Here is a 70,268-nt window from a genome sequence, read left to right as displayed (position 1 = left end):
CAGCAGAGTAGCATAGCGCAAGGGCAGACGTCTTCACTGTATCTGGTTGTGATCCCCAGGTTGTGCCAGTCAGCTTTCGTATGATACTGTTTCTAGCGCTCACTTTTTGCTTGATGTTCAGGCAGTGCTTCTTGTAGGTCAGAGCACGGTCCAGAGTGACTCCCAGGGATTTGGGTGCGCTGCAATGCTCCAGTGGGATTCCTTCCCAGGTGATCCTCAGAGCTCGGGATACTAAAGTGGCTAAAGTGCTGAGAGATAAAGTGGCATGAAACTGCATTAATTCAACAAGTGTAGATGCACCCACACTTAAGTACGGTACTGGGAGGACTGCAACTCCCAAAATCTGAAAGTTCCTTATATGTTGTATTGTAGTCTGGAAGAAAGAAAGCAAATGCAAACAGAGTCGTGGGGAAAGTGATGTAGGAAAAGTAGGACTACAACTCCCAGCATTGCTGACCAGCCTGAGCAATGCCGGTTGGGAGATCTGGGAGTTGTAGTCCATACATTCACACTTTCTCCTAGTCTGGATGTATCCAATACTTATTGTTGTTCTGGTTCAAGAGGAGGTTGTTTACATTCATTTAAATTTATGTAATTGCAGGTCGCTCTGGCCGCCGGCTGCAAGGAAATCAAATTCGTGACGGTGGAATGGAACCAAGGAGCGAAGGACTTCTATGACCGGATGGGCGCCCACGATACTACAGAGTCCATGCAATGGCACTGCATGGAGCTGGGCTGGGACAGCTTGCAAAGGCTGGCTGGGAATTAATGGCCTATGAGGGATGATGGGACCTGCAGTCCAAAAGGGAACTACAACTCCTAGAATCCCACGCTGGGTGACAGCAAGCCACCACTTGAACTGCCATGGCTCCATGCTGTGGGATCCTGGGTGTTGTAGTTTGCAAAGGCTGGCTGGGAATTAATGGCCTATGAGGGATGATGGGATCTGCAGTCCAAAAGGGAACTACAACTCCTAGAATCCCACGCTGGGTGACAGCAAGCCACCACTTGAACTGCCATGGCTCCATGCTGTGGGATCCTGGGTGTTGTAGTTTGCAAAGGCTGGTTGGGAATTAATGGCCTATGAGGGATGGTGGGATCTGCAGTCCAAAAGGGAACTACAACTCCTAGAATCCCACGCTGGGTGACAGCAAGCCACCACTTGAACTGCCATGGCTCCATGCTGTGGGATCCTGGGTGTTGTAGTTTGCAAAGGCTGGTTGGGAATTAATGGCCTATGAGGGATGATGGGATCTGCAGTCCAAAAGGGAACTACAACTCCTAGAATCCCACGCTGGGTGACAACAATCCACTACTTGAACTGCCGTGGCTCCATGCTATGGGATCCTGGGTGTTGTAGTTTGCCAGAGGTCTTGAGGGTTGGTGCCTGTACAAACTATAACTCCCAAGATCCGATGGCATTGAATCATGGTGGTTAAAGTGGTGTCAAACTGCGTTAACTCTATACTGTGTAGAACAGATGTGCCTTAGAGCCCCATCTAGTGGCTGCTTTTATACATTGTATATTTTTCTATTATATTCTTTTGCTAAAATGTGAATTGTTTTGATACTGCAACTGATTTAATCCCATTTTTTACCACTTACCTTAGGTATGTTTTTAATTGTGGGATTTGTGGGATTAACAGAACTCAAAAACCAGTGGGCCAATTGATACCAAGTTTGGACAGCATACACCTAACAACCCAATGTATGTCCTTCACTCCAAAAAAAATTGATTTTGTCATTTGGGAGTTGTAGTTGCTGGGATTTATAGTTTACCTACAATCAAAGAACATTCTGAACTCCACCAACGATAGAATTGAACGAAATGTGGCACACAGGACTTCCATGCCCAATAGAAAACACTAGAAGGGTTTGGTGGGCATTGACCTTGAGTTTGGGAGTTGTAGTTCACCTACATCCAGAGAGCACTGTGGACTCAAACAATGATGGATCTGGACCAAACTTGGCACAAATATTCCATATGCCCAAATATGAACACCGATGGAGTTTAAGGGAAATAGACCTTGACTTTTGGGATTTGTGGTTACTGGGATTTATAGTTCACCTACAATCAAAGAGCATTCTGAACCCCACAAACGATAGAATTGGAGCAAACTTCCCACACAGAACCCCTATGACCAATAGAAAATACCTAAGGCCATCCAGTCCAACACCCTTCACCGCGGCAAGGAAACGTAAAACAAAATATCCTGGTGTCCCCTGGGCAACGTCCTTGCAGACAGCCAATTCTCTCACACCAGAAGTGACTTGCAGTTTCTCAAGTTGCTCCTGACACGACAAAAAAATAAATCAAACTTGGCATGCATACCTGATATGCCCACATTTGAATACTGGTGGAACATTAGAGGTCCTGTAGTCTGACCCCCTGCTATATATTGGCATTTGGGACTTGTGTGGTCTGTCAAAAGGATCCAAATAGATTTTTATTTATCGTGTCATCAGCAAACATACCATTGTATTACAATTCTAACAGAGCAAAACAAACACACAGATTAAAAAGAAAAGAAAAAAACACAGATTTTGCAAATTTGGTAGTTGGTTAAATGTCCTTTGAGCAGTATCTGGCCACTTGGAGTGCCTCTGGTGTTGCCGCAAGAAGGTCCTCCATTGTGCATGTGGCAGGGCTCAGGTTGCATTGCAGCAGGTGGTCAGTGGTTTGCTCTTCTCTACACTCGCATGTCGTGGATTCCACTTTGTAGTCCCATTTCTTAAGATTGGCATCTTGTGGTGCCAGAGCGCAGTCTGTTCAGCGCCTTCCAAGTCACCCAGTCTTCTGAGTGCCCAGGGGGGAGTCTCTCATCTGGTATCACCCATGGATTTGAGGTGCTGGATTTGGGCCTGCCACTTTTGGACTCTCGCTTGCTGAGGTGTTCCAGCAAGTGTCTCTGTAGATCTTCGAAAACTATTTCTTGATTTAAGTTGTTGACGTACTGACTGATACCCAAACAAGGGATGAGCTGGAGATGTCTCTGCCTTGGTCCTTTCACTATTGGCTGCTTCTTCCCGGCGGATGTCAGGTGGTGCAATACCGGCTAAGCAGTGTAATTTCTCCAGTGGTGTAGGGCGCAGGCACCCCGTGATAATGCGGCATGTCTCATTAAGAGCCACATCTACTGTTTTAGTGTGGTGAGATGTGTTCCACACTGGGCATGCGTACTCAGCAGCAGAGTAGCATAGCGCAAGGGCAGATGTCTTCACTGTATCTGATCCAAATAGATGATGCACCCTTGTAAAAATGGTCAAGGACTTGATTACTTCAAACACAGCAGGGCTTTTGTCTTATCATCAGAGCTGATGTTTCTCATTAACTGAGCTCCACATTGCCTTCCCACCCTCAGTGTAGCCTTCAGGGCCAAAAAGTGGTACGTTTCGTACCTCCCACGGCATTCTGTCGATAAGAATGACGGTCAGGAGGCGAGATGTCGGAGCTGCCGCTGAGCAAGTGGGTGCGAGCGGCCTTCCAGTTTCATATCCCGGGGGGCCAAGTCCATTGCCTATTATTATTATTATTATTATTATTATTAACTTTATTTGTACCCCGCTAGCATCTCCCGAAGGACTCGATGCGGCTTACAAAGGCCAAGGCCCTCAATACACAACATAACAATACAAAAGCTAAAGCAAATTAAAAACAATTAAAGCAATATTAAACAACAACACAACAAACAATAAACAATACACCAAAACACAATAAAACTGGGCCAGGCCAGAGTGATGGGTACAGAATTAAAAGTGCTGATGTGACAGGTGATATGTAAGGATTATAGGGCAAGTGCAGTGTGCAGTGTGGGGTGATTTGAATGCAATATTCCTGCTTCTTGGCAGAATGGGGTTGGACTGGATGGCCCATGAGGTCTCTTCCAACTCGTTGATTCTATGATTCTATGTGTGCAGCAATCTCAATTCTAGTAAAGTGCTTCTGGGACTTGGCATTGGAGATTTCCTATTCTGGGAAGGCACATCGGAACAGCCAGGTCTTCAAGTTCTTTCTGAAGACTGCCAATGTAGGGGCCTGTCTAAGGTCTTTGGGGAAGGTGTTCCAGAGTCGGGGGGCCACCACAGAAAAGGCTCTGTCTCGGGTCCCCACCAAACGCGCTTGCGACGTAGGCGGGATCACGAGCAGAGCCTCTCCAGATGAACGAAGTGAACGCGTGGGTTCGTAAACGGAGATGCGGTCACGCAGGTAGGGTGGTCCCAAACCGTTTAGGGCTTTGTAGGTAAGCACCTGCACCTTGAATTGGGCTCGGAAAATAAATGGCAGCCAGTGAAGCTCCTTGAACAGAAGGGTTGACCTCTCTCTGTAAGGAGCACCGGTTAACATCCTGGCCGCTGCCCGTTGGACCAGTTGAAATTTCCGAGCCATTTTCAAGGGCAGCCCCACGTAGAGCGCATTACAGTAGTCCAATCTAGAGGTGACCAAGGCATGGACCACCCCGGCCAGATCAGCCTTTGCGAGGTACAGTCGCAGTTGGCGCACGAGTCTCAATTGTGTGAAAGCCCTCCCAGACACTGCTGACACCTGAGCCTCAAGCGTGAGCGATGAGTCCAAAAGGACTCCCAAACTGTGGACCGCTTTGCTAGATAACCTCTATGGAGCCCTCCACTTCCAGAATAGTCATAATCATAATTGTGCATTTTTCTGGCACTGTCTATTTCTGCGACTTCTGTGACTGTTCATTTGTATTTTGATTCTGTGGCCCACTTGTCGATGGATGTCCAGAATCAACAGCATCCACTGCAGCCCATTTTTATCTTGGGCAACGATCGAGCCAATATAAACTTCATTTTGGTTTGTTTCTCCATACATACTTATTTACTTACTTACTTACTTACTTAGGCAATCTCTTGTAGTCTGAGGATGATGGTCCTCCAAGTGTAGTATCCTGGCGGTGGGTCCATAGGTGACTGTGGAGCCCAATTCTTCATCTGCATGTTCTCCCACAGTGAGGGCATTGGTTTCCAGGTGGAAGGCGGTCTTGGCCGGGGTTGGCTTGATGCACCTTCCTCTTGGCACCTTTCTCTCTTTCGCCCTCCATTCGTGCCTCTTCAAATTCTGCAGCACTGCTGGTCACAGCTGACCTCCACCTGGAGCGCTCAAGGGCCAGGGCTTCCCAGTTCTCAGTGTCTATCCCACAGTTTTTAAGCCCATCTTTAAATCTCTTTTCCTGTCCTCCAACATTCCATTTTCCATTCTTGAGTTCGGAATAGAGCAACTGCTTTGGGAGACGGTGGTCGGGCATCTGGACAATTTGGCCACTCCAGTGGAGATGGTGGCTGAGGACCATGGCTTCAATGCTGGTGGTCTTTGCTTCTCCCAGGCTCTGTCTTGTCTTCCCAAGAGATTTGCAGGATTTTTCAGAGGCAACGCTGATGGAATCATTCCAGGAGTTGCATGGTCCAACAGAGTTGATGGCGGACGACCATCGCTTCAATGTTGGCGGTCTTTCCTTCCAGCACGTTGACATTTCCTCGTCTGTCTTCCCAAGAGATTTGCAGGATTTTTCAGGGGCAGCACTGATGGAATGGTTCCAGGAGTTGCATGTGACATCTGTAGACAGTCTACGTCTCGCAAGCGTATAGCAGGGTTGGGAGGACAATAGCTTTATAAACAAACACCTTGGTCTCCCTATGGATGTCCCGGTCCTCAAACACTCTCTGCTTCATTCGGAAAAATACTGCACTCACAGAGCTCAGGCGGTGTTGAATTTTACTGTCAATGTTGACTTTTTTTAGAGGTGGCTGCCAAGGTAGCGGAAATGGTCAACATTTTCTAATGCGCACAGACGACGTTGTCATCAGCATATTGGAGTTCTATAGCAGAGGTTGTTGTAACCTTGTTTCTCCATAGTGCTAATGGGTTAGGTGCTCTTAGTTCCACTCCTCAGTATTGACACTGAAATACAACACCGCCTGAGCTCTTCCGAATGCAGCAGAGAGTGTTTGAGAACCAGGACATCCATACAGATAATAAAGCCATTATCTTCCCAACCCTGCTATACGCCTGCAAAACATGGACTGTCTACAGACATCATAAGCAACTCCTGGAATGAATCCATCAATGCTGCCTCCGAAAAATCCTGCAAATCTCTTAGGAAGACAGGCAGACAAATGTCAGTGTGCTGGAAGAAGCAAAGACCACCAGCGTTGAAGCAATGCTCCTCCGCCATCAACTTTGCTGGACTGAATTCCACGTTGTCTGAATGCCTGATCACCGTCTCCCAAAGCAGTTGCTCTACTCCGAACTCAAGAATGGGAAACATAATGTTGGAGGACAGGAAAAGAGACTGAAAGATGGATTTAAGGCCAACCTTAAAAACTGAGGGATAGACACCGAGAATTGGGAAGCCCTGGCCCTTGAGCGCTCTAACTGGAGGTCAGCTGTGACCAGCAGTGCTGTAGAATTTGAAGAGACATGAATGGAGGGCAATTGATTTTGTTGTCCTTCAGAAGTTATGTTCCATCTGATGAGCATGGAGCAGTGCTTCTCAACCTTCCTAATGCCGCAACCCCTGAATACAGTTCCTCACATTGTGGTGACCCCCAACCATAACATTATTTTCATTACTACTTCATAACTGCAATTTTGCTACTGTTGTGAACCATCATGTAAATATCTGACATGCAGGAAGTATTTTCATTCGCTGGACAAAATTTGGCACAAATACCCGATACACCCAAATCTGAACACTAGTGGGGCTGGGGAGGATTGATTTTGCCATTTGGGAGTTGCAGTTGCTGGGATCAAAGAGCATTCTGAACTCCACCAATGATGGAATTGAACCAAACTTGACACAGAACTCTCATGACAAGCAGAAAATACTGGAAGGGTTTGGTGGGCATTGACCTTGTATTTGGGAGTTGTAGTTCACCTACATCCAGAGAGCACTGTGGACTCAAACAATGATGGATCTGGACCAAACTTGGCACGAATACTCAATATGCTGAAATGTGAACACTGGAGGTGTTTGAGAAAAATAGACCTTAACATTTGGGAGTTGTAGTTGCTGGGATTTATAGTTCACCTACAATGAAATAACATTCTGAACCCCACCAATGACAGAATTGGACCAAACTTCCCACACAGAACCCATGACCAACAGAAAATACTATGTTTTCTGATGGTCTTTGGTGACCCCTCTGACACCCCCTTGCGACCCCCACAGGGGGTCTATCATATCTATCATATCTATGGCTAGATGGCAATCAGTCAGGAGGGATCAGATGGTGCCTTCCTGCCTGGCAGAAGGGGGTTGGACTGGATGGCCTTTGGGGGTCCCTTCCAACTCTATGACAAGTCACCAATGAAATGCAGCCCTAGGCAAACATCATAAATCCCATCTAAGGTGATCCGAAAGCCCATCCATCAATCAACCCAAAACCCACCCATCAATTGCAGACCAGCTCCCCATTGTCCCCAATTAGGAAGAAACAGGAAATCCCATCCCTTGAGGGTCCTTCTGCCCATCAGCAACCATGGGCACCATTGTCATGTAGATAGTTAGAAGAGGAAGGTCTACCAGCCAGCGACAAAGCCAGGGTCCCCCCAATTGTATTCAAATCCCCAAGTGCCCAACCCATGCACAAAGGTGCATCAGACCTATGAGAAACTGGGTTGGAACCTGGAGCCAATTGGAGGCAAGCCCATTGTTTGGAAATACCCTGAAATAACTGGGATGCTGCCTCTGCCTTCGCATCCTTCCTTGGTCAACGAAGACCTACAACTGACCTCTCTCTGATCCTGCTCCTTTTTGGGAAACATTGGAGCCGAAAACACTTTCAGGGAAAATACGGGAACTTGATGGTAAGATGAGGATGATAATGGGGATGATGAAGACAATAATAATAATCATAATACACTCCAATGCAAAGAAATGTTTTTGTTTTTGGTGTCTTGCTTTTCAGGGCTGTCTCTGGGGTTATTTGAGGCCCTGATTCAGAAAGCTGCATTGGATAGACACCTTGGGGATTATGGTTGCTGTTGTTATTTATACCCTGATTTTTCCTCTCCACAAAGGAGACTCAAAGCAGCTTACATGAAAAGCAAGTCAATACAACTTAAGATCCAGAATATATATATGTACAAACTTTTTTTAAAAAAGTAACTGCATGCCTTCTACAGTGTAGATGTTCCTGTTGTTTTCCCCACATTTCTTCCAAGGAGGTAATTAAAACTTGGAGAGAAAAAATTCATCAGTTTTAATTTGCATCAGAGGGAGGGAAAGGTTAGGAGATGCGTGCAAAGGAAGGAGAGCCAAGGCATCACTGTCAGATTGGCCCAGCTGGGGTTCTCTCCCCATCTCCCCAGGAAGGATCAGCGGCTCATGAGCAGGGAAAAGTCTCGGGGGGGGGGGGGACTAAACTTTCCTTCCTTCCTTCTTTCCTCCCTCCCTCCCTTCTTCCCTCCCTCCCTTCCTAAATTCCTTCCTTCCATCTTTCCTCCCTTCCTTTATTTTTTCTTTCTATCCTCCCTCCCTTTCCTTTATTCCTTCCTTCCTACCTACCTTCTTTCCTCCCTCCCTTGCTTTATTCCTTCCTTCCCTCCCTTTCTTCCTTCTTCCCCCTCTTCCTTCCTTCTGTCCTCCCTCCCTCCCTTGCTTTATTCCTTCTTCCCTCCCTCACTTCCTTCTTCCCCCTCTCCCTTCCTTCCTTTATTCCTTCCTTCTTCCCCCTCTTCCTTCCTTCTGACCTCCCTCCCTCCCTTTCTTTATTTCTTCTTCCCTCCCTCCTTTCCTTCTTCCCCCTCTCCCTTCCTTCCTTTATTCCTTCTTTCCTCCCTCTCTTCCTTCATCCCTCCCTTCCTTCCTTTATTCCTTCCTTCTTTCCTCCCTATCTTCATTCATTCATTCATCCCTCCCTTTCTTCCTTTCTTCCTTCCTTTCAGCCTTCTTTCCTCCCTTCCTCTCTCCCTCCCTCCTTTCCTCACTTCCTTCCTTTATTCCTTCTTTCCTCACTTCCTTTATTCCTTCCTTCCTTCTTCCATCCCTCACTTCCTTTATTCCTTCCTTCCTTCTTCCATCCCTCTCTTCCTTTATTCCTTCCTTACTTCTTTCCCCCTCCCTCCGTTCCTTCTTTCCTCAATCTCTCCCTTTATTTCTTTCCTTCTTCCCCCCTCCCTTCCTTTATTCCTCCCTTCATTTATTCCTTCCTTCTTCCCTTCTCCCTCTATTCCTTCCTTCTTCCCTCCCTCCCTCCCTTTATTCCTTCCTTTCTTCTTTCCTTCCTTCTTCCCTCCCTTCCTTTGTTTCCTTCCTTCTTCTCTTCCTTCCTTCCTTCCTTCCTTCCTTCCTTCCTTCCTTCCTTCCTTCCTTCCTTCCTTCCTTCCTTCCTTCCTTCCTTCTTCCCTTTCTTCTTTCATCCCTCCCTTCCTTCCCTAGCTAAATCCATCCCTGAAACCAGCTCTGCCTTCACCCTGAAATACTATTTATAGCTGTGAACAGGCATGTAGCGGGGGGCTGAAGCCCCTCAAGCCCCCCCCCCCCCCCCAAATCTCATGCTGGTCCATGAGAAGGCCTTACTGGTCCATTATTTCAACTGTTCTGTTTATTCCTATCATGATCTGATCACCATACTCAATATATCCCATATGCATGGGGGTATTGGGGTAATGATACAAAAGGTTTGCTAGGGTAGACCTTCTTTCACTCAGACTCAGCCCCCCCCCCCCCCCGAAACTCAGCCCCCCAACCCCCCCTGAAAAAAATTCACACCCCCCCCCCCGAATCGAAATCCTGGCTACAGGCCTAGCTGTGAACTATAACTCCCATGGTTCCATCCCTGCCAGATGGAGTGGGGTGCATCTCTGTCCTGTACAATAAATGCAGTTTGAGATCACTTTGACTGCTATGGCTCCCTTCCTTCCTTCCTTCCTTCCTTTCCCCCTCCTTCCTCCTTTTCTCTCCTTTTCTCTCCTTTTCCTCTCTTCTTTCTACCTCCATTCCTCCCTCCCTTCCTGTCTTCCTCCTTCCTTTTCTTTTTCTGTATTCCTTCTTCCCTTTCTTTCTTTTCCCTTTCTTACTTTTATCCCTCCTTCCTTTCTCCCTGCTTCGCTTTTTCCTTCCCTCCCTTTCTTCCTTTTCTCCTTTTGTCCCTCTTAGCTTCTTTCTCTTTTCCCTCCCCCTCTTTTCTTTCTGCCTTCATCTCTCCTTTCCTTCCTATCTTCATCTTTCCTTCAGTTCCTTCTCCCCTCCCTCTCTTTCTGTCCTTCCTTTCTCCCTCCCTCTCTTCTTCCCCCTTCCCTTTCTTTCTTTCTTTCTTTCTTTCTTTCTTTCTTTCTTTCATCCTTCCCTCCCTCTTTCATTCCCTCTTTCCCCTCCCTTTCTGCCTCCATCCCTCCCTGTCTTCTTCCTTCCTTCTCCCTTCCTTCCTTCCTTTCCTCCCTTCTTCCTCCCTCCTTCCCTCCCCCCTCCATTTCTTTCTTCCTTTTCTTCTTCCCTCCCTATATTTTCCCTCCCTCTCATCTTTTCTTTCTGCCTCCATACCAACCTTCTTTCTTATTGCCTTCATCCTTCCCTTCCTTTCTCTCCCTCCCATCCCCTTTATTTTTCTTCTTCCCCTTCTTCCTTTTCTGTCTCCTTCCTTCCTTTCTCCCTCTTCCTCCTTCCTTCCTTCTGCAGGCGGCACCAATGGACTGCATGTTGCTCACACAAAATACCTTCGCCTGCTCTATATTGGGTGGAATTACAGGCAGGAAACACCAAAATACCTGGAGGGCCCAAGTTGGCCCATGCATGCTCTAAACTAGCCTAACCTATTTGAATAGGATCAGGGCAGAAGGATAAGAAGGTCATGATTCTTAACCAGAAGTGCACAGCTGTTCTTGGAATAAGCTGATTGTCCTGGTCAAGAGTTATAATGCAGGGCATGCTTTTGTGGGGACTTTTGAAATGTCCCAGCTTCTTTCCAAACCTTCCTCCTCTGTCCTCAGCTTCTTTAGTTTTGCTGCAATCACAAGTTGAACGTGAAAATGATATTTGTGCTGGTAGGAGAGAATCGAGGCTGCAGAACTGAGGTTCAACTCCTTTTATTTGGTCCTATATTTATCTGCACCTGATTGCAACTGCAGTGTGCAGTAAGTGAACTCAGACACAGTTCATAATCACTGCAAATTGGTGCAAAAAGTGTGCAGTAAGTGAACTCAGACCCAGTTCATAATCACTGCAAATTGGTGCAAAAAGTGTGCGGTTAGTGAACTCAGACACAGTTCATAAACACTTCAAATTGGTGCAAAAAGTGTGCAGTAAGTGAACCCAGACCCAGTTCATAATTCTTGCAAATAGGTGCAAAAAGTATGCAGTTAGTGAACTCAGACCCAGTTCATAATCACTGCAAATTGGTGCAAAAAGTGTGCAGTAAGTGAACTCAGACCCAGTTCATAATTCCTGAAAATTGGTGCAAAAAGTGTGCAGTAAGTGAACTCAGACCCAGTTCATAATCACTGCAAATTGGTGCAAAAAGTGTGTGGTTAGTGAACTCAGATCCAGTTCATAATCACTGCAAATTGGTGCAAAAAGTGTGCAGTAAGTGAACTCAGACCCAGTTCATAATTCTTGCAAATTGGTGTAAAAGGTGTGCTGTTAGTGAACTCAGACCCAGTTCATAATCACTGCAAATTGGTGCAAAAAATGTGCAGTTAATGAACTCAGACCCAGTTCGTAATCACTGCAAATTGGTGCAAAGAATGTGCAGTTAATGAACTCAGACCCAGTTCGTAATCACTGCAAATTGGTGCAAAAAGTGTGCTGTTAGTGAACTCAGACCCAGTTCATAATCACTGCAAATTGGTGCAAAAATGTGCAGTTAATGAACTCAGACCCAGTTCATAATTCCTGCAAATTGGTGCAAAAGGTGTGCAGTTAATGAACTCAGACCCAGTTCACAGTTCCTACAAATTGGTGCAAAAAGTATGCAGTTAGTGAACTCAGACACAGTTCATAAACACTTCAAATTGGTGCAAAAAGTGTCCAGTAAGTGAACTCGGTCCCAGTTCATAATCACTGCAAATTGGTACAAAAAGTGTGTGGTTAGTGAACTCCAACTCCATCTACACTGACCATTCAATGCAGTTTGGAAGCTAGCTTCAAACCGTGGCAACCAGACCACAAACTCCCACAAAACAGTACAAAAGGAAGTCCTTAATGTTCATCCGTAATCTCATCACCACCCAGGATACAAAACAGTTCTAGAATTAATTGCATAGTGAAATTGGTTTGGAACTGCATTAAGTGGTCAGTGTAGATGTGCAGAGGGAGAAAGAGGGCACATTTTTCATGCCTCACAGCCAGCCATTTCCTGTGTATGTTTTCTTTCCTATGAATGCTTTGTGTGGTGAAAGCAGATAAGGGAAGTATGCAACTCTGAGAACTGCCTGAAACTGCTTTCGGTGCACAAAGGAAACCAGATGTCTTCTCGGAGCATGCGTAGTTGTGGCTGCAAAACCTACTTTCTGTTTGTTGTTTGCTGAAAAGTGCAAGAGTTTTCTGGCCTTGGGCATTCCCCCAGGCTGCGCAGCCCTTGGGATCTAAAGACACTCTCCGTATGTGTTTCTTTTCTGAGCAGATCCAGAGCTTCTTTATCAGCGCAAAGTGGATATTTGAGTCGTGCTAACCATTTGGATCCATCAAGACTCGGACTTGCATTCACCTGGGTGACCCCAACTTCACAAGCGAGGTCAGTGTCTGCTACGAAACTCTGCTCCAAACAACATGGGCCAGGCCAACAGCATCCCATCGGGGAGCCCCTTGGACACCATGTGCCACTTGTGGGATGTGGGGCTGTTGCAGAGGCACCCAGACCTGCGTCGGAAAAAGATGATCAAGTTGTGCACCAAGACGTGGCCCGGATACAACACAGCAATCGCAAACCCAGAGGAGTACTGGAGCCCATGGGGATCCTTCAAACCTGGGCCTCTTCAGAGGATCCGGTGCCAACTGCAAAAGCATCACATCGAACAGCTGGATTACTTGGCTTTGTGGGAAGCATACAGTGAGAAAAAGGCTGCCCGTGAACAGGATGTTTCGGAGGCAAAGAAGATCCATAAGGAAGATGCTCCAGTTTTGGGTGTCAACAAAAAGCCGAAAACTCGCCGTGCGCCACCACCTCCACCTCCTGTTGCATTGCCACATCCATCGCCAGCTCCCACTACGGTGCAAACATCTCCAGCACCTGTTGTATTGCCACCACCATCATCAGCTTCCAATGTGGTGCCACCATCTCTGTATCCTGTTGCATCACTACGTCAATTGAGAGCTTCCAATGCCATACAACCATCTCCAGCTCCTGTTGCATTGCCACATCCATCACCAGCTCCCAGTGCGGTGCAAACATCTCCGGCTCCTGTTGTATTGCCACCACCACCATCAACTTCCAATGTGGTACCACCATCTCTGTATCCTGTTGCATCACTACGTCAATTGCAAGCTTCCAATGCCATACAACCATCTCCAGCTCCTGTTGCGTTGCCTCATCCATCACAGGCTCCCAATGTGGTGCCACCATCTCCAGCTCCTGTTGCATTGCCACCACCATCATCAACTTCCAATGTGGTGCCACCATCTCCATATCCTGTTGCATCACCATGTCCATTGCAAGCTTCCAATGCCATACAACCATCTCCAGCTCCTGTTGCGTTGCCACCACCATCATCAACTTCCAATGTGGTACCACCATTTCCAGCTCCTGTTGCATTGCCACCACCATCATCAACTTCCAATGTGGTGCCACCATCTCCGTATCCTGTTGTATCACCACATCCATTGCAAGCTTCTAATGCCATACAACCATCTCCAGCTCCTGTTGTGTTGCCTCATCCATCACAGGCTCCCAATGTGGTGCCACCATCTCCAGCTCCTGTTGCATTGCCACCACCATCATCAACTTCCAATGTGGTGCCACCATCTCCGTATCCTGTTGCATCACCATGTCCATTGCAAGCTTCCAATGCCATACAACCATCTCCAGCTCCTGTTGCGTTGCCACATCCATCGCCAGCTCCCAGTGCGGTGCAAACATCTCCAGCTCCTGTTGTATTGCCACCACCATCATCAGCTTCCAACGTGGTGCCACCATCTCCAGCTCCTGTTGCATTGACACCACCATCATCAACTTCCAATGTGGTGCCACCATCTCCGTATCCTGTTGAATCACCACGTCCATTGCAAGCTTCTAATGCCATACAACCATCTCCAGCTCCTGTTGCATTGCCTCATCCATCACAGGTTCCCATTGTGGTGTCACCTACACCAGCTTCCATGGGGCCAGCGGAGAAGTTGGCTCCTCCAAGTCCTCTCCAAAACGAGACCAGCACTTCCAACACCTCATTGCAGGACTTGGAGACACGTCAGCAACCCTTGGACAGTACCCAAAAGGCCTTGGAGAAGCCAGAGCCCCCCACAGGACCCTCTCAAATCTGGTTGCAATGGGACTTGGAAGAGTGCAAGAAATTGGCTGGAACTTTCGAGACCGATCCAATCTCGTTCATCCGCTTACTGGAAAGGATGTTCTCCACTTACAACATGAGTTACGAACGTTGCGAGGAGCTGTTGATCAGGATGTTGACCGAAAAGGAGCTTGATTGCCTCTGGGAAAAAGAGCGCACTTGCTACGATGGAGGGTCGTGGAGAGAAGGAAAGAAGCAGGCAAGAGAAGGCCTTCCGAGAGAAGCGTACAGGGTCAGGCTGGTGATGGACCGAAACCAGTTGTTGTCGCATTTGAGGAAGATGGCTAAGGAGCGACAGTGGGCCAAGTTCATGGCTTGCAGGGCAAAGCAGAACGAGTCTCCCCAACAATTCTGGAGCCGGTTCCTTCAAGTGGCAAAATTGGCTTGTTTGGACCCAGACAATCCTTTTGACCAGGCTGTATTGAGATTCCACTTCATCTTTCAATCCCATAATTTCATCCAGGACTATTTCGAAGATCATTATCCCGGGTGGTGTTCATACAGCACCGAGAAGGTGCTGGAGTTGGCCCAATCCATTTGGGAGGAGGAGAAGGAGAAGGAGAAGGAGGAAGAGGAGGAGAAAGAGTTCGAGAAGATGGCCAAGATGATCAAGGTGGCACTCCAAGAAACATATGGAAACGGAGGCGGTCAAGGTGGTTGGGGAGGGAGGAGAGGAGGAGGACGGTGGAGAAATAAGGCTTGTTACCTGTGCGGGAAGATGGGCCACATCATGCGAGATTGCTACTGGAACACGGGGACGAGGTGGTAGTCTTCCCATTTCAGCACAAGGTTCTGAAAAGGGGAGGAGTTGAGAGGGACCCCAAAGGCTATCCAGCCCAGCCCACCCCACCCCACAATATAGATCGTAGACTCATGGAACTGGGAGATACCTCGTTGGCCATTCAAGAAGACACAACCCAATCCCTCCCAACAGGTGGCCATCCAACCTGTAGAGAAGGAGACTTCCCTGGGTTCCCGGGCAGCATAGTCCATAGTTTCACCGTCAAGTTCTTATAATGTTCCTTTCCCTGGAATTTCAATTCATGTCTCCATTGTGTTCTAGACTCTAAAAGGACTAGGGCAGTGTTTCTCAACTTGTGGGTCCCCAGATGTTTTGGCCTTTGACTCCCAGAAATCCTAACAGCTGGTAAACTGGCTGGGATTTCTGGGAGCTGTAGGCCAAAACACTTGGGGACCCACCGCTTGAGAAACACTGCCCTAGGATGTTTTCTCAATGAATTTGCATTGTGATGGTCTTCTCTTCCTGAACCCCTGAGCATGAAGGCCATTTAAATCTCTCATGGGTTTGGCTGATGTTCTTAATGCATTGGGATTTCTCCACTGTGGGCAAATATTTCCCTCTCCTTTCAGATGTGTGTATATGTGCTTTCAGCTTGTGAACATATGGAGACCTTATAGCAGGTATGGGCAAACCCACGCCCGGAGGCCAGATGTGGCCCCTTGGGCTCTTTTCTCAGGCCCTCCTCTCTCTCACCATCCAATCCTTCCTTCTCTCCTTCCTTCCTTTCTTCCTCCCTCCCTCCCTTCCCTTCCTCTTTCTCCCTCCCACCGTCTTTCCTTTCCATCCTTTCATCCTTCCTTCTCTCTTCCCTCTCTCCTTCTCTATCTCCCTTTTTCTCCTTCCTTCATTCCCTTTTGTTTTTCCTTGCTTCTCTTTCCTCCTCCCTTCCCTCCTTCCCTCTTTCTCCCTCCCTCCATTCCCTTCCACCCTCTCGTTCTTCCTTCCATTTCTCTTTCCTTCTTCATTCCCTTCTTTCCTCCCTCCCTCCCTCCCTTCCTCTTTCTCCCTCCCACCTTCTTTCCTTTCCATCCTTTCGTCCTTCCTTCCTTCCCTCTTCCCTCTCTCCTTCTCTATCTCCCTCTTTCTCCTTCTTTCCTTCCCTTTTGTTTTCTTTGCTTCTCTTTCCTCCTTCCTTCCCTTCCTTACCTCCCTCCCTCTTTCTCCCTCCCTCCATTCCCTTCCATCCTCTCGTTCTTCCTTCCTTTTCTCCTTCATTCTTCATTTCCTTCCTTCCATCCTTCTCTTCCTCCCTTTGTTCCTTCCTCCTCTATTTCCTTTCCTTTCTTTCATCCTTCCCTTCCACATTTTCATCCTTCCTTCCCTTTTTTCCTTCCTTCTCTTTCCATCTTCCTTTCCTCCTGCCTTTTCCTCCTTCCTTCCCTCTTTCTCCCTCCTTTCTTCTTTCCTTCCCTTCTACCCTTTCGTCATTCCTTCCTTCCCTCTTCCCTCTCTATCTCCCTCTTTCTCCTTCCTTCCTTCCCTTTTGTTTTTCTTTGCTTCTCTTTCCTCCTTCCTTCCTTTCCTCCGTCCCTCCCTTTCTCCCTTCCTCCATTCCCTTCCACCCTCTCGTTCTTCCTTCCTCCTTCCCTTCCTTCCATCCATCTCTTCCTCCCTTTGTTCCTTCCTTCTCTTTTTCCTTCCCTTTCTTCCATCCTTACCTTCCACCCTTTCGTCCTTCCTTACTTCTCTCTTTCCTTTCTCCTTCCCTCTTTCTCCCTCCTTCCGTTCTTCTTTCCTTTCGTCCTTCCTTCCCTCTTTCCTCTCGTCTTCCCTCTCTCACTTTTTCTCCTTCCTTCATTCCCTTTTGTCTTTCCTTCCTTTCTTCTTCCTTCCCTTCCACCATTTCACCTTCCTTCCTTCCTTCCTTCCTTCCATCCACCCATCACCAAGTTAGAAAGTTATAGGCTCAGAGATTATTTTGCCAGGGCCTTATCTCTGCAGTATTCATTGGTGGTCTCCCATCCAAATGCTAACCAGTGTTGACCCTGCTTAGATGAGACAAGATGGTCTTTTGAGTATTTAGACCCGGCATGGGCTAACTTGGGCCCTCCAGGTGTTTTGGACTCCAACTCCCACAATTCCTAACAGCCGGTAGGCTGTTAGGAATTGTGGGAGTTGTAGTCCAAAACACCTGGAGGGCCCAAGTTTGCCCTTGCCTATGTGAGATGGGTTACCCACTCTCTAGTTTCAATATGCTTTGGAATAAACTTCCAAGTCTAAGCCCATCATTATGTTTTTTCCCCCGTTACACAATGCTTAGCTGACCTATATCATTTCGTGTGTGTGTTTTTAATTTTGGATTAAAAGTTTGCTGAAACAAGTTACCGTTGTCTTTAATTATTTTTATTAGACTTTCAATAAGAACCCAATGGAAAAAATAACCCATAATATTCCCACCTCAATATAGTACTACATTATTGTTGTTGTTGTTTAATTGGAATATGCCTGTATTAGTGAACAAATCCTTTTACCAATTATCCATAATCAATCCTTTCCCAAACTGGAGTATTCCTGTATTGATGAACAATATCTATTTACAAATATAATTCCCAATCAATGATCAATCCTTTCCTAAACTGGAGTATTCTTGTATTAATTATCAATATCTATTTACAAATATAATTCCCAATCAATGATAAATTCTTTCCCAAAAACTAGAGTATTCCTTTATTAATGACTGATAACTATTTACGAATATAATTCCCAATCAATGATCAATCCTTTCCTAAACTAGAGTATTCCTGTATTAATGAGCAGCTACTATTTATGAATATAATTAATAATCAATGATCAATCATTTCCCAAACTAGAGTATTTCTGTATTAATAAGCAGTAACTATTCATGAATATACTGTAATTACCAATGATCGATCCTTTCCTAGAGTATTCCTGTATTAATGAGCAATTACTATTTATGAATATAATTAACAATTAATGATCAATTCTTTTCTAAACTGTTATCTTCCTGTATTAATGAGCAATATCTATTTATGAATATAATTACCAATCAATGATTAATCCTTTCCTGAACTAGAGTGTTCCTGTATTAATTAGCAATATCTGTTTACAAATATAATCACCAATCAATGATCAATCCTTTCCTATACTAGAGCGTTCCTGTATTAATGAGTGATATCTATTTATGAATACAACTAGTAATCAATGATCGATCATTTTCTAAACTGGAGTATTCTTTTATTAATGAGCAATATCTATTTACGAATATAATTACCAATCAATGATCAATCCTTTCCTAAATTAGAGTATTCCTATATTAATGAGCAATATCTATTTACATATATAATTACCAATCAATGATCAATTCTTTCCTAAACTGGAATGTTCTTTTATTAATGAGCAATATCTATTCATGAATATAATTTCCAATCGGTGATCAATCCTTTCCTATACTAGAGTATTCCTGTATTAATGAGCCAATATCTATTTACAAATATAATCTCCAATTAGTGATCAATATTTTCCTATACTAGAGTGTTCCTGTATCAATTAGCAATATCTTTTTACAAATATAATCACCGATCAATGATCAATCCTTTCTTAAACTGGAGTATTAATGAGCAATATCTATTCATGAATATAATTGCCAGTTGGTGATCAATCCTTTCCTATACTAAAGCGTTCCTATATTAAAGAATTATATCTGTTTACGAATATAATCACCAATCAATGATCAATACTTTCCTAAACTTATTCATGAATAGAAGTGTTCCTGTATTGAGTGATATCTATTCATGAATATAATTTCCAATCGGTGATCAATCCTTTCCTATACTAGAGTGTTAATGTATTAATTAGCGATATCTGTTTACAAATATAATCACCAATCAATGATCAATCCTTTCCCAAAAGAATCCACAGCTGGTTAATGCAAACAGATTGAGTTTTATTGCCCCGAGAAGGTCTTGCAAAGCCAAGCGAAATCTTGAATGGAAAGGCAAGGGCAGAAGAAGGAAAGCCTTGCGCGCCGGCCCTTTGAGGTGGGCTAGCAGACGGTCAGGGTCTTCCAGAAGAAGGCTTTGCAGCCAGGCTTGCGTTCCCTGGAGGGCTGCCAAGGGGCCGGAGGCTGGGAAGACCGGCGTTGGGTGGACGATGGGACACGTTGCAGCCCCGAAATGGCCCTCAGGAGGAGGCGCCCCGAGGAGTCCTGTTTGGGGGTCCAAATAAGGAAACTTACACATACATCTGGTTGCACCTCTTATATACATATATCTGAAACTGAGCAAAAATGACTTTTAGGGGTACTACAATTCCCATCATTCTGCAGACAGTGTGCAATCATGACTTGGGGTTGCAGTTCCCATCATCCTCCAATCAGCATGGAATAATAATTTTTTGGGGACTACATTTTCAGTCACCCAGTAACAGGTGTAGAATAGTTACTTTGGGGACTACAATTCCCATAATTTTGCAGACAGTGTGGAATCATGACTCAGGGTTGCAGTTCCCATCATTCTGCAATCAGCATGGAATAATGAATTTTTGGGACTATATTTTCAGTCACCCTGCAGCCAGTGTGGAATAATGACTTTGGGGACTACAATTCCCATCATTCTACAGACAGTGTGGAACCATGACTTCGGGTTGCAGTTCCCATCATCCTCCAATCAGCATGGAATAATGAATTTTTGGGGACTACGTTTTCAGTCACCCAGTAACAGGTGTAGAATAGTTACTTTGGGGACTACAATTCCCATAATTCTGCAGACAGTGTGCAATCATGACTCGGGGTTGCAGTTCCCATCATTCTGCAATCAGCATGGAATAATGAATTTTTGGGGACTACATTTCCAGTCACCCTGCAGCAGGTATAGAATAATTACTTCGGGGACTACAATTCCCATCATGTTGCAGCCAGTATGGAATGACTTTGGGGGACTATGACTCCCATCATCCTGCAGCCGGTGCTGAATAATGTCTTTTGGGGATATACATACCATCATCCTGAAGCCAGTGTTGGAAATTATTTTGGGGATCACAATTCCCATCATCCCCAGCCAGTGTGTGGAAAATGCCCTTTTGTAGGACTACACCTCCCACCACACACACCCAAGCAGTGTGGAAACGACTTGGGAGGGCAACAATTCCTATCATGCCTCCAGCCAGTGTGGTATAATGACTTTGGGGGACTACAGTTCCCATCATATTGCAGACAATGTGGAATAATTATGACTTTTGGGGACTGCGACTCCCACCATCCTGAAGCTGGCATGGAATAATGCCTTTTGGGGACTACAATTCCAATCATTCTGTGGCCGGTGTGGAATAATAACCGGGGAGGCTACGATTCCCATAATCCCCAGGCAGCACACAATATGCCTTTTTATGGGATTACTGCTCCCATCATCCCTCAGTCACTCGAGATCAATTATTTTGGGGGATATACATACTATCATCCTGAAGCCAGTGTAGGAAATTATTTTGGGGGACCTCAATTCCCATTATCCCCAGCCAGTGTGTGGAAAATGTCCTTTTCTGGGACTACAACTCCCACCACACACACCCAAGTAGTGTGGAAACATGACGTGGGAGGGCAACAATTCTGTTTACAAATATAATTATACTACAATTCCAATCATCCTGTGGCCGGTGTGGAATAATGACTGGGGGGATATGATTCCCATAATTCCCAGGCAGCACACAAGATGTCTTTTGACTGGATTACAGCTCCCATTATCCCTCAGTAACTATGGATCAATTATTCTGAGGGATACAAATCCCATCATCCTGAAACTGGTGTGGGAAATTATTTTTGGGAAATTAAATTGGGGGACTACAACTCCCATCATCTCCAGCCAGTGAATGGAGAATGCATTTTTGGGGACTAGATTTCCCATCACACACATCCAAGTAGTGTGGAATCATGACTTGGGAGGGGCAACAATTCCCATCATCCCTTATCCATGATGATGGGAGTTGTAGTCCCCCGATTTGTTTCTAATTATTAACTTGGCTAAGAGGAACAGAGTCAAGCATTGGACTCTTTTGATTCTGTATGGATCAATTATTTTGGGGGATACAAATCCCATCATCCTGAAGCTGGTGTTGGAAATTATTTTTTGGGGATTACAATTCCCATCATCCCCAGCCAGTTAATGGAGAATGCGCTTTTGGGGATTAGATCTCCCATCACACACATCCAAGTCGTGTGGAAACATGACTTGGGAGGGGCAACAATTCCCATCATCCCTTATCCAGGATGATGGGAGTTGTAGTCCTCCAATTTGTTTCTAATTATTAACTTGGCTAATCGTAACAGAGTCAAGCATTGGACTCTTTTGACTCTCGAAACCAGAATAATTTCCAACACCAGCTTCAGGATGATGGGATTTGTATCCCCCAAAATAATCGATCCATAGTTACAGAGTCAAGAGTCCAATGCTTGACTCTCTCGTCCACGGAAACCCATTGGGAGACCTTAAGCAAGTCACACTCTCTCAGCCTCAGAAGCGAACCTGGTGAACCAATTCTCCCAAAGAAACCCCCTCACCTTCATTTTAGGGATGTGGAGCTCCACAGGGTCACCTGGCACGGAGGTGCCCAGGACCAGCCGGAAGAGCAGCAGCAACAGGTACAGGTGGGGAGGCGCCATCCTTGCAGTGCCGACCAAGAAGCACACCTGGACGGATCGGTCTCTGAACCTGTCTGTTTTCTTCCAGGTGGGAAAGGTGGCAGCCAATGGGAGAAAGCAGCACCCCCAACCCCCAGTATGCTGGGTGGGGGGGGGGGGGGACGGATCATGGGGGTGGATGGGACCCCAGGGAGTAGCCAGTGAAGCGGAAGACCTGATTAGCCTTGGCAGCTAATGAGGAAAAGATAATTAATATATGGGGATTCAAAGGGATCCGGTTGAGCATCCCTTCTCCAAAATGCTTGGGACTGGTTGTATCTTGAATATGGGATTTTCCCCCAGATTTTGTGGAATATTTGTGTATATACATATGTAAATACATATACATGCGCAAATATACATACATACATACACACATGTATGGGGATATATACGGTACATGCATGCAGTCTCGAATGAGGGATTTTTACAGATTTTTGGAATATTTGCATACATATGCATATGTCTATATACACATACAAACATACCCACACACATATACACACATGGATATATATACAGAGAGAGAAAGGTATGTATCAGATGTGGGTTTGCATATATTTGCAAATATTTGCATGCATATATATAAGAGCCCCCGGTGGCGCGGTGGCTTAGAGCACTGAGCTGCTGAGCTTGTTGATCGAAAGGTCGCAGGTTCGATTCCGGGGAGCGGCGTGAGCTTCCGCTGTCAGCCCTAGCTTCTGCCAACCTAGCAGTTCGAAAACATGCAAATGTGAGTAGATCGATAGGTACCGCTCCGGCGGGAAGGTAACGGCGCTCCATGCAGTCATGCTGGCCACATGACCTTGGAGGTGTCTACGGACAACGCCGGCTCTTCGGCTTAGAAATGGAGATGAGCACCACACCCCAGAGTCAGACATGACTGGACTTAATGTCAGGGGACTACCTTTACCTTATATGCAAATATTTGCATGCATATATATGCAAATATACATGCATGTACATATACATACATATGCACACATGGGTATTTATGTATTTATTTAGAGCAGCTTACAAGTAATATGTAAATGCAATATATTACATTATTAGCATTGCTCAATCTATATAAATAAAAATGTAATGTTCGTTTGTGGGATTAACAGAACTCAAAAACCACTGGGCGAATAGACACCAAATTTGGACACAAGGCACCTAACAACCCAATGTATGTCCTTCACTCAAAAAAATTTGATTTTGTCATTTGAGAGTTGTAGTTGCTGGGATTTAAAGTTCACCTACAATCAAAGAGCATTCTGAACTCCACCAACGATGGAATTGAACCAAACTTGGCACACAGAACTCCCATGACCAACAGAAAATACTGGAAGGGTTTGGTGGGCATTGACCTTGAGTTTGGGAGTTGTAGTTCACCTACATCCAGAGAGCATTGTGAACTCAAACAATGATGGATCTGGACCAAACTTGACACAAAAATTCCATATGCCTAAATATGAACATAGATGGAGTTTGGAGGAAATAGACCTTGGCATTTGGGATTTGTAGTTACTAGGATTTATAGTTCACTACAATTAAAGAGCATTCTGAAACCACAAACGACAGAAATGGGGCAAACTTCCCGCACAGAACCCCCATGTGGGCCACAGCAACACATGGCAGGGGACAGCTAGTATCTATATAAATAAACATGTAATGTTCATTTGTGGGATTAACAGAACTCAAAAACCACTGGACAAATAGACACCAAATTTGGACACAAGACACCTAACAACCCAATGTATGTCCTTCACTCAAAAAAAAATGATTTTCTCATTTGGAAGTTGTAGTTGATGGGATTTATAGTTCACCTACAATCAAAGAGCACTCTGAACCCCACCAACAATGGAATTGGGCCAAACTTCCCACACAGAACCCCTATAATTAACAAAAAGTACTGTGTTTTCTGGTGGTCTTTGGTGACCCTCTGACACCCCCTTGTGACCCCCCCAGGGGTTCCGACCCCCAGGTTGAGAAACACTGCCATGACCAACAGAAAATACTGGAAGGGTTTGGTGGGCAGTGTCCTTTGGTTTTGGAGTTATAGTTACAGGGAGAGATCAACCCTCCTGTTTAAGGAGCTCCATTGGCTGCCATTCATTTTCCGGGCCCAATTCAAGGTGCAGGTGCTTACCTACAAAGCCCTAAACGGTTTGGGACCCTCCTACCTGCGTGACCGCATTTCCGTATACCTCTTCGTTCATCTGGAGAGGCCCTGCTCAGGATCCCACCTGCATCGCAAGCATGATTGGTGGGAACGAGGGACAGGGCCTTCTCGGTGGTGGCCCCACAACTCTGGAACTCACTCCCCAAGGACATCAGGTACGCCCCAACACTGGCAGTCTTCAGAAGGAGCTTGCAAACAGGGATATTCCAGTGTGCCTTCCCAGATTAAGGTATCCCAAGCAATTTGTCCCTAATGAACTTTATGAGAGAGTTAGAATTGTCTGCACACCCACTCATCCCTAAAATATCCATCCTATTTCACCTGGACATGCCCAGCATTTTTTTTTTAAATTAACCATTACATTTGGCCCTGCCACAGGTTTTTAAATGTGTCGTGATTTTTGTTAATTGTTTTGCCTTGCTATGAGTTATTGTTGTTGTTTTGTTTTCTGTTTCTGATGTATTTTGGCTCGGCCTCTTGTAAGCCGCACCGAGTCCTGCGGGAGAAGGTAGCGGGGTATAAATAAAGGATTATTATTATTATTATTATTATAGTTCACCTACATCCAAAGATGACTGTGGACTCAAACAATGATGGATCTGGACCAAACTCTACAAGAATACTCAGTATGCCCAAATGTGAACACTGCTGGAGTTTGGGGAAAATAGAATCTTGACGTTTGAGAGTTGTAGTTGCTGGGATTTATAGTTCACCTACAATCGCAGAGCACTCTGAACCCCACCAACGATGGAATTGAACCAAACTTGGCACACAGTTCTCCCATGACCAACAGAAAATACTGGAAGGGTTTGGTGGGCAGTGTCCTTTGCTTTTGGAGTTGTAGTTCACCCACATCCAGAGATCACTATTATTTATTATTTATTTATTTACTTCATTTGTTGACCGCCGTTCTCAGCCCTAGGGCGACTCACGGCGGTGTACAACATATAAAAACAGTTTACAATAAACAATATCACAGCAAAATCAACATAACAATCAATAATACAATTACACTAAATCATCCGCGCCGTCTCATCGTAGAATCATAAACCAAACTCGTTATCCATATTCCGTTCCGATCGTCATTGCCAATAGTTGTAGCACTTAGTCAAACGCCTTCTCAAATAACCATGTTTTTAGGCTCTTGCGAAATGCCATAAGGGAGGGCGCCTGTCTGATATCTACAGGGAGGGCGTTCCACAGCCGGGGGGCCACCACCGAGAAGGCCCTATCTCTCGTCCCCGCCAGACGTGCCTGTGAGGCAGGCGGGATCGAGAGAAGGGCCTCCCCAGACGATCTCAAGGTCCTCGTGGGCTCATAGGCCGAGATGCGGTCAGAAAGGTATTTTGGGCCGGAACCGTTTAGGGCTTTGTAGGCCAACACCAGCACCTTGAATTGGGCCCGGTAGCAGGACTCAAACGATGGATCTGGACCAAACGATGGATCTGGACCAAACTCTACACAAATACTCAATATGCCCAAATGTAAACACTGGAGGAGTTTGGGGAAAATAGAATCTTGCTATCTGGGAGTTGTATTTGCTGGGATTTATAGTTCACCTACAGTCAAAGAGCATTCTGAACCCCACCAACGATAGAATTGGGCCAAACCTGGCACACAGAACCCCCATGTGGGCCACAGCAACGCGTGGCAGGGGATTGCTAGTATATAAATAAAAATGTAATGTTCGTTTGTGGGATTAACATAACTCAAAAACCACTTGACGAATTGACATGAAATTTGGACAAAATACACCTAACAGTCCAACGAGTGTTCATAACCCATTAACACACATGCTGCACACACAAACACACACACACACACAAACCCAGCAGAACAGACTTTAAACCCCCCCCAAAATACACCATATATACATATGGGATTGTGACGCAGCTGGCTGAGTGTCAGCTATATTAAAGATCACTCTGACCAAAAGGTCATGAGTTCAAAGCCAGCCCAGGTTGGAGTGGGTTTCCAACCAATTGTGTGTAGCCTGTTGTCGACCTTTGCAACCCGAAAGACAGTTGCATCTGTCAAGTAGGAAAATTAGGTACCACATTAAAGTGTGGGGAGGCTAAATTAACTAATTTATGATGCCATAAAGAAGACCCCAGCAAAGCATTCCAGTGGGGAAGCATGCGGGGAATGCGGAAGTGCTTCATCAGCGTCGCAGATGGACGATGAAAGCGACAGCTCCCCTGGCGGCCAGAAAAAGTTAAACAGCCTCTGTGTATGTTTGTATGTCAAAAATTGGCATTGAATGTTTGCCATATATGTGTACTCTGTGATCCGCCCTGAGTCCCCTGCGGGGTGAGAAGAAGGGCGGAATATAAAAACTGTAAATAAATAAATAATAATAAATAAATAAAACCTGTCTGAAGGTGGAATGTGGACTCTCCACCTTCAGGAATGCTTTAGTTGTGTATTCACTGCATGGTGGAATGGGGGTGGACTAGATGGCCTTTTGGGGCACCCTCCAAAGCTCCTAGAATTGTACCTGCCTGAGAAATGGTAGCAGAGAAATCTCTTGGAAGGGAGCTTCCAAACGTTAGGCTGGATGGGATAATTTCATATTCACATATTCACATACACACATTCATACACACACACACGTATATATATATGCACAAACACACACAAGTACATACATATACACACATACATATACACATGCACTCACATATACATATCCACATACATGTTTACCATGTATATGTGCATTGTGATCCACCCTGAGTCCCTTGCGGGATGAGAAGGGTGAAATACAAATACTATATATATAAATATATATATATAAATATATAAATAAAAAGAAGCACCAGACAAAATGGAAGTTTGACACATCTTTAATTAAAAATTTTGACACAGCCCTGCCATAACGAGCCAGGAGTGGCGGAGTTTTCAAGTTCTTTAGAAACATATCAATAACCCTGCGGCCTAGTAGAGAAGGCACGCTCAATATGTGAATCTGGAACAAGACTGATCACGTATCATTAAAACTTGGCCTGGGCCAACTTGGGCCCTCCAGGTGTTTTGGACTACAACTCCCACAATTCCTAACAGCCTACCGGCTGTTAGGAATTGTGGGAGTTGTAGTCCAAAACACCTGGAGGGCCCAAGTTGGCCCAGGCCTGATTGAGACGATAATTAAAGGAAGGGGAACAACAAAAAGCCCCCAACCATCCAGCTAAGTCCAGCTTATGGGTCTGGAGGGGTTTGCAAGGCAGGAGTTTAGAAAGTTAGCTTCGTTTTGGACTGCACCTCCCATTGCTGCTGTTACTAGCCGATGCTGGGAACTGTAGTCCAAAAGAATTAAAAAATACCTTCTTTCCAAAGAGGTTGTTCCATTATTTCCTCAAACTGGGAACAAACGCGATGTTCAGGGTGCGCAAAGTAGCGGGTGACAGGTTCGAGAGGCGCACAATGAAAAGGGAGGATTTGGCAGATAGGAAGTCAGACAAAAAAATAAAATAGGAAATGAGCTTTATAGGAAATTGACGGTGCATAACCTTTTGGAAAAATCAGCAGTCGGTGGTGATCTTGGAGGAGAGCTCTTGGATGCGTTGTGCGCTGCAGCTCTTGCACAAGATATGGCCGTCCAGCGGGTAGCAGCCCCGGCCTTCGCCCTCGGAGGACAGCAGGAGCCCGCATTCCTGCATCGAGGGAGAGAATTCGCAATGAAAACCCAAATCGCAGCCATATTTTGGGTCCTGGAAAGGCATGACCTTTTAATAACCTTTTGGAAAACTATGATCTCCATAATCTTTTGGGTCCTGGAAGCAAGGACAATACTGCAAGAAGCAAGCATTTGTTTACATGACACTTCCAGCTCCCTCTTGTGATGGAATGAGGAACTGCGTGTTGGAAAGGCATGACCTTTAATAACCTTTTGGAAAACTATGATCTCCATAACCTTTTGGGTCCTGGAAGCAACAACAAGGCTGCAAAAAGCAAGCATTTGTTTACATGACATTTCCAGCTCCCTCTTGTGATGGAATGAGGAACTGCAAGTTGGAAAGGCATGAACTTTAATAACCTTTTGGAAAACCATGATCTCCATAACCTTTTGGGTCCTGGAAGCAAGGACAATACTGCAAGAAGCAAGCATTTGTTTACATAATGACATTTCCAGCTCCCTCTTGTGGTGCACTGAGGAACTTTATGTTGGAAAGGCATGACCTTTCAATAACCTTTTGGAAAAATCACAATTTCCATAACCTTTTGGAGAAAAAAGGCACTCACAACCATTTGGAAATCATAACCTTTTGTAAAAGTATGATCTTCCAGAGAAGAGCCAAAAAACTCATTTGAGTAAATTATATAATACTACTGGTAATACAATATAACAATTGTATAATTATATATTACATGTAATATTACAAATAATATTGCAGTATAGTAAGGAGCCCCTGGTGACGTAGTGCGTTAAACCAATGAGCTTCAGAGCTTGTTGACCAAAAGGTCGCAGGTTCGAATCCGGGGTGTGGTGTGAGCTTCCGCTGTCAGCCCCAGCTTCTGCCAACCTAGCAGTTCGAAAACATGCAAATGTGAATAGATCCAATAGGTACCGCTCCGGCGGGAAGGTAATGGCACTGCATGCAGTCATGCTGGCCACATGACCTTGGAGGTGTCTACGGACAACACCGGCTCTTCGGCTTAGAAATGGAGATGAGCACCACACTCCAGAGTCGGACACGACTGGACTTAATGACAGGGGAAAACCTTTACCTAACCTATAGTGGTATAGTACAATGTAGTAATATATAATACCAATAATGCCCTATGCGAATAATATACTGTATGTACATATACAGGGTTAGTCAAAATGAATAGGCCAATATGTATGTTTACTGTAACCTACTGTGGCCTATTCATTTTGACTAACCCTGTATTATTGATCATAATATTGTAATACAGTATAATACTAATAATAATACAGTACAATAATATTCCAACTTCATAACCAGCTTATGGGATTTTGGGAAGCAAAGTATGCACTCCTAGGTCAATCCATAGGACGGGATTCAGCCCCACACACGGCTTGAAGCCCCTCCCCAGAAGGAGACCCCCACCCAATTCCTCACCTCGCATTTGTAGCATCCGATGTGGAAGCTGCGGTCCAGGGCCACGATCCGCACCGTCTCTTCCTGCCCGGGTTCTGGCATGATGGCGTTGCCACACACCGAACAGCGCGGAGCAAACTTCCTATGGAGCCAGAAAGCAAAACAAGCTTGAAAACAACACAAACAAACAAAGAAAAAGAGAGCTCAGGACATGGAAAGGAGCACAGGTCATGCCTGCCCCATTCTGACTGTGGATGATGGGAGTTGTAGTCCATCAGAACCAGAGGGCTCCCAGGAGCAGAAGGATAAGTTTTGAAACTTTGGAATTCTCTCATGGATTTCAATTGGATTCTCAGAGGTGGTTTTTGCCAGTGTCTCAAACATTAACTGGCGGTGTCCCATCCAAATCCTAATCAGGGTCGGCCCTGCTTAGCATCCAGAAAATCAATACAGTTCAGCACAAAGGTGTTGTTATTTTTTCTTCAAAGTCCTCCTTACCGATGGAAGTCTTCAATGCAGTGGATCTGGCTGGTGGCGTCGACGGTGAAAGGGACGCCGTCCAAGCACCGGTGGCACACGACACACGTGAAGCACTGCGGGTGGTAGGTCTTGCCCATCGCCCTCAGGATCCGGTCCATGATCGGCTTGGAGCACATCGAACATTTCTCCAGGGTCACCTGTTGAGACCAGGAATGGAAGCCAGAGTCTGGAAAAGGCAAGCCTTTCGAGATTGCCACTCTCAGAGCCAATAATAATAATAATCAATAATCAATAATATAACTTGTTGAAACATCAAACATTTCTCCAGGGTCATCTGTCAGGACAGAGAATGGAAGCCAGAGTCTGGAAAAGGCAAGCCTTTCAGGATCAATAATAATCAATAATAATAATAATAATAATAACCAATAATCAATAATAATAATAGAATTTGTTAAATAGAACACATCAAACATTTCTCCAGGGTCACCTATCAGGACCAAGAACAAAATCCAGAGTCTTTCTGGGCTGCCGCTTCCAGAATAAATAATAATAATCAATAATCAATAATAATAATAGAATTTGTTGAACAGAACATATTGGACATTTTCCCCATGTCATCTGTCAGGATGGAGAACAGAAGCCAGAGTCTGGAAAAGTTAAACCTTTTGGGATTGCCACTCCCAGAATCAATAATAATCAATAATAATAATGATCAATAATAATAATAGAACTTGTGGAATAGAACATATTGAACATTTCTCCCGGGTCATCTGTCGGGACGGAGAACGAAAGCCAGAGTCTGGAAAAATTAAACCTTTTGAGATTGCCACTCCCAGAATCAATAATAATAATAATGATCAATAATAATAATAGAACTTGTGGAATAGAACACATCGTGCATTTCTCCAGGGTCATCTGTCAAGATGGAGAATGGAAGCCACAGAATGGAAAAGGCAAGCTTTTCTGGATTGCTGCTCCCAGAATCAATAATCAATAATAATAATAATACAACTTGTCGAACAGAATATATTGAACATTTCTCCCGTGTCATCTGTCGGGACGGAGAAAGGAAGTCACAGTCTGGAAAAGTTAAACCTTTTGGGATTGCCACTCCCAGAATCAATAATAATCAATAATAATAATGATCAATAATAATAATAGAACTTGTGGAATAGGACATATCGAACATTTCTCCAGGGTCGCCTGTCAAGATGGAGAATGGAAGCCAGAGAATGGAAAAGGCCAGCCTTTCTTGATTGCCGCTCCCAGAACCAATAATAATCAATAATAATAATGATCAATAATAATACTAGACTTGTGGAATAGAACACATCGAACATTTCTTCAGGGTCATCTGTCAAGATGGAGAATGGAAGCCAGGGAATGGAAAAGGCAAGCCTTTCTGGATTTCTGTTCCCAGAATCAATAATCAATAATAATAATAATAATACAACTTGTCGAACAGAACATATTGAACATTTCTCCCATGTCATCTGTCGGGACGGAGAAAGGAAGCCTAAGTCTGGAAAAGTTAAACCTTTTGGGATTGCCACTCCCAGAATCAATAATAACCAATAATAATAAGGATCAATAATAATAATAGAACTTGTGGAATAGAACACATCGAACGTTTCTCCAGGGTCGCCTGTCAAGATGGAGAATGGACGCCAGAGAATGGAAAAGGCAAGCCTTTTGTGATTGCCACTCCCAGAATCAATAATAATCAATAATAATAATAATAATCAATAATAATAATAGAATTTGTCAAATTGAACACAATGAACATTTCTCCAAGGTCACCTGTTGGGTTGAAAAATGGAAGCCAGAGTTTGGAAAAGACAAGTCTTTCAGGACTGTTGCTCCCAGAATCAATAATAATAAATAAAAATCAATAATCAATAAATAATAATAATGGTATTTTCCCAAGCTTTGCTACAATAAAGCCCATCACACCAATCCACCAGAATAAAGTTTGAAAACAAATATGCCCAAACCACCCACAAGGAGAGGCCGGTAAGATATTGTTGTTGTTGTTAAGATATTGTTGTTGTTGTTGTTGTTGTTGTTGTTGTTGTTGTTATTATTGTAATAAGCCAGAACTATGGAAAGAGGTGTCTTTGGACTGCAGCTCCCAGAATCCCTTAGTACATTTGGGAGCTCTAGTTCAAATTTTTGGATATTCCCAACTATTGCCTCATACAGATAGAAGAATTCTTAGAAATGCAATCTGAAGAGCAACTTTTCCAAAGTATGGTGCAGTACCCACAGCTGAACACTAGAGGCCGCTGAAGTTCCAAAAACTTTTTAGCATGGAAGGAAACTTGCTTAACTATGATTATAATGACTATCTATACAAATAAAAATGTAATATTCGTTTGTGGGATTGACATAACTCAAAAACCACTGGAGGAATTGACACCAAATTTGGACACAATTCATGTATCAGGCCAATGAGTGACCATCACTCATAAAAACAAAGAAAAACACAGCAGAAAAGTCTTAAAAAGGCAAAAAAAAATAGAAAATATATTACAACGCATGCGCAAAACCACACACACACACATATATACACACACAAACACACATATAAACATTGTTGTTGTTCATTTGTTCAGTCGTTTCCGACTCTTCGTGACTTCATGGACCATCCCACGCCAGAGCTCCCTGTCGGCCGTCACCACCCCCAGCTCCTTCAAGGTCAATCCAGCCACTTCAAGGATACCATCCATCCATCTTGCCCTTGGTTGGCCCCTCTTCCTTTTTCCTTCCATTTTCCCCAGTACACAAATATACACATACATATATATACACATATACACAAATATATACATACATACACAAATATAGGCACACAAAACACATATACACAGACTGAGCCACAGCAATGCATGGCATGGGATGGCTAGTAGTTTATATATATAGTTATATAATATAGTTATATAATATAGTTGCCCATTTTTGGTCAAAAGATATTTAGCCACTTGTGCTCCTTCTATTTTTATCTGTTTTATACTAATGTATGCAATGCTTTAATGCATCTACTTCTGTTTCATTGACTCTTCTGAAGCCTTGGACTGTGTGGATTATAATAAATTGTGGCAAGTTCCTGGTGGGATGGGCATCCCAAGCCCCCTTCCCCCTCTCCTGAGGAATCTGTTCAAGGACCAAGGAGACACAGTCAGAACTGACCACGGAACAGGAGACTGGTTCCAGATTGGGAAAGGCGTACGGCAAGGCTGCATCCTCTCACCCAACCTTTTTAACTTGTATGCAGAACACATCATGCGAGGATGTGCGGGGCTTGACGAATGCAAAGCTGGGGTGAAAATGGCTGGAAGAAACATTAACAACCTCAGATATGCAGATGACACCACTCTGATGGCCGAAAGCGAGGAGGAGCTGAGGAGCCTTCTCATCAAGGTGAAAGAAGAAAGCGCAAAAGCCGGGTTGCAGCTAAACGTCAAAAAAACCAAGATTATGGCAATAAGAATGATTGACAACTGGAAAATAGAGGGAGAAAACGTGGAGGCCGTGACAGACTTTGTATTTCTAGGTGGGAAGATGACTGCAGATGCAGACTGTGGCCAGGAAATCAGAAGACGCTTCCTTCTTGGGAGGAGAGCAATGTCCAGTCTCGATAAAAGAGTAAAGAGTAGAGACATCACACTGGCAACCAAGATCCATTGCCTAGTCCAAGCCATGGTCTTCCCTGTAGTCACCTACGGATGTGAGAGCTGGACCTTCGGGAAGGCTGAGCCAAGGAAGAGAGATGCTTTTGAGCTGTGGTGTTGGAGGAAAGTGCTGAGAGTGCCTTGGACTGCGAGAAGATCCAACCAGTCCATCCTCCAGGAAAGAAAGCCCAGCTGCTCACTGGAGGGAAAGATACTAGAGACAAAGTGGAAGTCCTTTGGCCACATCATGAGGAGACAGCAAAGCCTGGAGAAGGGAATGATGCTGGGGAAAGTGGAAGGCAAAAGGAAGAGGGGCCGACCAAGGGCAAGGTGGATGGATGGCATCCTTGAAGTGACCAGACTGACCTTGAAGGAGCTGGGGGTGGTGACGGCCGACAGGGAGCTCTGGCATGGGCTGGTCCATGAGGTCGCGAAGAGTCGGAGACGACTGAACGAATGAACAACAACATGCAATGCTTTTGATATGAAATAAATAAATAAGTTAAATTGAATACGAAGGAATATATAACAAATAGCAAGAAAATCGGAATTTGGCTGTAAGGAATGGTGGGAGTTGAAGTCCAAAACACCTGGAGGGAGGGCCCAAGTTGGCCCGTGCCTGAGTTAGAGTCTGTGTGTGTCTACTTGGTTTCTCTGTATTGTTGTGTGGCATACTCTGTCTCGTTGTGAATGAAATAAAAGGACCCTTTTAATGCTTCTTAAGAGATGGATGAACAGAAGCTCTCCGAAGCTCTAGGTGCTCTTACTGCCTTTTACAGGGAAAACCAGCTGATCCCTAATCCATCTAAAACACAGACATGTGCCTTTCATCTCAAGAACAGAGAAGCATCCCGAGCTCTGAGGATGACCTGGGAAGGAATCCCACTGGAGCATTGCAGCGCACCCAAATCCCTGGGAGTCACTCTGGACCATGCTCTGACCTACAAGAAGCACTGCCTGAACATCAAGCAAAAAGTGGGTGCTAGAAACAATATCATACGAAAGCTGACTGGCACAACCTGTGGATCACAACCAGACGCAGTGAAGACATCTGCCCTTGCGCTATGCTATTCCACTGCTGAGTATGCATGCCCAGTGTGGAACACATCTCACCACGCTAAAACAGTGGATGTGGCTCTTAATGAGACATGCCGCATTATCACGGGGTGTCTGCGCCCTACACCACTGGAATAATTATACTATTTAGCCAGTATTGCACCACCTGACATCCACCAGGAAGTAGCAGTCAATAGTGAAAGGACCAAGGCAAAGACATCTCCAGCTCATCCCTTGTTTGGGTATCAGCCAGCACGTCAATGACTTAAATCAAGAAATAGTTTTCTAAGATCTACAGAGACGCTCGCAGGAACACCTCAGCAAGTGAGAGTCCAAAAGTGGCAGACCTCAATCCATGGCTGATACTCAATGAGAGACTGCCCCCTGGGCACACAGAAGAAGACTGGGCTACTTGGAAGGCGCTGAACAGACTGCGCTCTGGCACCATGAGATGCAGAGCCAACCTTCAGAAATGGGGCCACAAAGTGGAATCCTCGACATGCGAGTGCGGAGAAGAGCAAACCACTGACCACCTGCTGCAATGCAACCTGAGCCCTGCCACATGCACAATGGAGGACTTTCTTGCGGCAACACCAGAGGCACTCCAAGTGGCCAGAGACTGGTCAAAGGACATTTAATCAACTACCAAGTTTGCAAACTTTGTGTTTTGTCCGTTTGTTTTGTTAAAAATGTAATACAAATGTCTGGTTGCTTCTGACATGATAAATAAATAAACAAACAATGCTTCTTAAAGTTTGAAAAGTCTTCACGACATGTTCCCGGTACTTACGATGTAGCAGGACTCGCAGTAGGAGCGCCGGTCGATGGCGTAGAAGGGCTGCCCTCGGAGGCGGCATCGGCAGGTGGCGCAGGTGAAGCACTCCACGTGGAAGACCTGGTCCATGGCCACGCAGCCCGTCCCGTCCCCCACCACATTCTCCCCGCACCGGGAACACCGCCCTACAAAAGGTTGGAAAAGCGATGAACAAGGAAGCAGCCCTGCACAATGCAGAACGAATGCAGTTTGATGGCAGAGAAGACAAAAAGGCCTTGTCAAACTAGAACTCCCATTACTCCATAGCTTTGAGCCTTGGCAGTCAAAGTCAAGCCTGATTGCATTCCTTCTACAAGGAATGGATCTTCCAAACATGGGGCACACATCCAACAAAGGGGCAATTTGATTTTTAATTGAAGCACTTTGAGCATGAGTTATTAACAGAACTCCAATATGCTGATGATAACGTAGTCTGTGCGCAATCAGAACAACACCTGCAAGCCAGTCTAAACACCTTTGCAGAAACATACAAGAAGCTCGGCCTCTCACTGAACATTGAGAATGAGTTATTAACAGTAGTAGTAGTAGTAGTAGTTTACTTAATGGTTAGACCATAGGTCTTTCACATACAGAACAGAGAAATAAATACATTAAAACCAGATTGTTAAATACAATATGGAATATGCCTTTAAGATACTACATGAGTCACAATAACATCTGTACTAGAACTCCAATATGCTGATGATAACATAGTCTGTGAGCATTCAGAACAAGACCTGAAAGCCAGTCTAAACACCTTTGCAGAAGCATACAAGAAGCTCGGCCTCTCGCTGAACATTGAGAATGAGTTATTAACAGTAGTAGTAGTAGTTTACTTAATGCTTCGACCATAGGTCTTTCACATACAGGACAGAGAAATAAATACATTAAAATCAGATTCTTAAGTACAATACAGAATATGCCATTAAGATACTACATGAGTCACAATAACATCTGTTCTAGAACTCCAATATGCTGATGATAACGTAGTCTGTGCACATTCAGAACAACACCAGCAAGTCAGTCAAAACACCTTTCCAGAAGCATACGAGAAGCTCGGCCTCTTACTGTACATTGAGAGTGAGTTATTAATATCACAATAACATCTGTTCTAGAACTCCAATATGCAGATGATAACATAGTCTGTGCACATTCAGAACAACACCTGCAAGCCCGTCTAAACACCTTTGCAGAAACATAGGAGAAGCTCGGCCTCTCGCTGAACACTGAGAATGAGTTATTAACAGTAGTAGTAGTAGTTTACTTAATGGTTAGACGATAGGTCTTTCACATACAGGACAGAGAAATAAATACATTAAAACCAGATTGTTAAATCCAATGCGGAATATGTCTTTAAGATACTACATGAGTCACAATAACATCTGTTCTAGAAATCCAATATGCTGATGATAATGTCGTCTGTGCGCAATCAGAACAACACCTGCAGGCCAGTCTAGACACCTTTGCAGAAGCATACGAGAAGCTTGGCCTCATACTGTACATTGAGAATGAGTTATTAATATCACAATAACATCTGTTCTAGAACTCCAATATGCTGATGATAACGTAGTCTGTGCACATTCAGAACAAGACCTGCGAGCTACTCTAAACACCTTTACAGAAGCATCCGGGAAGCTCGGCCTCTTACTGAACATTGTGGAATGAGTTATTAATATCACAATAACATCTGTTCTAGAACTCCAATATGCAGATGATAACGTAGTCTGTGCGCAATCAGAACAACAACTGCAAGCCAGTCTAAACACCTTTGCAGCAGCATACAAGAAGCTGTTAGGAATTGTGGGAGTTGTAGTCCAAAACACCTGGAGGGCCCAAGTTTCCTCATGCTTAGATCCACCCATAGAAGGTGGCAACTATTTTATGACAATGGTGTAAATTTCCCAGAGAGCTTACCAAAATACTCCCCTGATGGAGGGTGATTCATATCGTAGACCAACTTCTTCGTGAGTCGGTCCAGCTCCTCTTCGGGGCGGCTTGGAGGGGTCTGGAGTTGGACGCATATGAAGGAAAGCACAAGAAAGAAAAGAAACCCTCAATTATATGTTCTATCTCTGCAATTCAACATGCCTCAAGCCATGAGCGGAGTCAGGAAACAAATAAACATAATCACAATCAACAGAATTATTATTATTATTATTATTATTATTATTATTATTATTATTTGAAACACAACAAGATGAGTCCACAGCAGACACTCTGCTTGCTGTTCTATTGGATCAGACGTCAGACCCTTCCCAAGTGTCTAGGACTGTGTGATGTATCAGAGAATAATGAGTTCAGATCCCAGTAAGGCGGCCTTTTGCAGCTGGCAGATGGTAATTTTGTGAGCGTCGATTGTGTTTAAGTGCAGGCCAAGGTCTTGAGGCACTGCACCCAGTGTGCCGATCACCACTGGGACCACCTTGACTGGCTTGTGCCAGAGTCTTTGCAGTTCGATCTTTAAATCCTCATATCGTGTCAGCTTTTCCAGTTGTTTCTCTTCAATCCTTCTGTTGCCTGGGATTGCAACATCAACGATCCATACTTTGTTTTTTAACACGATCGTGAGGTAAGGAGTATTATGCTCCAAAACTCTGTCTGTCTGAATCCGGAACTCCCAGAGGAGTTTGGCATGTTCATTCTCTGTAACTTTTTCCAGCTTGTGATCCCACCAGTTCTTTGTCGCAGGCAGATGGTATTTGTGGCACAAGTTCCAATGAATTGTCTGAGCAACGGTGTTGTGCCTCTGCTTGTAGTCTGTCTGCGCAATCTTCTTGCAGCAGCGGAGGATGTGATCTATTGTTTCCTCTGCTTCCTTGCAAATTATTATTATTATTATTATTACTAAAATGATCAAGGGTCTGGAGAACAAGCCCTATGAGGAGCGGCTTAAGGAGCTGGGCATGTTTAGCCTGAAGAAGAGAAGGCTGAGAGGAGATATGATAGCCATGTATAAATATGTGAGAGGAAGCCACAGGGAGGAGGAGGGAGCAAGCTTGTTTTCTGCTTCCTTGGAGACTAGGACGCAATGGAACAATGTCTTCAAACTACAAGAGAGGAGATTCCATCTGAACATGAGGAAGAACTTCCTGACTGTGAGAGCCGTTCAGCAGTGGAACTCTCTGCCCCGGAGTGTGGTGGAGGCTCCTTCTTTGGAAGCTTTTAAACAGAGGCTGGATGGCCATCTGTCAGGGATGATTTGAATGCAATATTCCTGCTTCTTGGCAGAATGGGGTTGGACTGGATGGCCCATGAGGTCTCTTCCAACTCTTTGATTCTATGATTCTATAAGTTCTATTAAGGAAACTGAGAAGAGGTGGAGGTGGGCAGGAAAGGTGTATAAAAGGAAGTGGTGGTGGGAAAAAGTCAGAAGTGTCTTCCTTTGCTGCAGAGATACGAGCAATATATCCATTTCAAAGCAAAAACGGCTTGTGAGTGGTTATTTAATATTGCTATATAGATCCTGGCGTGGACTGGTCCATGAAGTCACGAAGAGTCGGAAACGACTGAACGAATGAACAACAAATATAGATCCTACAGTGAAGCAACAAGTTTTATTAAGGAAACTGAGAAGAGGGGGAGGTGGGCAGGAAAGGTGTAAAACAGTGGCTCTCAACCTTGCTAATGCCGTGACCCCTTAATGCAATTCCATATGTTGTGGTGACCACCAACCATAATATTGTTTTCGTTGCTACTTGATACCTGTCATTTTACTACTTTATAAATCGTAATGTAAATATCCGATATGCAGGATGTATTTTCATTCACTGGACTAAATTGAGCACAAAAACCAAATATGCCCAAATCTGAATGCTAGTGGGGTTGGGGGAGGATTGATTTTGTAATTTGGGAGTTGTAGTTGCTGGGATTTATAGTTCACCTATAATCAAAGAGCATTCTGAACTCCACCAGCGATGGATTTAAACCAAACTTGGCACACAGAACTCCCATGACGATTAGAAAACACTGGAAGGGTTTTGTGGGCATTGACCTTGAGATTGGGAGTTGTAGTTCACCTATATCCAGAGGAGTGCTGTGGATTCATGCAATGATGGATCTGGACCAAACTTGGCACAAATACTCAATATGCCCAAATGTGAACACTGGTGGAGTCTGGGGAAAATAGACCTTGACATTTGGGAGTTGTAGTTATTGGGATTTATAGTTCACCTACAATCAAAGAGCATTCTGAACGCGACCAACAATAGAATTGGGTCAAACTTCCCACACAGAATCCCAATGAGTAACAGAAAATACTATGTTTTTTGGTGGTCTTTGGCGACCCCTTTGAGACCCCCTCACGACCCCCTCAGGGGTCCCGACCCCCAGGTCGAGAAACACTGGTGTAAAAGGAAGTGGTGGTGGGAAAAAGTCAGTAGTGTCTTTCTTTGCTGCAGAGATACGAGCAATATATCCATTTCAAAGCAAAAACGGCTTGTGAGTGGTTATTTAATATTGCTATATAGATCTTGGCATGGACAGGTCCATGAAGTCACGAAGAATCGGAAACGACTGAACGAATGAACAACAAATATAGATCCTACAGTCTTACAACAGGGCCTCCTCAGTGGTGCTCCCCCGTCTGGAGAATACACTCCCCAGCAAAATTACTTACTTTACTTAGGCGATCCCTAAGGGTTTGTAGGTGGCTGTGGAACCCTATTCTTGACCCGTATCTTCTCCCACAGTGAAGGCATTGGTTTCCAGCTGGAAGGCGGTCCCAGTCGGGGTTGGCTTAACGCGCCTTCCTCCTGGCACGTTTCTCTTTCACCCTCCACTCGTGCCTCCTCGAATTCTGCAGCACTGCTGGTCACAGCTGACCTCCAGCTGGAGCGCTCAAGGGCCAGGGCTTCCCAGTTCTCAGTGTCTATGCCAGAGTTTTTAAGGTTGGCTTTGAGGCCATCTTTAAGGTAGGCTCCATCTATCCATTCCTTTAGGAAGAAGCTCAAATCATGGTTCTGAGACCAGGCATTTTGGTAGCAGGCTTCACAGGTAATCGAAATGATTCATGAAAACTGATAAGTGACAAGCTTTGAACTCGAACTCTGGATGCTGATCTGGACTTGGATGTGGTTATATTGCTGCTTTTAATTTGATATTTTATAACTTATTGTTTTAATTAATGTCAATTTGTGTTACATTGTTTGGGGTTTGAGAAGGACAGGGTACAAATGTTCGAAATAAATAAATAAATAAATAAATACTTTATTTGTCGTGTCAGGGCAACCAGTGAATTGTATTGCATTTCTAACAAAACAAAACAAACAGACAGACAAAATACAAAATTTTCGAGTTTGGTAGTTGATTAAATGTCTTTTGACCAGTATCTGGCCCCTTGGAGTGCCTCTGGTGTTGCTGCAAGAGGGTCCTCCATTGTGCATGTGGCAGGCCTCAGGGTGCATTGCAGCAGGTGGTCAGGGGTTTGCTCCTCTCCGCACTCGCATGTCGAGGATTCCACTTTGTGGCCCCATTTCTTGAGGTTGGCTCTGCATCTCGTGGTGCCAGAGCACAGTCTGTTCAGCGCCTTCCAAGTCGCCCAGTTTTCTGTGTGCCCAGGGGGGAGTCTCTCATCTGGTATCAGTCATTGGTTGAGGTTCTGGGTTTGAGCCTGCCACTTTTGGACTCTCACTTGCTGAGGTGTTCCAACGAGAGATCTCAGGCAGGCCCCCACCTTGGCGGTTTTTAGAAAAAACCTGAAAACCTGGCTATTCCAACGTGCCTTCTCAGATTAGGAACCCCACTACCAAAGCCCAGAAGCACTTTAGTAGAGTCAAGATCACCCTCAACGCACACCGCACTTATACTTTAATCTCATATCCCCCGACACTTTTTTCAGCACTTTTAACCCTGTACCCCACTTCAGCCGGCTCAGTTTTTAATAATGTCCTGTTGTATTGTTATTGCTGTTGTTTTTCTGCTTTAACTGTTTTATTTGCTATATATTGTATTGTTGTATTGTTGTATTGTGTTGTGTTGGGCTCCGGCCTGTTGTGAGCCACATCGAATCCCTTGGGAGATGCTAGCGGGATACAAATAAAGTTTAATAATAATAATAATAATAATAATAATAACGAGTGTTTCTGTAGATCTTAGAAAACTATTTCTAGATTTAAGTCGTTGACGTGCTGGCTGATACCCAAACAGGGGATGAGCTGGAGGTGTCTCTGCCTTGGTCCTTTCACTCTTGGCTGCTACTTCCCGGCGGATGTCAGGTGGTGCAATACCGGCTAAGCAGTGTAATTTCTCCAGTGGTGTAGGGCGCAGACACCCCGTGATAATGCGGCATGTCTCATTAAGAGCCACATCCACTGTTTTAGTGTGGTGAGATGTGTTCCACACTGGGCATGCGTACTCAGCAGTAGCGTGGCATAGCGCAAGGGCAGATGTCTTCACTGTGTCTGGTTGTGATCCCCAGGTTGTGCCAGTCAGCTTTCGTATGATATTGTTTCTAGCACCCACTTTTTGCTTGATATTTAGGCAGTGCTTCTTGTAGGTCAGAGCACGGTCCAGAGTGACTCCCAGGTATTTGGGTGCGCTGCAATGCTCCAGTGGGATTCCTTCCCAGAAGATCCTCAGAGCTCAGGATGCTTGTCTGTTCTTGAGATGAAAAGCACATGTCTGAATAAATACTAACCATGACGCCTATTCTCCCATTGAGGTCATCTCTCACACAGAGGCTTCCCTCACACTGACTAAGGCAATACTAAGCAACAGGCACGCTTGCTTATATTGAACCACAGCTTCTCTGACTTAGGAATTGTGGTAGTTAAGTCCAAAACAACTGAAGGGCCAGAGTTTGCCCATACCTGTGTTATATGTATCAATGTGTTAGATAGTGTTATTATTACTACTACTACTACAATAACTACTATTCCATTTACCTGGTGCTGGTACCTCATTCCTCCACCGCTCGTAGGCATCTGGGGGGCGACGGCCGCATCCTCCTTCACTGGTTTGCCCATCCCGGCCAGAAATGGCCCGACACCCGGCTGTGGTGGTCCCCCCTTGGGGTAGAGCTCCCCTTCGGCCACCCGCCGACCATATGAGGGTGGCTCTGGATACCATGGCTCCCCTGCCTCCAGAGGCCGGGCCCGGACCCCCGGCTCTGAGGCGTACTGCGGAGGTGGCCTGACCCCGTAGCTGGGCCGTGGAGACGGTGGCCCGTAGGCGAGCTCTGGCCGGCGCCGGGGCTGGTGGTACCCCAACACCGGCTGGGCCACCTTCACCTGGACATTGACCGGGGGTCCGGTGGCAGACGACGTGGTGGTGTAAGAGGCCGGGATGGGCTGCGGGAATGGCCTGGGCATCCCGGTTGCCCGGTGGTAGCCATAGGAATCCCCCGGAAGAGGGGAGGCGGCCGGATAAGACTGGACAGCACTGTAGTTGGGTCCGCTCTTGGCAAAGGCGCTGTCGGTGGCAACAAAGGCGGAAGGCTTGGCCGGAGGGAAGGTCCCGGAAAGTCCTGGCTTGTAGACGGGCACCGGTTTGGCAATGCCGGACTGCGGGAGGGCCGGAGAGTAAGGGGAGGGGTCCATGTTCTGCAAGAGAGGAAAGGAAAACAGCTCAATGTGTTGGTGAAGACTTTCATGGCCGGAGTCACTGGGTTGCCGTGAGTTTTCTGGTTTGCATGGCTATGTTCCATTAGAATTCACTGTCAGAAATATAACTATGCTAACTAGCTATTTTTAATTACAAAAATGTGAGTCAAGCACTGAAAGGGTTAAATTTATTTATTTTATTTATTTACAGTTCTTATATTCCGCCCTTCTCACCCCGCAGGGGACTCAGGGCGGATTACAGTCAACACATATATGGCAAACATTCAATGCCAGTTTGACAAACAACATTTAACACACAAATACACCAAGGCTATTTAACTTTTTTTTTTTCTGGCCGCCAGGGGAGCTGCTGCTTTTCATCGTCCATCAACGACACCGATGAAGTTCTTCCGCATTCCACATTCCCCGGAGTCTTCTTTCTTTATGGCCTCATAAATTAGTTAAATTTAGCCTCCCACACAAGGTGGTCCCTTATTTTCCTACTTGACAGATGCAACTGTCTTTCGGGTTGCAAAGGTCGACAATGGGCTACACAATGGCTGGACACCCACTCCAGCCCGGGCTGGCTTCGAACTCATGACCTTTTGGTCAGAGTGATCTTAATGCAGCTGACACTCAGCCAGCTGCGCCACAATCCCGGTGTAAATGGATGCAATGACTCAGCAAAAGCTGCAGTTCTATATAAGCAGGTGTGCCTATAGCTTAGTCGCCTCAGTTTGAGAGAGGTCTCAGTGAGAGAGGGCCTCAGCATTAGTTTGCCTCAGTGTGAGAGAAGCGTTGGTCTGAGAGAGCCTTCAGTGGGAGAGAGGCCTCAGTGGGAGAGAGGCATGAGTCTGAGAGAGCCCTCAGTGTGAGAAAGGCCTCAGTGGGTGAGAGGTCTCAGTCTGAGAGAGCCTTCAGTGTGAGAAGGCCTCAGTGTGAGAAGGCTTCGGTGGGAGAGAGGCCTCGGTCTGAGAGAGCCCTCAGTGTGGGAAAGGCCTCAGTGGGAGAGAGGTCTCAGTCTGAGAGAGCCTTCAGTGTGAGAAGGCCTCAGTGGTAGAAAGGCCTCAGTGTTGGTAGGACTCAGTGTGAGAGAGATATCGGTCTAAGAGAGCCCTCAGTGTTAGTAGGCCTCAATATGAGAGAGGCTTTGTTCTAAGAGAGCCGTCAGTGTGAGCAGGCCTCAGTGGGAAAAAGGCCTCAGTGTGAGAGAGGCCTCAGTCTGAGAGAGGCATCAGTCTGAGAGAGCCCTCAGTGTGAGAAGGCCTCAGTGGGAGAAAGGCCTCAGTGTTGGTAGGCCTCAGTATGAGAGAGGTATCGGTCTAAGAGAGCCCTCAGTGTTGGTAGGCCTCAGTATGAGAGAGGCTTTGGTCTGAGAGAGCCGTCAGTATGAGCAGGCCTCAGTGGGAGAAAGGCCTCAGTGGGAGAAAGGCCTCAGTCTGAGAGAGCCCTCAGTGGGAGAAAGGCCTCAGTGTTGGTAGGCCTCAGTGTGAGAGAGGTATCGGTCTAAGAGAGCCCTCAGTGGGCCTCAGTATGAGAGAGGCTTTGGTCTGAGAGAGCCCTCAGTGTGAGCAGGCCTCAATGGGAGAAAGGATTCAGTCTGAGAGGCATCAGTGTGAGAAGGCCTCAGTGGGAGAAAGGCCTCAGTGTTGGTAGGCCTCAGTGTGAGAGAGGTATTGGTCTAAGAGAGCCCTCAGTGTTAGTAGGCCTCAGTATGAGAGAGGCTTTGGTCTGAGAGAGCCGTCAGTGTGAGAAGGCCCCAGTGGGAGAAAGGTCTCAGTCTGAGAGAGCCCTCAGTGTGAGAAGGCCTCAGTGGGAGAAAGGCCTCAGTGTTGGTAGGCCTCAGTGTGAGAGAGGTACTTGTCTAAGAGAGCCTTCAGTGTTAGTAGGCCTCAATATGAGAGAGGCTTTCGTCTGAGAGAGCCGTCAGTGTGAGCAGGCCTCAGTGGGAGAAAGGCCTGTGTTGGTAGGCCTCAGTGTGAGAGAGGTATCGGTCTAAGAGAGCCCTCAGTGTTAGTAGGCCTCAGTATGAGAGAGGCTTTGGTCTGAGAGAGCCGTCAGTGTGAGCAGGCCTCAGTGGGAGAAAGACCTCAGTCTGAGAGAGCCCTCAGTGTGAGAAGGCCTCAGTGGTAGAAAGGCTTGTGGGAGAAAGGCCTCAGTGTTAGTAGGCCTCAGTGTGAGAGAGGTATCGGTCTGAGAGAGCCCTCAGTGTTAGTAGGCTTCAGTATGAGAGAGGTTTTGATCTGAGAGAGCCGTCAGTGTGAGCAGGCCTCAGTGGGAGAAAGGCCTCTGTGTGAGAGAGGCATCAGCCTGAGAGAGCCCTCAGTATCAGTAGGCCTCAGTATGAGAAGGCCTCATGTGTGAAACTCCAGTGTGAAAGTTCAACTTTATTTGTGTTGTGGAAACCTTGTTCTTGTAAATAGTGCAACCATATTATTTTGCTATAAAGAAAGGCCTTTTAAGGAAGATATATAAATTGGTCGGTGTGTTTTTGTCCTTTTTAATCACTTTTGGGCATATTGCTGCTAATAAGTTACTCTGCTGTACATGTATGAGGAGGGTCTTTTGTTAATTAGCCCACTTGCCCAACATTCTCTCCTGACCTTTCACCTGCAGGCTGGGAGAAAGAACTCTTGTCTGCTTAAAGCATGTCCAAATGTTGCAATTAACAAGCTTGAATAGCATTGAGTAGCCATGAAGCTGCAAAGTCAATCAGTGAGGGTATCTGCATAGAGGTAGCTTGGGTTTGGGAACTCCAGACAGCAAACCATCAAGGGCGAGTTAACACTCCACTTGAATCACCTGCAATAGACCTCTGAACAAACCTCTGTGGATGCTAGCCACAGATACAGGTGAAATGTCAGGAGAGAATGCTACTGGAACATAGCCATACAGCCTGAAAAACTCACAGCAACGCAGAAAACAGCTCAATCGCCAGGAAAGCAAGGAAGAGGAGGGCGAATCAGAGCTTGGACATTCTTTCTGACCCAAACTGACCCATCGCTGCCGCCCACTGCTTACCGGCCTCTCTCCTCGCCGCTGCGGCCGAATACCTTCCATGTCGGCTAACATGCTGGTCAGCGAGTCAATCTGCAGGTCGATGCTGGTGGAGTGGGGAGGGCCCTGGTCAAGCGGGGGCGCCCCTTGCTGGAGGAGGAGGGGAAGGAAGAAAAGCAGGGAGGACCCTGGGATGTGCAGTTTTGCAAGGGCTGGGGCCATGCCAAACTACAACTCTCAGGATTGGATAGGAAGTGGAATGGAAATCAAACTGCATTTATTCTACAGCAGGCATGGGCAAACTAGGGCCCTCCCTCCAGGTGTTTTGGACTCCAACTCCCACCATTCCTAACAGCCTCAGGCCCTTTCCTTTTCCCCCTCAGCCGCTTAAGCGGCTGAGGGGGAAAAGGAAGAGGCCTGAGGTTGCTAGGAAAAAGGAGGAAAGAAGGAAGGAAGGAAAGGAGGGAGGGAGGAAAAAAGAAAGCAAGGAAGAAAGGGAGGGAGGAAAGAAAGAAGGAATAAGGAAAGGAAGAAAAGAAAGAATAAAGGAAGAGGAAGGGAAGGAAAAGAAAGGAAGAAAGAAAAAAGAAGGAAAGAAGAAAGGGAGGGTGGGACGAAGGAAGGAATAAAGGTAGGAAGAAAGGAAAGATGGAAGTAAAGTTAGAAAGGATGGAGGGAGGAAAAAAGGAAGGTATAAATGAAGGGAAGAAGGAAGAAAGATAAGAAGGAAGGAAGGGGAGGGAAGGGAAGGGAAGGGAAGGGAAAGGAAGGAAGGAAGGAAGGAAGGAAGGAGAAAGGGAGGGAGGTAGGAAAAAAGAAAGTAAGGAAGAAAGGGAGGTAGGAAAGAAGGAAGGGATGAGGGAAGGAAGAAAGGAAGGAAGAAAGGAAGGAAAAGAAAGAATAAAGGAAGGGGAAGGAAAGGAAAGGAAAAGAAGAAAGAAAAAAGAAGGAAAGAAGAGAGGGAGGGAGGAAGGGACGAAGGAAGAAAGGAAAGACAGAAGTAAGTATGGAAAGGATGTAGGGAGGGAAGAAGGAAGGAATAAATGAAGGGGAGAAAGAAGGACGATAAGAAGAAAGGAAGGAAGGAGGGAAGGGAAGGGAAGGGAAGGGAAAGGAAAGGAAAGGAGGGAGGAAGGAAGAAGAAAGGGAGGGAGGGAGAAAAAAATAAAGCAAGGAAGAAAGGGAGGGAAGAAAAAAGGAAGGGATGAGGGAAGGAATCAAGGAAGGAAGAAAAGAAGGAAGGAAGGAAGGAAGGAAGGAAGGAAGGAAGGAAGGAAGGAAGGAAGGGGAGGGGAGGGGAGGGGGAAGGAAAGAAAGGGAAAGGAAAAGAAAGAAAGAGAGAAAGAAAAAAGGGAGAAAAGGGAGGGAGGGACGAAGGAAAGAAGAAAGGTAGGAAGAAAGGAAGAAAGGAAAGATGGAAGTAAGGATGGAGGGAGGAAAGAATAAAGGAAGGGAAGGAGGAAGGAAGAAAGGAAGAAAGGTGGGAGGGAGGAAAGGAAAGGAAAGAAGGAAAGAAGGAAAGAAGAAAGGGAGGGACGAAGGAAGGAAGAAAGGTAGGAAGAAAGGAAAGATGGAATAAGGATGGAAAGAATGGAGGGAGGAAAGAAGGAAGATAAGAAAAAAGGAAGGAACGAAGGGCAGGAGGAAGGAAAGGAAAGAAGGAAGAAAGAAGAAAGAGAGGGAGGGAGGAAGGAAGGAAAAGGTAGGAAGGAAGGAAAAATGGAAGGATGGATGGAAAGGAAGGGGGAGGAAAGAAGGAAGGAATAAAGGAAGAGAGGAAGAAAGGAAGATAAGAAGGAAAGAGTGAAGGTAGGGAGGGAGGAAAGGAGGAAGGGAGGAAGGAAAGAAGGAGAGGAGGAAGGGGGGGAGTAAGGAAGAAAAGAAGAAAAGAAAGAAGAAAGGAAAGGAGGGAGGGAGGAAGGAATAAAGGAAGGTAGGAAGGAAAGAAGGAAGGAAAGAAAGAAAAGAGAAAGCCAGGACAGGTGGTAGTCCAATGTTGTTGGGAATCTAATCCAAAAGCCCTCCTGCATGCAAACCAGGTGCTTTAGCCATTGTTTGCTTTCCTGAAGCAAATATACATCTAAATTGATTTATTTTACAGTAAAACCTCAGAAAATAACCTCAGAAAATAGTACCCTCAGGGACTTCTCAGGTCCTCCAGTGCAACTCTATGGTACATGGAGACAGAAGCCGGGTCATTGCCTGTCATTTAGGTCAGTGGTCTGGTCTTTATTATGACTTAATAGGAATAAATGTACTCTATATAACTTTCTGTTATACTGATGAATGGGAAGGCACACCAGAACTAGGGAAAATTCCTTTTTTTCTTGGACTAAAACTCCCAGAATCCCCTCAGCAGCCACAGTTAGGAGTTGTACAAATATTTTTGCAAGTTAAATAAACTTTTCCCAAGTTTTTACGATCGAATCAATTAGGAAGTGACATTGATAACCCAGGAGCAGAAGCTGTGATGCATAGTGTTATATGACTTGGTTTACCACTCTTCTAGGAATTTGCTTCTCAGCCCTTTGGAAACTGAAATACTCCACTGACCTGCAAGGCATAGGCGGAGTGGGAGACGCCCGCCCAGGATCCCCCCGATCCACGCTCGTCCGCAGGTGAGTAACGACGCTCAGGTGAGGAATCCCGGAGAAGAGGAGGAGGAGGACCTGGCAATGCCCAAGAATGGAAGACAAAAGGGTTAGAGCAGAAACGGGCACACTTTGGCCCTCCAGGTGTTTTGGACTTCAACTCCCACAATTCCTAACAGCCGGTAGGCTGTTAGGAATTGTGGGAGTTGGAGTCCAAAACACCTGGAGGGCCCAAGTTTGTCATTACTTGAGTTAGAGAAAGGATGGAGAGTGGAACTATGACTTCCCTCAATCTAGACACTGGACTCCAAGGGATTATTATCATCATCATCATCATCATCATCATCATCATCATCATGACATTGAAGACGTTTGCGCATTGAGAAGAATTTTTATTTTCCATCTTCATCGTTATGAGACTTCACCTTGTTGATGGGAAGCTTCCCACCGGATTGGAAATCATCTATTGGACAGGTGGCAAGCTATTCAACCTCAGCAGACTGAAAGCCAAAACCAAGGTTACAACATCTGTTATAGAACTCCAGTATGCTGATGACAACGTCATCTGTGCGCATTCAGAAAAAGACCTACAAGCCACTCTAAACACCTTCGCAGACACATACGAGCAGCTCGGCCTGTCATTGAACATCGAGAAAACCAAAGTGCTCTTCCAGCTGCCACCAGCCAATCCCTCTCCAATGCCAGAAATACAACTTAAAGGTGTAACATTAGAAAATGTTGACCATTTCCGCTCCCTTGGCAGCCACCTCTCCACCAAAGTCAACATTGACACAGAAATACAACACCGCCTGAGCTCTGCGAGTGCAGCATTTTTCCAAATGAAGCACAGAGAGTTTGAGGATCGGGGCATCCATAGGGATACCAAGGTGCTTGTCTATAAAGCTATTGTCCTCCCAACCCTGCTCTATGCCTGTGAGACGTGGACTGTCTACAGGCGTCACATGCAACTCCTGGACCGATTCCATCAGCGCTGCCTCCAGAAAATCCTGCAAATCTCTTGGGAAGACAAGCGGACAAATGTCAGCGTGCTGGAAGAAGCAAAGACCACCAGCACTGAAGCGATGGTCCTCCGCCATCAACTCCACTGGACCGGCCACGTTGTCCGGATGCCTGACCACCGTCTCCCAAAGCAGTTGCTCTACTCTGAACTCAAGAATGGGAAACATAATGTTGGAGGACAGGAAAAGGGATTCAAAGATGGGCTCAAAAGAAACCTTAAAAACTCTGGCATAGAGACCGAGAACTGGGAAGCCCTGATCCTTGAGTGATCTAACTGGAGGTCAGCTGTGACCAGCAGTGCTGCAGAATTTGAAGAGGCACAATGGAGGGTGAAAGAGAGAAACGTGCCAAGAGAAAGGTGCATCAAGCCAACCCCGACTGGGACCGCTTTCCACCTGGAAACCAATGCCCTCACTGTGGGAGAAGATGCAGGTCAAGAACAGGGCTCCACAGTCACCTACGGACCTAACCTGGAGGATTATCCTACTTGGACAACAAGGGATCACCTAAGTAAATAAGACATCAAAGGCTTTCGTGGCTGGAATCACTGGGTTGTTGTGTGTTTTCCGGGCTGTATGGCCATGTTCCAGAAGCATTCTCCCCTAACATTCTGCATGCATCTAGGTTGTGAGGTCTGTTGGAAACCAGGAAAATTGGATTTAAATATCTCTGGAAGGTCCAGGGTGGGAGAAAGAACTCTTGTCTGTTGGAACTAGGTGTGAATGTTTCAATTTAATGGCCTGGCAGTTTTTAACTTCTTACTGCCTGGGGGAATCCTTTGTTGGGAGGTGATTAGTTGCCCCTGATAGTTTTTTGTCAGGAATTCCACTGTTTTCTGAGTTCTCCTCTTTCTTTACTGTCCTGATTTTAGAGTTTTTAATATTGTTCTCCCATAATCTGCTGTGTCCAGGTTGGTTCATCAGATGCTCTGCTATGGCTGACTTCTCTGGTTGAAGGAGTCTGCAGTGCCTTCCATGTTCCTTCATACGTGTTTTTGGGCAATGCTGTGTTGTTATGTAGAAATGCTGGACCGCTCTCACAACCACCATGCCAGATGACACAGAGAAGCCATTGAAATCCACAAGCATGTGGACAATTTCGACAGAAAGAAGGAAACCATGAAAATGAACATAATCTGGCTACCAGTATTTTAAAAAACCCTCTAAAATATTTACTCTAACAGTAAATAAAAAAACAACATTCAAAAACAGGGGAACTCCAGACAAGAAATAATCAGGGACAACTAATCACATCTCAACAAGCAGTAGGGAACCCCAGACAAGAAACAATCAGGGACAACTAATCACCTCTCAACAAGCAGTAGGGAACCCCAGACAAGAAACAATCAGGGACAACTAATCACCTCTCAACAAGCAGTAGGGAACCCCAGACAAGAAATAATCAGGGACAACTAATCACCTCTCAACAAGCAGTAGGGAACCCCAGATAAGAAACAATCAGGGACAACTAATCACCTCTCAACAAACAGTAGGGAACCCCAGACAAGAAATAATCAGGGACAACTAATCACCTCTCAACAAGCAGTAGGGAACCCCAGACAAGAAACAATCAGGGACAACTAATCACCTCTCAACAAGCAGTAGGCAACCCCAGACAAGAAACAATCAGGGACAACTAATCACCTCTCAACAAGCAGTAAGAACCCCAGACAAGAAACAATCAGGGACAACTAATCACCTCTCAACAAACAGTAGGGAACCCCAGACAAGAAACAATCAGGGACAACTAATCACCTCTCAACAAGCAGTAAGAACCCACACCTTGAAAACTGCTAGGCCATTAAATGCCAATCAAGGTGGCCAATTGAAACATTCACACCTGCCTCCAACAGACAAGAGTTCTTTCTCCCACCCTGGATATCATTACACATATTTATAAACCCCACTTGCCTAGTTTCCAACCTCTGAGAATGCCTGCCATAGATGTGGGTGAAATATCAGGAGAGAATGCTTCTGGAACATGGCCAGGCAACCCAGAAAACTCACAGCAACACAGTGATTCCAGCCAGGAAAGTCTTCAACAACATAATAACAATGATAGTAATACTGTGTAACACCCCACTTGGATTGTTTCCAACAGACCTCACAACCACAGATGCAGGCAAAATGTCAGGAGAGAATGCTTCGGGAACATGGCCAGACAGTCCGGAAAGCTCACACAACCCATTATGATGATGATGATGATCAACCACAGATGCAGGCAAAACGTCAGGAGAGAATGCTTCGGGAACATGGCCAGACAGCCCCCAAAACTTACAACAACCCATTATGATTATGATTATGATTATTGTTTACTATCTGTGTCAGTTATGGAGAGCGAAGAACCTATCCCACTTACCTGGCACAGGTGGCTGGTAGCGAGGAGACAGCCCGGCCGCATTCATGGTCCCGTTGGCCTCCTGAAACCCATACGGTTTGGGCAAGACCGGGACCGAAACGAAACTCTTCTGGGGTCTGCAAGTGGCCGAAGCGGAGGCAGTGATGTCCGGCTGCCCTGGGATGCCCACCTGTTTCGGAGGGAGCCAGGTGGGGCCGGACATCACGAGCAAAGCTGCGGGCAGAAAGGAAGAGGAGGTTTGTTTTGGAAATAGGATTTCAGGTCTACGTCATACGTATGTCTCGTTATGGACACTGCAATTCAAGAAGGAGATGGACAAGGGGGAAGGTGTGCAGAGAAGGACAATCAAAATAGACCTCAATCATTGGGACAATGGGAATGTGAGGTGCATCAACACTAGGCATGGGCCAACTTGGGCCCTCCAGGTGTTTTGGACTTCAACTCCCACCATTCCTAACAGCCTACCGGCTGTTAGGAATGGTGGGAGTTGAAGTCCAAAAACACCTGGAGGGCCCAAGTTGGCCCATGACTATTCTCCAACCCAATCTGGTAGGGATGGAACCATGGATGTTAAAGTTCACAGCTATAAATATTCTGGGCAAAGGAGGAGAGATGGTTGAATGGGTGGATACAGATGGGTTTACAATTGAAGGAAGGGAGGAAGGAAAGGAGGGAGGAAAGGAGAAAGGGAAGGAGGGAAGAAGGAAGGAATAAAGGAAAGCAGGAAGGAAAGAAGGAAGGAAGGAAAGGAGGGAGGAAGGACGGAAAGAAGAAAGGGAGGGAGAAGAAAGGAAGGAAGGAAAGGAGGGAGGAAGGACGGAAAGAAGAAAGGGAGGGAGAAGAAAGGAAGGAAGGAAAGGAGGGAGGAAGGACGGAAAGAAGAAAGGGAGGGAGAAGAAAGGAAGGAAGGAAAGGAGGGAGGGAGGACGGAAAGAAGAAAGGGAGGGAGAAGAAAGGAAGGAAGGAAGGAAGGAAGGAAGGAAGGAAGGGAGGGAGGAGGAGGGAGGGAGGGAGGAGGAGGGAGGGAGGGAGGGAGGGAAAAAGGAAGGAAAGAAGGAGAGAAAGGAGGGAGGGGTGGGAGGGATGAAGGAAGGCAGGAAGGAAGGAAAGAAGAAAGGAAGGGAAGGGAAGAAAGGAGGGAGGGATGATGGAAGGAATTAAGGAAGGCAGGAAGGAAGGAAAGGAGGGAGGGAAGGAAGGAAGAAAAAAGAAAGGGAGGAAGAGACTAAGGAAGGAAGGTAGGAAGGAAGCAAGGAAGCCAGGAAGGAAGGGCGAAGGAAAGAAGGAATGAAGGAAAGAAAGGAAGAAAGAAGGAAAGGAGGGAGGGAAGGATGGGAGGAATGAAGGAAGGAATAAAGAAAGGAAAAAAGGAAGGAAGAAAGGTAGGAAGAAAGGAAAGAAGAGGGAAGCAAGGAAGGAAGGGGGAAGGAAAGAAAGAAAGAAAGAAAGAAAGAAAGAAAGAAAGAAAGGAGGGAGGGAGGGAGGGAGGGAAGAAAGAAGGAAGGAATAAAGGAAGGAAAGAAGATAGGAAAGGAGGAAGGAAGGAAGGAAGGAAGGAAAAGAAAGGAAGGAGCAAGCGAGGGAGGGAAGAAAGGAAAGAAGAAAGGAAGGAAAGGAGGAAGGCGGAGGAAAGAAGGAAGGAAGGATGGAAGGAAGGAAGGAGAGAAGGAAAGAAGGAAGGAAAGGAGGGAGGGGGGAATGAAGGAAGGTAGACATTGTGGGAGTTGAAGTCCAAAACACCTGGAGGGCCAAAGTTTACCCGTGCCTGATGTACACTGTAGAACTAATGCAATTTGGCACCACTTGAACTGTCATAGTCCAAGGCTATGGAATCCTGGGAGTTCCAGTTTGGTGAGGGACCAGCACTTTTTGGTAGAGAACGCTAAAGGCCTTGGAAAACTACACAGTTCTACTGCCTTGAGCCACAGCAGTTCAAGCAGTACCAAACTGGATTAATTCTCTAGTGCAGACACCCTTGAGCCAGGAAACGGCCATGCGTTTGCATTCTCTGATAGACTAGAAATCCCTTCCAGCTGGAATTATTTTAGCCAAATACCTCCAACCAGAAATCTCACCTTTCCCCCTTTTTTTTCTTTGCAAAGCTGGCTTGATTTTGGACCTAGGAAGAGATAAGGGCGAGGAATTTCTCTGAGGCAATCGCAGGAAGATGACCCAAGATCATAAAAATAGTTTCTGCTTTCCCTAAATAAATTGGAGGGGGAAATAGAGACCCTCCAAGGCTGTAAATTTCCATTCTTTGATGGTTGATGTAGCAAAGTTAGCTGTATACCTATATATAAGATTAAATAATATTTATTATTGTGTTGTCGAAGGCTTTCATGGCCATAATCACTGAGTTGCTGTGAGTTTTCCAGGCTGACTGGCCATGTTCCAGAAGCATTCTCTTCTGACGTTTCACCCACATCTATGGCAGGCATCCTCCGAGGTTGTGGCTTTGAAGGTGCAAGGCTATTCAAGGTGGCCAATTGCAACATCCACACTTGCCTCCAACAGACAAGAGTTCTTTCTCCCACCCTGGACATTATTCCACAGGTATATAAACCCCACTTGTCTAGTTTCCAACACATCTCACAACCTCTGAGGATGCCTGCCATAGATGTGGGCAAAATTTCAGGAGAGAATGCTTCCGGAAAATGGCCAGACAGCCTGGAAAACTCACAGCAACCCATAATAATAATAATAATAATAATAATAATAATAATAATAATGTGGACAAAACATCTGGAGAGAATGCTTCTGGAACATGGCCAGACAACCTGGAAAACTCACAGCAACCCATAATAATAATAATAATAATAATAATAATAATGCCCAAGAAATGCCATCCAAGCCAGAATGGAAAAGTCGGAGACAGATCCCAAATGTAGACTCTGCAAGGAAGCAGATGAAACAATAGATCCCATCCTGAGCTGCTGCAAGAAGATTGTGGACAGACTACAAGCAGAGGCACAACACCGTTGCTCATGTGATTCATTGGAACTTGTGCCACAAATGCCATTCGCCTGCGACAAAGAACTGGTGGGATCACAAGCCAGAAAAAGTTAGAGAATGAACACGCCAAACTCCTCTAGGACTTCCGGATTCAGACAGACAGAGTTTTGGAGCACAATACTCCCGATTTCACAATCGTGCTAAAAACAAAGTATGGATTGTCGATGTTGCAATCCCAGGTGACAGCAGGATTGAAGAGAAACAACTGGAAAAGATGACATGATATGAGGATTTAAAGATCGAACTGCAAAGACTCTGGCACAAGCCAGTCAAGGTGGTCCCAGTGGTGATGGGCACACTGGGTGCAGTGCCTAAAGACCTTGGCCTGCACTTGAACACAATCGGCGCTGACAAAATTATCATCTGCCAGCTGCAAAAGGCCACCTTACTGGGATCTGTGTGCATTATTCGCCGATACATCACACAGTCCTAGACACTTGGGAAGGGACCGACGTGTGATGCAATACAACAGCCAGCAGAGTTATCTTGTCTGCTGTGGTCTCATCTTGTTGTGTTTATAATAATAATAATAACAATAATAATAATAATAATAATAATACATCACATAGTCCTAGACACTTGGGAAGCGTCCGACATGTGATGCAATACAACAACCAGCAGAGTTATCTTGTCTGCTGTGGACTCATCTTGTTGTGTTTCTAATTATTATTATTATTATTATTATTATTATTATTATTATTATTATTATTATAGAATTATTATTATTATTATTATTATTATTATTATTATTATTATTTGAAACCCAACAAGATGAGTCCACAGCAGACACTCTGCTGGCTGTTGAATTGGATCACACGTCGGACACTTCCCAAGTGTCTAGGACTGTGTGATATTATTATTATTATTATTATTATTATTATTATTATTATTATTATGGGTTGCTGTGAGTTTTCCAGGCTGTATGGCCATGTTCCAGAAGCATTCTGTCCAGGTGTAGTGTCCACATTATTATTATTATTATTATTATTATTATTATTATTATTATTATTATTATTATTATTATTTGAAACACAACAAGATGAGTCCACAGCAAACAAGGTCACTCTGCTGACTGTTGTATTGGATCACACGTCGGACACTTCCCATACTAGACTATGTGATGAAGAATAATAATAATAATAATAATAATAATAATAATAATAATATTCATTATTATATTATTATTTTAAATAATTCAATGAAAACATGGCTTCCAAAAACAATAAACACTGTCATTCTTTGATTACAGCCACTATAATGAATTAGCACCAGACTTTTTCTGGGTCAGCCAGCCGGTCAATAAATGGGTCGGACTACAACTCCCATTGTTATTATATTATTATTTTAAAAAATTCAATGAAAACATGGCTTCCAAAAACAATAAAAACTTTCATTCTTTGATTACAGCCACTCTAATACAGCCTTGGCTGTAATCAAAGAATGAAAGTTTTTATTGTTTTTGGCGCTCCATGCAGTCATGCCGGCCACATGACCTTGGAGGTGTCTACGGACAACGCTGGCTCTTCGGCTTAGAAATGGAGATGAGCACCACACCCCAGAGTCAGACATGACTGGACTTAATGTCAGGGGACTACCTTTACCTTTAATACAGCCTTATTCTGGGTCAGCCAGCCAGCCGATAGATGGGTCGGACTACAACTCCCATTGTTATTATATTATTATTTTAAATAATTCAATGAAAACATGGCTTCCAAAAACAATAAAAACGGTCATTCTTGATTACAGCCACTCTAATACAGCCTTATTCTGGGTCAGCCAGCCAGCCAGCTGATAGATGGTTCGGACTACAACTCCCATCGTCCCAGGACGATGGGAGTTGTAGTCCAACCCATCTGGAGGAGGGCTGACTCAGAAAAAGTCTGGTTTCAGTTCCGCTAAACAAAGAAGCAGAAGCTCTTTGACACACCCTGAAAGCCGCAAAGCTAGCAAATTATATATCTCATCTCTTGTGTTTGTGTGTGTGTGTGGATATATATCCATTTTAGGAGAAACATAGAAAGGAAATGGAGATTTATCCCCTTCTTTTTCTGTCCTTTGCAAAGGCCTTGCAAAACTACAGCTCCCTGGGTTCCATAGTAATTTACCCATAGCGGTTAAAGTGGTACCAAACTGCATTAATTTTATAGTGCAGAGGAGGCATGGGCAAACTTTGGCCCTCCAGGTGTTTTGGATTGCAACTCCCATCATTCCTAACAGCCTCAGGCCCCTTCCTTTTCCCCCTCAGCCGCTTAAGCGGCTGAGGGGGAAAAGGAAGGGGCCTGAGGCTGTTAGGAATGATGGGAGTTGCAATCCAAAACACCTGGAGGGCCAAAGTTTGCCCAGGTCTGGTATAGAGTGATGCACCCCAAGACTTCTGATTCTTTCCCAGGATCAGCTGAGCCTATCCAAAATGCTCAGGGAGCAAATGTGTTTTGGAATATTTGCATAGACATAATAAACAAACCCAGGCCCAAGTCGAGACATGAAATTGCACTGATGTTGCATCCATGCGCCTTCGAGACGTAGCCTGAAGGTAATGTTATCATATATTTGCAAAAATCATTTTGCACAGGTAACAACGTCTGCGTACGTACAATCCTTTCCCAGCCAGCCACCCAGGTGGATCGTTGTGGATTTTGGGAACCCTTTTTTCCAAAATTATGTTTAATCTAATTTTGGATTTCAAATAAAAATGTGTAATAATAATAATAATAATAATAAATAATAATACCTAAATATGCCAATTAATTCATTTTAATTTAAAATAATGCATTATTTTAAATTAAAATGATTTAATTGACATATTTATGTATTAAATATATATATTATATATATATAATGTACATAATAATAATAATTTATTTTAAATTAAAATGATTTAATTGACATATATTTTCTGCATCGCCATTCAATCCACAAAAAATTAAGAAGCAATAAAAATATGTTTAATCTAATTTCGGATTTCAAATAAACAATGTGTATATAATAATAATAATAAATACCTAAATATGTCAATTAATTCGTTTTAATTTAAAATAATGCAATATTTTAAATTAAAATGATTTAATTGACATATATTCTCTGCATCGCCATTCAATCCACAAAGAAATAAAAAGCAATAAAAATATACTTTCAAATATTCAGAGCTGGGAAAAGTTACTTTTTTGGTCTCCAATCAGCAAAAGGGATGCTTGGAAAAGTTACTTTTTAAAAACCACAGTCCCCAAGTCAGCATTCTCCTTAATCAGCATGGGGAAAAAACCCAAAAGGAATCTTTGGAAAAGTTACTTTTTGGGTCTCCAGCCCCCAGGATCTCTTCAGCCAGCAAAAGGGATGCTCATAAAAGTTACTTTTTTAACATCATAGTCCCCCAAGACAGAATTCTCCTTAACCAGCACGGAAAAAAATTAATGGGAATGGTCAGAGCTTGGGAAAGTTACTTTTTTGGTCTCCAGCCCCTAGACATCTTCAGCCAGCAAAGGAGATGCTTGGGAAAGTTACTTGTTTTTAGACCATAGTCCCCCAAGACAGCATTCTCCTTAATCAGCATGGAAAAAATTAATGGGAATGGTCAGAGTTTGGAAAAGTTACTTTTTCCAAGTTTTACTCTCCTCAATCAAGCATGGCTTGGGGAAAATGGGAAGGAACCAGAATGTGGTCACAAATGCTGGAAAAACAAACCTTGGAATAAATAAACCTTGGAAAAGTTACTTTTTTGGGACCCCAAAACCACCAAAACGTAAGAGGAAGGGGAAAAAAAGAAGTTTCCTTATCAGACCTTGCAAAAGTTACTTTTCTGTAGGAAGAATGAAGGAAGAGAGAGGTTTCCTATCAATCCAAGGGTTATTAGAACTTTAGAAAAGTTACTTTTTTCCAAGTTTTTTCCAAGTTACTCTCCTCACTCAAGCATGGCTTGGAGGAAATGGGAAGAAACCAGAATGTGGTCACTAATGGCTGGAAGAAGTTACTTTCTTGCCTGACACTTCCCACAATCATTCAGAATCAACAGGACTTGGAAAAGTTACTTTTTTGGGATCCCAAAACCACCAAAAAGGAGGAGGAGGGGGGAAAGAAGGAGATTAAAGTTACTTTCTTGCCTGACATTTCCCACAATCATTCAGAATCAACAGGCCTTGGAAAAGTTACTTTTTTGGGATCCCAAAACCACCAAAAAGGGTGGGGAAGAAGGAGATTAAAGTTACTTTCTTGCCTGACACTTCCCACAATCATTCAGAATCAACAGGCCTTGGAAAAGTTACTTTTTTTCGTATCCCAAAACCACCAAAAAGGAGGGGGGGGGGGGGAAAGAAGGAGATTAAAGTTACTTTCTTGCCTGAAACTTCCCACAATCATTCAGAATCAACCAGCCTTGGAAAAGTTACTTTTTGGAGACCCCAACACCACCAAAAAAGTAGGAGAGAGGTGGGATTTCTTATCAGACCTTGCAAAAGTTACTTTTCTATTGGAGGAATGAAGGAAGAAAGAGGTTTCCTAACAGATCAAAGAGATGTCTTATTAGAACTTAAGAAAAGTTACTTTTTGAGGGTCGAAGTCTCCTAGAACCTAGCAATGAGGAAAAAAGTAACTTTTCCACTCTTTTTGGGGGGGGAGAAGTTTCCCCCCATTACACCCTTCGCTCCTAGCCATGCTGTTGGTTGCAAAAAGTAACTTTTCCAAGAGTAGAGCCTTCCTACCTGCTCTCACCTGGGTCCTCCGCTCCTGCTCCTGCTTCCTTTCCAACTTTCCTGTATTTTTATTTTTTTGCAAAAGGCAATGGAGAGAGAGAGGCACAGACCCCGGGGATGACGTCACCGCATTCCAAAGCGTCACGTGGAGCCTGGGAATTCCTGCCACTTCCGGTGGGAGGAGGGTCAAGGGGAGGGGGGAGATTTGGGGAGGAGAAATAGAAGGAAGGAGGAGGAAAAAGAGAGATATTGGGAATGAATGGGAAGGGAATGAATGAACTGGGAGGCAGAACTTTGGAAGGACTTCCTGAGAGTGGAATAGAATGGAGAGTTTGGGACCTACAGCTGGATGGCCATCTGTTGGGAGAGATTGGATTGTGCCTTTAAGAGTCTCCTCCAATTGTATGAATGCATGATTGTGTCACACTTTCTCAAAGACTTCCTGAGAATGGGATAGAGTGGAGAATTTTGAATCTACAGTTGGATGGCCATCTGTTGGGAGGGATTGGATTGTGCCCTTCTATCTGGTTGGACTAGATGACCTTTTAGAGTCTCTTCCAACTCTATGAATGCATGATTCACCCTTTTGGAAGGACTTCCTGAGAGTGGGATAAGCTGGAGTTTTTTAATCTACAGCTGGATGGCCATCTGTTGGGAGGGATTGGATTGTGACCACCTATCTGGTTGGACTGGATGGCCTTTAAGAGTCTTCCAACTCTATGAATGCATGATTCTATCACACTTTTGGAAGGACTTCCTGAGAGTGGGATAAACTGGAGTTTTTGAATCTACAGCTGGATGGCCATCTGTTGGGAGGGATTGGATTGTGCCCTCCTATCTGGTTGGACTAGATGACCTTTTAGAGTCTCTTCCAACTCTATGAATGCATGATTCTATCACACTTTTGGAAAGACTTCCTGAGAGTGGAATAGAATGGAGGGTTTTGGAGCTACAGCTGGATGGCCATCTGTTGGGAGGGATTGTGTTGTGCCTTTAAGAGTCTCTTCCAACTCTATGAATGCATGGTTATGTCACACTTTTGGAAGGACTTCCTGGGAATGGGATAGGCTGGAGAGTTTTGAAGCTACAGCTGGATGGCCATCTGTTGGGAGGGATTGCATTGTGCCTTTAAGAGTCTCTTCCAACTCTATGAATGCATGATTCTATCACACTTTGGAAGGCCTTCCTGAGAGAGGGATAAGCTATAGCTTTTGGAGGTACAACTGGATGTGATATAACCATGAATTCATGGCCATCTGGATGGCCATCTGTTGGGAGGGATTGGATTGTGTCCCCCTATCTGGTTGGACTAGATGACCTTTTAGAGTCTCTTCCAACTTTATGAATGAATGGTTATATCACACTTTTGGAAAGACTTCCAGAGAGTGGAGTAGAATGGAGGGTTTTGGAGATATAGCTGGATGGCCATCTGTTGGGAGGGATTGGATTGTGCCTTTTAGAGTCTCCTCCAATTGTATGAATGCATGATTATGTCACACTTTTGGAAGGATTTCCTGGGAGTGAGATAAGCTGGAGAGTTTTGAAGTTACAGCTGGATGGCCATCTGATGGGAGGGATTGGATTGTGACCTCCTATCTGGTTGGACTGGATGGCCTTTTAGAATCTCTTCCAACTCAGTGAATACATGGTTATGTCACACTTTTGGAAGGATTTCCTGGGAGTGGGATAAACTGGAGAGTTTTGGACCTACAGCTGGATGGCCATCTGTTGGGAGAGATTAGATTGTGCCTTTAAAAGTCTTCTCCAACTGTATGAATGCATGGTTATGTCACACTTTTGGAAGGATTTCCTGAGAGTGGGATAGGCTGTAGCTTTTGGAGGTACAACTGGATGGCCATCTGTTGGGAGGGATTGGATTGTGATCTTATAGTTGGACTGAATAGCCTTTAAGAGCCTCTTCCAACTCTATGAATGTAGTTATATCACACTTTTGGAAGGACTTCCTGAGAGTGGAATAGAATGGAGGGTTTTGAACCTACAGTTGGATGGCCATCTGTTGGGAGGGATCGGATTGTGCCCTTCTATCTGGTTGGACGAGATGACCTTTTAGAGTCTCTTCCAACTCTATGAATGCATGGTTATATCACACTTTTGGAAAGACTTCCAGAGAGTGGAGTAGAATGGAGGGTTTTGGAGATATAGCTGGATGGCCATCTGTTGGGAGGGATTGGATTGTGCCTTTTAGAGTCTCCTCCAATTGTATGAATGCATGATTATGTCACACTTTTGGAAGGATTTCCTGGGAGTGAGATAAGCTGGAGAGTTTTGAAGTTACAGCTGGATGGCCATCTGATGGGAGGGATTATGTTGTGCCTTTAAGAGTCTCTTCCAACTCTATGAATGCATGGTTATGTCACACTTTTGGAAGGGCTTCCTGAGAGTGGGATAGGCTGGAGATGTTTTGAAGCTACAGCTGGATGGCCATCTGTTGGGAGGGATTGCATTGTGCCTTTGAGAGTCTCTTCCAACTCTATGAATGCATGATTCTATCACACTTTTGGAAGGACTTCCTGAGAGTGGGATAAGCTGGAGGTTTTGGAGGTACAGCTGGATGACCATCTGTTGGGAGAGATTGGATTGTGCCCTCCTATCTGGTTGGACTGGATGGCCTTTAAGAGTCTCTTCCAACTCTATGAAGGCATGATTCTATCACACTTTTGGAAGGACTTCCTGGGAATGGGATAGGCTGGATGTTTTGAATCTACTGCTAGATGGCCATCTGTTGGGAGGGATTGGATTGTGACCTATCTGGTTGGACCGGATGGCTTTTAAGAGTCTCTTCCAACTCTGAATGCATGGTTATATCACACTTTTGAAAGGACTTCCTGAGAGTGGAATAGAATGGAGGGTTTTGAAGTTACAGCTGGATGGCCATCTGTTGGGAGGGATTGGATTGTGCCTTTAAGAGCCTCTTCCAACCCTATGAATGCATGATTATGTCACACTTTTGGAAAGATTTCCTGAGAATGGGATAAGCTGGATGTTTTAGAGCTACAGCTGGATGGCCATCTGTTGGGAGGGATTGGATTATGCCTTCCTATCTGGTTGGACTGCATGGCCTTTAGGAGTCTCTTACAGCTCTATAAATGCATGATTCTCTCACACTTTGGAAGGACTTCCTGGGAATGGAATAGCCTGGATGTTTTGAATCTACAGCTAGATGGCCATCTGTTGGGAGGGATTGGATTGTGACTTTAAGAGTCTCTTCCAGCTCTATGAATGCATGATTCTATCACACTTTTGGAAGGACTTCCCGAGTGGAATAGAATGGAGGGTTTTGAAGCTACAGCTGGATGGCCATCTGTTGGGAGAGATTGGATTGTGCCCTCCTATCTGGTTGGACTGGATGGCCTTTAAGAGTCTCTTCCAACTCTGTGAATGCATGATTCCATCCCATTTTTTGGAAAGACTTCCTGAGAGTGGGATAGGCTAGAAGTCTTGAATGGATGGCCATCTGTTGGGAAGGATTGGATTGTGACTTTAAGAGTCTCTTCCAGCTCTATGAATGCATGATTCTATCACACTTTTGGAAGGACTTCCCGAGTGGAATAGAATGGAGGGTTTTGAAGCTACAGCTGGATGGCCATCTGCTGGGAGGGATTGGATTGTGCCTTCCTATCTGATTGGACTGCGTGGTCTTTAAGAGTCTCTTCCAACTCTATGAATGCATAGTTATATCACACTTTTGGAAGGACTTCCTGAGAGTGGGATAAGCTGGAGGTTTTGAAGTTACAGCTGGATGGCCATCTGTTGGGAGGGATTGGATTGTGCCATCCTACCTGGTTGGACTGGATGGCCTTTTAGAATATCTTCCAACTCTATGAATGCATGGTTATATCACACTTTTAGAAGGACTTCCTGAGAGTGGGATAAGCTGGAGTTTTTGAATCTACAGCTGGATGGCCATCTGTTGGGAGGGATTGGATTGTGCCTTCCTATCCGGTCGGACTCCATTGCCTTTTAGAGTCTTTGAATGAATGATTATATCACAAGCCTGGGCCAACTTGGGACCTCCAGATGTTTTGGACTACACCTCCCACAATTCCTAACCGCCGGTAGGCGGTTAGGAATTGTGGGAGTTGTAGTCCAAAACACCTGGAGGGCCCAAGTTGGCCCAGGCAACTTTAGTGGCAACAAATACCAGCAAAATGACTAACCTCCAGGCTTTCTCTGCTTTGTTTCAGGCAAGTCGGTGCCTGCCTAACAGGGATGGGACGGAGGCCGTATTTTCCCCCAATTCTGGGTCTTCCTCTTTGCTGAAATTCGTATTGACCTGTCCGGACCTGTCCCTGGGATTACCAGCATCGAACTGGATTATATGAGTCTACATTTGCCGTATGACCCTTTTCAATATATGCCAAAACTGCATTAGGAGAAGAATGAGTCTGCGTCTACACCCTTTTGCTTCAGAATGCAAATGAGCTGCACCGATCTGGATTATGTGAGTCTACACTTGCCATATAATCCAGTTCAGTGCATTCTGAAGCTGTGTTGATCCAGTGTGTCATAAAGTTGGGAAAAGTAACTTTTCCTCCCCAAAACTGGACCTACCAAAATACCTTATCCGTCATTATATTTTGCATCGAATTCCAAGAATCTGGGTGGATTCTAGTCCAAAGAAAAAGTAACTTTTCCAAGCTGTAAAAGTTTGGAAGAGCATGTGCAGAGTGCAAAGATTCCTAAGAATTGCTATGCATCTCAGAACCAGTGCTTCCCAAACTTTCGCAGCCAATGGCTCAAATGCTATGGAATCTTGGGAGTTGTAGTTTTGCAAGGACTCCGGTTTTCTTTGCCAAAGAGTGCTGGGGCCTTTGCCAAACTACAACTCCCAGAACTCCATGGTGTTGAGCTACAGTGATTAAAATGGCATCAAATGCTATGGAATCCCAGGAGTTGTAGTTTTTCAAGGACTTTGGCTTCGTTAGCCAAAGAGTGCTGGGGCCTTTGCCAAAGTACAACTCCCAGAACTCCATGGTTTTGAGCTACGGTGATTAAAATAACATCAAATGCTAGGGAATCCTGGGAGTTGTAGTTTTGCAAGAACTTCGGCTTTCTTTTTACCAAATAGTGCTGGGGCCTTTGTCAAACTACAACTCCATGGCATTGAACTACAACGATTAAAATGGCATCAAATGCTATGCAATTCCGGGAGTTGTAGTTTTGCAAGGACTTCAGTTTTTTTTGGCAAAGAGTGCAGGGGCCTTTGCCAAACTACAACTCCGAGAACTCCTTGGCCTTGAGCTACTGCAATTAAAATGGCATCAAATGCTATAGAATCCCAGGAGTTGTAGTTTTGAAAAGACTTTGGCTTTCTTTGCCAAATAGTGCAGGGGCCGTTGCCAAACTACAATTCCCAGAACTTCATGGCGTTGAGCTACAGCGATTAAAACGACATCAAATGCTATGGAATCCCAGGAGTTGTAGTTTTTCAATGACTTTGGCTTCATTAGCCAAAGAATGCTGGGGCCTTTGTCAAACTACAACTCCATGGCATTGAGCTACGACGATTAAAATGGCATCAAATGCTATGCAATCCCAGGAGTTGTAGTTTTGCAAGGACTTTGGTTTTCTTTGCCAAAGAATTGCATTAAATCTTAGTGGGAGGATTCAAACTAGACCTCCCAAACCCCATTGGCAACGCTGCTTTAACTAGGCTGAGTTGGTTTTGCCCATAAGCTCCGTAATAAACTATGAAGCCATTGTTTTTGGCTCCTTCCCAAGCTTATTATCAGCCTTCTCGCCTTCCTTATCAATCTTGGCAGCGAACTCTGAAAATATACAACAGACACTAAAAATAAAATAAGCAAACATCGTAGTAGCTTGAAGCCTTTCTCGTACCGGAGGATCTTTCAAGCAACTATAGGGAAGGATTGACGCGTAATATTAATATGGAACCCTGGGATTTGTAGTTTGGCAAAGCACTGTAAGTTTCTCGTATAGGAGGATCTGTCAAGGAAATACAGGGCAGGATTGAAGCATGATATTAATTACGACATTATAAGGAATTGTGGGATTTGTAGTTTGACAAAGCACCGCTTGGTTGAGTGCCCTAAATGCCCCTTCCTTGAACTACAAATCCCAGATCGACCCTTTCTTGGCACGGTTCTATTTTGAACTGGGCTTGGCAGCCGCACCGCTCACTGACATCTAAATATAATTGCCAGCGTTGCGTTGGCAAAGAACGACAAAACCGTTTTGCTATTTCAAGACCTAGAGAGCGTTTCCTAGGCTCGGACGCCATGCGCCTTCTTTGCCTGATTCTTCCCCTCTATTCTTGGCACAACAACCACCCTTTGGAGTAAGCCCAGCTTGCGTCTGCACTGGAAAATTAATGCACATGATGCGGCGCCGTCCCAAAACATTTCGCCGCCCGAGGCAACGAAACCAAAACGTGTACGAATTCAAACAATCACAACAAGCAGAGGAGGCATTGGAGCGGGAGTGGACAAACTTAGGCCCTTGATGTCAGTATTATTTCAGTAGGGATCCCATCAGGTCCGCTGGCTTTGTTATTTTTTTAGTTGTAGTCCAAATCACCTGGAGGGCCCAAGTTTGCCTGAATTAAAACTTTGAATTGCACACCCGTCATCTCCTACCTAGGACTTTTCCAAATGTATTGTGACTATAGCTCCCATCATGTGTGGGGATGATGGGATATGTAGTCCAACACATTTTAAAATTGGCCGGGTTGGTGGAAGCTGAACTGGGCAAACTTGGGCCCTCCGGGTGTTTTGGACTGCAACTCCCACAATTCCTAACAGCCGGTAGGCTGTTAGGAATTGTGGGAGTTGTAGTCCAAAACACCTGGAGGGCCCAAGTTTGCCTGAATTAAAAAATTTGAATTGCACACCCATCAACTCCTGCCTAGGACCTTTCCAAATGTATTGTGACTATAGCTCCCATCATGTGGTGTGGGGATGATGGAATATGTAGTCCAACACATTTTGAAATTGGCCGATTTTGGTGGAAGCTGAACTGAGCCACAGATTCAATGGTTAGGAAGGAATCATCAGATCCATCGCATGATGATGCTTTTGGATTGCAACTCCCATCAGCCTCATGGTGAAGAATGCTGGGAGATGCAGTCCAAGGATATCTGGAGCGTGGCTTGATTAGCACCTTTGCCATAATCTTTACTTATGCTAGGTGCCTTTTCCCTCCGAATCAGCATCCACAACTTCACCTTGCCAGGTAATTGAAGTCAATGTTATTTCAGCAGGGATCCCATCAGGTCCGCTGGCTTTGTTATTTTTTTAGTTGTAGTCCAAAACACCTGTAGGGCCCAAGTTTGCCCAAATCAAAACTTTGAATTACACAACCCTCATATCCTACCTAGGACCTTTCCAACAGTATTGTAACTACAGCTCCCGTCATGTTGCATGGGGATGATGGGATATGTAGTCCAATACATTTCAAAATGGCCAGGTTGGTGGAAGCTGAACTGAGTCATAGACCAAAGGATTAGGAAAGAATGATCAGACCCATCACATGACGATGCTGTTGGATTGCCCCATGGTGAGGAATGCTGGGAGCTGCAGTCCAAAGATATCTGGAGAGTGGCATGATTTGCACCCTTTCTATAATCTTTACTTATGCTATGTGCCTTTTCCCTCCAAATCAGCATTCACAACATCACCTTGCCAGATAACTGATGTTAATGGTATTTTAGCAGGGATCCCATCCCATTATTTTTTTTAGTTGGCGGATGGCTTTGCTGATTTCTTTCAAACTAGGCAGTGTTGCAAGCACATCCCTGGTTTGTTGTGGGATTTGCGAGAGATCTAGCAAAGTTTCCAAAATTAAAGTGCTGCCAGATTTGGTCAGATGGCTCACATTTGACCAAATAATGCTGACAGCTCTGAATCTCGCATATAATCTCACTGAGGAAATAATAACCTCCCTGTCCTCCACAAAGAACCTTGCAATTTAACAGTTACTACATTTTGTTCATGTTAGAATGGTAACCTACGCCATGGCACTCCTCTTCAGATATATAGTTTGACAAGGACTTTAGCCAAAGAGAGTCGGTTGCATCGGCATGTTAGGGAAGCCATGCTACGCATGCTCTATTCTGCCTTGGTTAGACCACATCTGGAATACTGTGTCAATTTCTGGGCACCACAATAGAAGAGAGAGATTGACAAGCTGGAATGTGTCCAAAGGAGGGCGACTGAAATGATCAAGGGTCTGGAGAACAAGCCCTATGAGGAGCGGCTTAAAGAGCTGTGCATGTTTAGCCTGAAGAAGAACAAGTTGAGAGGAGACATGATGAGGGCTAGGGATAAATATGTGAGGCGAAGTCATAAGATGCAATGGAGCAATGGCTTCAAACTACAAGAAAGGAGATTCCATCTGAACATTAGGAAGAACTTCCTGACTGTGAGAGAGAGCTGTTCAGCAGTGGAACTCTCTGCTGCGGAGTGTGGTGAAGGCTCCTTCTTTGGAGGCTGTTAAGCAGAGTCGGGATGGCCATCTGTTGGGGGTGCTTTGAATGTGATTTTCCTGCTTCTTGGCATAATGGGGTTAGACAAGATGGCCCATGAGGTCTCTTCCAACTCTAGGATTCTATGATTCTTTCTCCTGGGATAGCATAGCACTAAGCCATGGAAATAGAAGTGATGTCAAACTGTGCTGATTCCACAGTGCAGATGCACACCCACGTCTCCTCCTTTGGCTCAGTCCCATTGTGTTGCCAAAGGATCTGGAAGGAGAGGGTTGGGAGCAGGAGAGGAGGAAATGGCCTCATGCAAGCAGGTGCTTCCTTCTGCCACCCACACACTTCCCTCTATACACACACACGCAAATACACACACACACACTGCTGCCCACGGGAGGTGACAATGCAAGGAAGTATGGGACAAAACAATGGTCAACGGAGAGCGGATTGTCACCAATTGGGGTGTTTCAGAGCAGGAAGAAGTGTGTGTCTGAGTAGCTTTAGCAAAAAGAATGGTGCCGGGTGACCACACAGGAGTATTGTGCAGGGCACTAAGATAGTGAATAATGCTCAATTGGGGGGCAGGGTCGGCCCTAGGTAATTGTCAAGAGTAAGCAAACAGTATTTTGCACCCCCCACCCACCCAAACCAATCACTGAAAAATAAAAGGTAGAAGGTAGAGGTGAATAAAAGAGTTGCCTCCTCCTAAGAAAAATGTATAATATCACAAAGGACAACCGTCTCACCCTCCTCATAGGAAACCTGCTACAAAACAGGAGCTTCTTTGTTGAGTTCCAGGGCCAGAGAAGCAGATGGCGGAAACAGAAGAACGGCCTGCCTCAGGGGAGCGTGCTTGCTCCATCCATGTTCAACATCTACACAAATGACCAGCCACTGCCAGAAGGGACAGAGAGTTTCATCTATGCTGATGATCGTGCCATCACCGCTCAAGCAGGGAGCTTTGAGATGGTAGAACAGAAGCTTTCTGAACCTCTAGGTGCTCTTACTGCCTATTCCAGGGAAAACCAGCTGATCCCCAACTCATCTAAAACACAGACATGTGCCTTTCATCTCAAGAACAGAGAAGCATCCCGAGCTCTGAGGACTACCTGGGAAGGAATCCCACTGGAGCATTGCAGCACACCCAAATACCTGGGAGTCACTCTGGACCGTGCTCTGACCTACAGGAAGCACTGCCTGAACATCAAGCAAAAAGTGGGTGCTAGAAACAATATCATACGAAAGCTGACTGGCACAACCTGGGGATCACAACCAGACACAGTGAAGACATCTGCCCTTGCACTGTGCTACCCTGCTGCTGAGTATGCATGCCCAGTGTGGAACACATCTCACCACACTAAAACAGTGGATGTGGCTCTTAATGAGACATGCCGCATTATCACGGAGTGTCTGCGCCCTACACCACTGGAGAAATTACACTGCTTAGCCGGTATTTCACCACCTGACATCTGTCGGGAAGTGGCAGCCAATAGTGAAAGGACCAAAGCAGAGACATCTCCAGCCCATCCCGTGTTTGGGTATCAGCCAGCACGTCAACGACTTAAATCTAGAAATAGTTTTTTAAGATCTACAGAGACACTCGCTGGAACACCTCAGCAAGCGAGAGTCCAAAAGTGGCAGGCTCAAACCCAGAACCTCAACCAATGGCTGATACCAAATGAGAGACTCCCCCCGGAGCACACAGAAGACTGGGCGACTTGGAAGGCACTGAACAGACTGCGCTCTGGCACCACGAGATGCAGAGCCAACCTTCAGAAATGGGGCCACAAAGTGGAATCCACGACATACGAATGTGGAGAAGAGCAAACCACTGACCACCTGCTGCGATGCACCCTGAGCCCTGCCACATGCACCATGGAGGACCTTCTTGCAGCAACACCAGAGGCACTCCAAGTGGACAGATACTGGTCAAAGGACATTTAATCAACTACCAAGCTCACAAATTTTGTATTTTGTCTGTTTGTTTGCTTTGTTCTGTTAGAAATGTAATATAATTGATTGCTTGCCCGGACACGAAAAAAAAAACCCTTACAAACCAGAAGTTTACTTACACATTGTGTTCATATAGTTACATTTCATAGAATTAACACAAATTAACTTTTTTTTTTAGAATGCAAATATTTTATTAAACTTAGGGGTGGCTGAAGCTATTTATTTATTTATTTATTTACTATATTTTTATACAGTCCCTCTCAGCCCTCAGGCAACTCGGAGTGATTTACAAGGCAAAATTCAATGCCACAAGCACAAGTACGATTTAAAAACATTAACATACATAAAGTCATAACAACAGCAATAAAACATAAAAAATAGGCAAGATACGCATTTGCATATAGCGCGCATCCCAGAGGGGCACTCTTGAGGTGCCCCCCCACACACACAGCAGGCAAGGCAGGCGAGAGAGAGATGCAGGACTCTTGTGGGCCCCTTGCTGCTGCTGCCTTTGCTCCTG

The 70,268-nt window shown here is 45.0% G+C and overlaps 3 protein-coding genes across 4 annotated transcripts in view; 2 read left to right on the top strand and 1 right to left on the bottom strand.

Moving 5' to 3' along the window:
- The window catches only part of LOC132779174 (thialysine N-epsilon-acetyltransferase-like), a 44,802-nt gene extending 43,525 nt beyond the window's left edge, over window positions 1-1,277 (top strand). For both annotated transcript variants that reach the window (XM_067469701.1, XM_067469702.1), the window contains exon 6: window positions 602-1,277. In XM_067469701.1, the coding sequence (XP_067325802.1) occupies window positions 602-769 (168 nt within the window). In that variant the 3' untranslated portion in view covers window positions 770-1,277. The remainder of the gene's footprint in view (window positions 1-601) is intronic.
- An 11,149-nt stretch (window positions 1,278-12,426) lies between these two features.
- Window positions 12,427-16,250, top strand: LOC132777520 (protein FAM186A-like). Its single transcript, XM_060779853.2, has one exon. The coding sequence runs from the start codon at window positions 12,726-12,728 to the stop codon at window positions 15,225-15,227; it is 2,502 nt and encodes an 833-aa protein (XP_060635836.2). The 5' UTR covers window positions 12,427-12,725; the 3' UTR covers window positions 15,228-16,250.
- A 10,871-nt stretch (window positions 16,251-27,121) lies between these two features.
- TRIP6 (thyroid hormone receptor interactor 6) lies at window positions 27,122-59,498 on the bottom strand. Its single transcript, XM_060779855.2, has 10 exons — window positions 59,347-59,498; window positions 51,641-51,853; window positions 48,225-48,340; window positions 45,696-45,821; window positions 42,018-42,674; window positions 37,051-37,141; window positions 35,113-35,282; window positions 29,614-29,792; window positions 29,137-29,257; window positions 27,122-27,705 (listed from the first exon to the last, which is right to left on the bottom strand). Exons 2-10 carry the CDS (start codon window positions 51,840-51,842, stop codon window positions 27,574-27,576), a joined length of 1,794 nt encoding a protein of 597 aa, XP_060635838.2. The 5' UTR covers window positions 51,843-51,853; window positions 59,347-59,498; the 3' UTR covers window positions 27,122-27,573.
- Window positions 59,499-70,268: the final 10,770 nt, after the last annotated feature.

This window comes from Anolis sagrei, chromosome 6 (genome assembly GCF_037176765.1).
Source record: "Anolis sagrei isolate rAnoSag1 chromosome 6, rAnoSag1.mat, whole genome shotgun sequence".
NCBI classification, from domain to species: Eukaryota; Metazoa; Chordata; class Lepidosauria; order Squamata; family Dactyloidae; genus Anolis; species Anolis sagrei.
Note: the sequence above shows the minus strand (reverse complement) of the source record. Positions and strands in the feature narration are given on the sequence as shown.

Bases quoted from the DNA above. Each gene is read 5' to 3' on its own strand.
- LOC132777520 (XM_060779853.2), top strand. From the start codon at position 12,726: ATGGGCCAGGCCAACAGCATCCCATCGGGGAGCCCCTTGGACACCATG.
- TRIP6 (XM_060779855.2), bottom strand. From the start codon at position 51,842: ATGTCCGGCCCCACCTGGCTCCCTCCGAAACAGGTGGGCATCCCAGGG. The intron at 48,341-51,640 runs GTAAGTGGGATA...GGGCATTGCCAG, and splicing joins CTACCAGCCACCTGTGCCAG to GTCCTCCTCCTCCTCTTCTC. The intron at 29,258-29,613 runs GTAAGGAGGACT...CTGGCTCCATAG, and splicing joins TGCATTGAAGACTTCCATCG to GAAGTTTGCTCCGCGCTGTT.